Here is a 72,089-nt window from a genome sequence, read left to right as displayed (position 1 = left end):
AGCTCTAAAATTATTAGTGCACTTCGCCACTTCACACTTGTGTGAACTGATGTTTTTTGCAATGGTAGACATTAAGACTAAAAAGAGAAATAGACTGCAATTAGAAAATGATTTGATTTTTTAAGTTTCAAAAATAACACCACGATTTGATAAACTTTTGAAAAATAAACAAGCCCATTCTTCTTACTAAAATTGTATTCTTATTATGTTCCTTGCCTTTTTCTTTCAGTTGGCGACCCCCCGACTAAGGCTTCGCGACCCTCCTAGGGATCGCGACCCACAGATTGGAAAATACTGGGCAAGAAATTGCAGTGGATGGGAAAATAAGGGCATGGAATATCGATGAAAGTATCACGAATAAATCAAAATAAATAATATCAAATGCTGGTAATTCAACTCAAATAGCAAAGGAACGAAAAAGTCTTAAAGACAAATTAGAAAGAAGTGTAAGAAAAGCAGAAAAAAAAGATCGGAAATGAATCAGAAAAAGACAAAATATATGGAAATTGAATGAAATAAATTCACAAATCAAATATAGTGACCTCAGCTTTGAATTATTCCACACCATTTAGGAACGATGACAAGCAACAAAAATGTCCCAAAGTATGAGACATGACAAAGAATATAGGTATATATATGAGATCAGAATGTGCAGGATATGCACAGTCAAGAAATACGTAAAATGTAACAACATCTCTATCAACATCACTTTGAATATTGAATTATGAATCCTTTGAAATTGAAATTCTTACAAGAATTTATACAACTCAAAGCCACCATAAATATCAATCAATTATTTCCCAAATAATGAATAAATAAGTATTCGAAAGATAAGAAATTATACTAAAAATATTCTACTTTGGTGTTTCACTGCCACGTTCCCGAGAAGAAAACGCTTATATATAGATAATGTGGTTAAATTACTGTTTTTGAAATGAGATTGTAGAAGTTATTTGGTTTGCCACGCAGCTATGAGCTAAACACAACTTTCTTAGTAAATTAATTTCCTTAATAGCATTATATACCATTGTAACCCTAAAAATTCGCCCTGTTTTAGTTGTTAATACTGGTGTGAGGAAGCTGAAATCTCTATAAGATACCTTTATTTAGGTAAACTGACTTTTAAGAGAAAATAAATTGCAATATCTTATTACATGTGTGACTTATAAAGAATCCAAAATAATCACAAGCAAATCACTGCTTAATGCTGATATCCTAATATATCTGTATTCCATATCATACACTAAGCTATATAGTTTCTGGATGCATCTTTGAGAAAAACTGGCACAATTTTTTCCAATGAAAAAGACGATGAGAGAGATTTTTCCGTATCATTATTTAGATGAAACTCACACCATTATGTTCCGTCACTAAATAGCTTTGAAATGGGTTAACCCAAAGTCATTATGGCAAGACAACTGAATATTTTAACCCATACAAAAAAATAGGAGAATATAGTACGTAATGGCTTTTTTACTACTGGCTTTCAAAACTTAAGCTATGGACTTTTGTTAAGGTAGAAAAATTGTTCATTACAAACCATGATAAAAAAAATATAGAGCCTACTTGATAAGAAATAGATCTCTTATTGGACAGAATTTTTATAGTCCTTCGTAAAAAATGCTTTTGATGTTTAAAGAGAATGATTTCTCTTTTCAAAAATGTGACAAGTGTCACTAAATTCGATTCCAAAGAAAATTCTAAAATATTCAATTTTTATTACTTTCAAAAATTATTTATAAAATTAGAATACCAGTAGTGAGGAAAATTCTGAATAAGCTTTGTCTCAATATTACTATTTTTGTTACTGATTCGTATTTTGATATTCATTTTTAATTCAACGGTATTTAATTTTTTTATATCCATTTTAAATAAAATTAATTCAAATTAATTATACAGAAATAGAGCCTATAATGTCAAAAAATAACCCTTGATTTCATAGTTGGTATTTTGATAATCTATTCCCTCAGTTAGATAGTGTTTTGGAACACAATTTATGGAATTATTCATAACCCAGTTAATCAGTACTTATCCATTGTGATATTTCGTCGGGCGCATGTTTTGCTTTTATACTAACTTTCTGTGGTTTTGGGTTTAGTATTAAATCAGTTATGTAGCACGATACACACGGCGAAGTTTGTTAACTATGTTTGCAGTCTGGCCTTTGTTGTTTGAAATTAAGTGAAAATAATCAAGCAGATTAGTTGACATTGATGTTCGAGGACTTTATTGCGTTAAAGGTGGTACGGTTCATTGCGGTATCGCAAAATGTCAGACTATGAGTAATTGCTTATTTTTTCATACATCCAGTACATAAAGTCAATGATTCGAAATATGGAGAACCAGACGAAAAGAAAAAAAAATTGTAAACACGCGTTAAAATTTGAAAGAATTTTCATTTTATAAATTGATTAGTATTTTCAAACGATTTTTATCAAATAATAATTTTATATACAGGGTGATCCAATTCATTAAATTGAAGCACTTTCATTTTGCTGAAAAGTGATTAAGTTATTCAAAACGAGTAATCAAATATTTTAATTCAATTATATCAACTTATCAAATGATTATAATGTTGTCCAATGTGGAAATTATGGAAAATGCATCCACATCATTTCTCATTTGTATTTCAACCCCTCAAAAATTTCTATTGCAAGAAACCACGAAAAAAGAATTTCAAACGATTAAGATCTGGGTATCTGAAAGGCTATTCAATGATTACTCTTCTACTTCTTCATTTATATCATCGAGATACGAATAGGTCTTGCGGTGTGCAAAAGTTCCAACATATTGGTGGAATTAATGAACTGTTTTAACGTGCAAAATCAAGCTTTCCTTAGTTTTTACATTTCAAATATGTAGTAGTCATCAAATTATTTGTAGTTGTATTAGAATTTACAAAATAGAGCTATAAATTTTACTCAAATTATTTAGGTCTTTTTCATTATTTATAGCTTTTCGTTCTAATGGCTGTGAACCATTTCTAAAAATTCTCTTTTTCGTGTATTTTATTACGTTCCAAGAATTTTTGATTCTTTATAATTGAATTTTTTTTTTTTTGATGTCTTGTGGTTCGTTAATACAGTTTTATTTTTTATCATATTGATGACCTTTTAGTCTAAGAAAAACACCTAAAAACAAAAGAAGGAATATCATATATCAAATATCTTGTAGTGCTGTTTACATAGGGCAGACATCTCAGTATTTTGAAAATATATTATTTTATACTGTTTTATAGTAAATACATGATCTTGGGTGGTACTTCCCATTCGAAATCCACTTTGAGATTCGTCAATTCTATCTTCTAATGTTAATTTCATTCTTTCTCTAATATTTTTCCATGATTTCAATGTTTTTCCTCGGTAGTTATTGCAAACTTTTGCATCACCTTTTTTGAATATTGATTCTATCAATGCCTTTTACCAGTCTATTGGGAGTGCCGCATATTCTACAGCTTTATTGAAAATATGGAACAGCAGCTGCTGTTTCTGATTTCTCAGAATGTTTGGTTGCCATATTTCCCCAAAGAAAAATTTGTCAAACTATTGTAAACTGAACTATCAAATTTTGTGAAATTTGTATATTAATCTCTGTGTACTTATAAATTGAAGTGATTCAATTCTGGAATATATTTCAAAATTATACCGCGATAACATGCTCAAATTAGTTGTGTGTTATGTCCCTAGAATTCGTACTATTGAATTTTTATCAATTATGGAATATCTTGATAAAGTAACAGGAATGTGTTAAGTATTGATCATCTTTTTCGCCAATATCTAACTACATATAAAAACTTTTTTTGAAGAAAATCTTATTAGAAAATGCATCTTTAATATGTTGTAAAATAGCAGATAAATCGTTATAGATTTTCCATATGGTACGGGCTCTCAGGCGAGAGATATTTTCGGGTACATTAGTGTATTTAGACTTTAGATATTAATCCAATGGGATAGGATCGAATAATTCAGCGCGCTGTTCAACTCTTCTTCTTTTTTTGGTCCATCAATTCACAATTATAAGTCTTCCTCGCTTCGGTGCACCCTTGAAATATCCTAATTCTCTAAATACTATCTATTTTATTTACCGTAGATTTCATGAAACAATCCGTACAATTCTTGTTATAACAATTCTGTTGCAAACACAACAGTAATGATTGAAATTCCAATACTCTCATTTTTAAATTGAAAATACTGTTTACACTACCACTACACCAACACTCACAAATACACTGTCCAACGCGCGTTATCGTGTTCAAATACTGAAAGTAAACAGACAATGTGTTCAGTATGAATATCACCAACTGTTCCAGAAATTCCATATTAATTCTCACATTTAACAGAACATTTTGTTCCTAATACGGAATTGTACTTATATGATATTATAATCAAATTAAAGAGAAAAGGCAAATATTCTCAATTTTTTTCTATTTCATGCAGCGGCTAAGGTCAATTACGTGGGTAGATAGATACTTTTATGTATCTACTATCGGTGGGGTGAATTTATAAACACTGTCTTCTACTTATTTAATTTTTTTATACACTAACACTACACTTAACTAACTTATATAATTTATTTGAATTCTTCGGTTACATTTCCGAAGTTCTCAAAAATTCTAGAAAATAATGAAACAAAACAAATAAATAAATAGACTTTCCTAGAAATTAGTTCAAAAGAGACAATGTAAACAAGTCGCCTGCTGTGATAAAAAAACATCAAACGGGCCAGGACGTCAAATCTTAGAAGTCCTTTATAACCGGCTCCATGTTCGTAAAAATATTAGAGCAACGATGTTAATATAATATATCAAAATCAAACATTGACATATTCCTTATCTTTTTTTTTAATTAATAATAAATCAATGGACAGTCGGTATAATATAACCTTGATTTTGACGTGGCTTGATAATGTGAAACGATATTTGTTGAATATAATCAATTACGTAAGCGCAACAAAAGAGCTCTCAAAATATACAAATTATTAATATTAATCTCTCCAATTATACATGTGATTTTCACCTGGAAGAGTGTTGACAATAGTGAACGATTCCAAATATCCCAAATTATTTAAATTGCTTTAGTAGGTTAATCAAATGACAAACCAAACAATAAAAATAACATTTGAAAGTGTGAACGTTTAGTGATGCAAAACTGACAAGGAAATAAAAAAACTACTCTTTGAGTATAATATGATTTTCTATAAGGAACAAAATCAATTTAACGTTTGCATATCATCGCCAGAAGAGAAGTTTTGTATTTGTGATGAATTGGCATCGAGTCTATACTCAAGGAATCAATGGTTTCATTAAAATTCTGATTTCTCCTCTATCCATGGTCGAATATCTGAAAAAAACCGCAGTATTGGAAATGTTATAGATGAATATAAAGATTTTTGGGAACCGGAAATCAGAAAATATCATGAAAAACTAAATCCAATTCAAGAAATCCGACTGTTACTGAATGTAGAATGTTAAAAAAGCCACCTTCTCTAACATTACGGATTTTAAAATACATTTATCTATTCTCAATTATATAGATTTTTCTCTCAAAGCACTGCTCAAGATATACGACTTGTTGCCACACTCAAAAAAAACCTAGAAATGGAACCTTTTGAGTAGTGATTCCATCACTACCTCTCATCCTAGAAACTAATTGTTACTTCATTCTTTAGATCCTATAAACTCCGCTCTTCTGCCTTCTTGTTCATATTTGTTTAAGCATTTACTCCTTAAAATGCCATGCAGAGGAAAATATTCTTATATCAGGATCATTCCAAAAGAAAACATCCTCAATAAAATTTTCCTTATCTACCAGTAAAGCCAAAATTGAATAGAAAGTTTCTAGTTAAACCAAAGCGACATCAAACTACTCTACGCCGCTGCTTGATATAAAATATTCGAAAAAAAAATATAATGATAACATAACATAGATAATTTGGTTATTATTATGCAGACAGCAAACGTTTTAATTCAAAGAAAAATTTACAGATAGAGAAACAAATTTAACTACCAATTACAAGTGTATGAAGACACAACACCTGAGTGCTATGTGATCAAGTTGTTCGTTGAGTTACAAAGAACGGAATAATTATCTATAGCTGTTCTACTTAGTGTGATCTAAAGAATTGATTATTATCATAAATTTGGAAAAAATTGTTAACTTCAATAATTATTTTCAATATTTTAAAATAAAAATTATCATCCAATCGGTTGCTATCGACATTTTCTCGGTTTCTCTTCAGAAACGTGACCCAATTTTCTCACGCGAATGCATCTCTTTTATAATATCTTGTTAGTGCCACATTTTTAACACTTTTAATAAAACTTTGAATTTTTATTTTATGCCCTAATGAAGTTAGAAGCTCGCAACAAGCTTCCTTCAAAAACTTTTCCTAACCAGTAATTAAGAACATAAAAGAACGGTGAAAAATGTTGCAAAAAATAAATAAAAATATCACATCATATAAAAGTCCTGAAAGAAGAACTCGCTCAATTTCGATTAAATCAGATGGCTCAAATGAAAATGTCATACAACAGTTTTGAATTACCACAAAGATCTCCAGTAGCAAATAAAGTTTCGATAAAACTGGATGGAACGTTGTTCTCCTTTTGAGAAGTTTTTTACTGGCTGCATATGATCCATTCCACTACACAGTTGTCCAAAAAAATTTCGCTATCCAATACTCGTTTCCCTTCCTGATCTGGCTGTTTCAGTACATTCAGTACTTATTTACATGTTTTGTTTCTATTCTGCTGTATCAAATACAAAACTCCCAATTAACTAAGTATATATTAATAATCGTTTATCCTAAAGACCTAAACATCCTTGTATAGCATTCGACCTACTTTCTCATTGAAAACGTGGGTAATCCAGAATTAATCGTCTGAATAAAGATAAACCTTCCGCTTTGGCCTTCTGTCCTCGAGCATTGTGATACAGCTAATTGGCTAAAATATTTGTATACAAAAAATAAACGCGTTTGAAGGTATTGGCAAAGCGAATACTTCGTTATTTGTTCAGTTGTTTAATCTGATAAGCGTTCAAGCGAGTTCAAATATATTTTTAGATTTACCAAACGAATTACGAATATAGGTTTGTTTTCCTTTATTTTTCAACCTATATCCAAGAGCAATTGCTATTATTTTTGTCGGGTGCGTAATTATTATCAAAGTTGTCGAAAAATCGAGCTGTTCGAAATCTGTCATCTTGCGACTCCAAACTAAAAAGGTGTTTTAGTTTTGAAATGTTCTTAATTGGTGTTGATGATATATAATAGAATCTCTCAAAAACACATGTATTATGTACACAATTCTCTAATATGTTCATGATAGTTTACGCAGGCTCAAACCAAAAGTATCTGGATTTCTCACTAGAATTGCAATAGAAATGACACCATATCATTAAAGTTGCAATAATTACTCCTTGCCTTAAGACATATTAAATATATTAAATTGGGACCAGAAAGTAAGCCAATTCAATGATTTGATACAGAATCACTGATTCGAAACAAAACACATTGTAATTATCTTGAGGTATTAGAACCCTTCTACAATATCTAAATAATTATAAATTCAAATAAGTTTATTACACTACAGTTCATGCACATTTTGTACTAAACTTAGAAATTATTTATTAGTTTGTCCTTTCGGATTTATAAATGCCAACCGCTTAAAAGAACAAACAAGTTTATCTTTTTTTCGGGCGATTAATTTTGGATTTTGTCGGTACAAAAATTGGGTTCAGTCCGTTTATTCCCTTATCACTTCTTTTTTTCATGACACACGTTATTACTCGGGGGTAATAAGAAATTCACAAACGAGATCGTGCCTTGCTTTCTTTAGCCAAAAATAAATTTTAGGGAGAAAGTATTACCATTCCACAAAGTGGCTTCGCATAATAAGACTAACACTGGCTTAGAGACGACGGTATTATTTTTTTATGTCTGATGAACACAGTGAAACATCAGAAACTTCACAATCTTCTGTCCTCTGAAAATAAAAACAGTAATAGAGGAAAACAAGAATGGTCCGATAATTGGGAAGAGCTGCAAAAATATAAGATAATTTTAGTAACAAATTAGTTTCTATAATTATATAGAAAAATCTAGAATAGAAGTTTGATTACATGCTCAATATTTACTAGCTTCTGCTTCCTACAGGGAGATTTTTATTTAGTATTATCTATAAGTTTCCTTATACACGTTGTCTCAATAAATAGTAGGTACCTTTGCTAAATAACTGATGAAGTTAGGAGTATAACTTTCTAAAATAAGTGTTGCTAAGGGTTTGTGGGAATATTTAGAGATTTTAAAAATGAAATCAAGAAATTAAAATTATTGCTTCATTAATATATAATATTAATTTACAAAATTGAAATTTTTTTATACTCCAAAATAAATGTATATAAATATCTTTATCTATCTTCCTTAAACATGCACAACATTGTTAGCAGAGAAGATTTGAAGGTTTTTGAAGAACGACATCAAGGATTTTGGAATGAAAACATATTAGGGAATTGCTGTTGTTCTATTATAAGGATAGCAAAATTATGTATTTCAGTTATTAAGTAATAAGAAAGTTAATAAATATTTCTTGAACCAGATATGACAGAATTTTTTTATTATTTTTTTCTGAATAATTCTACCTAAATGCATGACATAATAACACCTTTCAGCTTGGTATGAAAACCGTGTAAACTAGTGTAATTTTTGTACTAAATCTCCCTTGGAATGAAAGGTCAATGTATTTCACAACTCTTCTAAAAAGATGGTGGCTTAGAGTGAGAAAATATATTTTATGAAATCTAAAATAATTATTTCAGAAAGTTATTTCAACAGACGTAATATATTACTGTTTGAGGCATTCCATCAACTTTGAGTCCAGAATGGCCATCGATCAGTGCATCTAACCAGCTCTGTCATGGCAGAGACTCTTGGACAATTAATCAATAAGTCATCAGCTACTCCCGGTAGCTCAAACGTCTAAGTATACCCTAGAAGATCCCAAGTAAATGGAATGGATCATACATCCGCAAAATTAAATCACATAATCAGCAATTTGGTTAATGATATACTTATGCTATATTGAGAACTGTTAAGAAATAACACATACTGTGATGTTGAGAATGTTGATTATTCAAATGTAAGCAATTTTTAATATTGCTAGTAGTATATACAAGTACTTTATTTGAATGATTGCTTTATATGATTGTGCAACATGAAATGAGGCCTACACTTCATCTTCTGCGTATTTAGTTTAATATTAATAATAATTTAAGAAATACTAAATTTATGAAATTTTTATACTCTCAAGGCAGTTTTTGTGAACAGTAAATAATTTGAAACGTAACTTTTCTGTTATCTTTTAGTAGTATAGATTTGGTCAACTTCTTTAGTTTTTGTTTGTAACAAATGTATTTCACCGGCTGAAGATTCTTCGATATAAAATGGTATTTAGTCTCAGACAAAGTATATATATATTTATTGAAATTTCTTGAGATGATAGGTTGATATATATATTTTTAATTTATTTTAATTCTAATTTATTGCCTTAACATATCGTTCCTCACTAGTATCATTATAAAAAAATATTAATATTATCTGTAGTTGTAACTAGACAAATTAAGAATTATATTTTAGGTTAAAATTATTTTGGAAATGTTATCAAGTAATGATAATAATCAGTCAACGATATACATACTACAAGCTATGGTCAAATAATTCATTAAATAAATTTGACACAAGTTTTCCATATCTTAGTCATCACTAACTGATAATTTATTTTGTTTTATGTAATTTATTTCCTTTAACAAAATTAACTATCTAACTAGTTTTACCTCTGGTAGACGTTGTAGATAGAGGACATTTTGATATTGAGGTTTTATTGAACTTTTCGTCTGTAGTGGGAGGCTGAAAACAAATTGATTTGTTTAAAATTTTTAACGTGGCAATAAAACAGAAGTGACTACTGATCCACAACAATTGATCAACGAAACAGGAACAACGTAACAGATCAATTATCACAGTACACAATCCGTTTAAAAGCTTTTAAGAAATCCTTTGGTATATCCGATACCAAATTCGCATGCTTCACTTGCAAAATTCGGCTTTGAAAACGAAGTTTTTATATAAGTTTGGTGATCACCGTTAAATAGCGTTTGTTTTGGATGTTTCCAGTATATTGATTAATTCTAGATATTTAAATCCGGTGCTTGATTTTAGCCGAAAGGCAACATTTGTGTTGACATCGCAAAGTCTAAAATTAACAAAGTTTTCAAACTAATTAAGAAAGTACAACAGTGACCTTTAGGCACGAAATGACATTTACGGTAGTCGAGGAAAGTGCAAAAGGATAATACGTATCACAGAAAATCTTTCCACTGTTGAGAAACTTTTGTATTAGCTATTAGAGATTTTATTTAATGGATAAAGGGCACTTGAATTCAGTATAAATTGAATTTAAACTGTATCAAATCATAGCATACTTTGATCTGTCATCCGTGATTATAATATTAACGTGATAAGATAGATATTTATTAAAAATTTGTACATTGTATGTTCAGCTTATATAAATATGATAAGTTTACTCAAATATTATTTTTCTGCTCTGTTGAATTTCTCTGAGCAAAATTGAATTGATAATTTTACAAATTATTTTTTTATTTTAGTATTTTAACATTATGCTTAGATTTTATGTTTAAGGAAACTTAACATTTAGTTGAAAGATATTTTAGAAAAGAAAAGTAAGTCCTACCTCTGTTTTATGACCCATGGGTCATACAAAGGACTCTTTTACTTTTCGGAGTAATGCATGTATTTTAGTAAAACATCTGTAATTTTACGATTCTTAAGGAGAGGCTTAGACCTCATTGTAAATATTTTATTATTAGTTTTTAGCAGTACAAACCGACTCTTTCAAGCGTGAGGACGCTTCTCGAAAACGTAGTCTTTTAAATAAAGACTTAATATATGAATGTTAAACACTGTGTATTTCATTTATAAATATAAAACCTAATAATCACGATTACCTATCCATAACTTTCAACATGCTCTAATTATAAACTTATTAGTAAAGTACTAAAAAAGTTGTTTATTAACGTAACTCGTTCAATGAAAATCTATTCCGAACCAGATGGTAACCTACTCAGGATCGTCGTAATTCACATGTTTGATAACGAACCGGTTCAGGATTTTATTTGAACGCAAATTATTTGAGGAATATAAGAAAAGTTTCTTACCTTCTCAAAGTAGAATAAAGAGGGACTCCCCTTTAAATCAATAAACATTTAACCAGTATAAATTATGTTAAACTAACAAGCGAACCGCATTTTTAAAGCTAATAAAAGTCTGCTAACTGCTAGAACCGATTTGGAATCAATCATGAACTGAATTGCGCATGAACCGTTTCGGAATCAGACCTGTTGATAAAACATTTAGTTGGCTTGAACTATCAAGTTTAAATGCTCATAAGTTTGTGTTACTATTTTGCAATAATTTATTTTGCTCTTTAGAAGTTTTCATTAAAAAACTGAAAGTTTTCATTAAAAAACTAAAATTAAATAACACTTTTAATGCCATCAAGTCATATGATATTATTCTTGAGGACTCCGAATATTCGTCACGTTAGATCTATCGATTATATGTACGAGTATTTCCATTATAATAAATGATATTACCGGTGTTGATCCTAACTAAATGACAGTTTGCTATTACAGAAATAACATAATATCCTCCTTGTGAACGAGGCAGTCGATAAATCATATGAAATTGATTATAAAGTTGACAAGGGCTGTCAATTGTATCGTCTATAAAACGGTTTAAATGTTCGGAAAGGGAAAAAAGAGTTTTTAGAGAAATCTCATACAAAATTAATCACCGCCAGGAATGAAATATGTCTAAATTAAAATTTCATAAGAGGAAATCTGACTAAAACATAATTTTAGAAAAATACTTGGTTGAAACAAGCTAATAGGACAAAAAAGGAGAAAATGAGAGGAATATGCATATTTTAATGATGTAACAATTATAACATCATTCAAGTTGTGTGACTGACACACAGCACTGCCATTGTCAAATCCAAATCTCAACTTCCAATATACTATGTGTAAAATTTCATTACATTCCGATTAGTTAGAAAAATGTGAGAGTCATTCAAGTAAATCTACTTTGCTATTTTTAAAACAGTGGATTCATAACAATTTCATGTGTCAATTTATCATGAGAAAAAATACTGAACAAGCCTAGCAATGGCTTCAAAAGTGATATCCATTTGTTATTGGTTTGATGAATTTAAACGTGGTTTAGGTGGAGATGGTCGAAGCCGAGGCCGTAAAGATATCAAAAGGCAGTGTGTTCACAATTAAGCACAAATATTTGACCATAAGAAAGCTTTTTGCAAAGTGAGTGCTGCGTTTAGTCACAGTCGATCAAGAACAACAACGTGTTCATGATTCAGAGCAGTATTTGATCATCTTCGCGCATAATAAATCTGATTTTTTAGTGGATATGTTTCGACTTTACTCCGGAATCAAAACGATCATCATCTGAGTTGGCTGCATGCGGTGAACCACGTCTGAAGCATTTAAAGGGACAACAATCAGCTGGGAAGATTATGGAACTATGGAATATTTCTCGAAAAGAGAGAAAAAATCAATAGCAAACACCACATAAAGTTGTTGGGTCGTTTGAATGCGAAAATCATGGCAAAAACCGCCTCATATGTCGAAGAAAAAATCCACTGTTTCACCAAGACAAGACACCCATTCACAAATCGATGGCAACAATGGTGAATTTGAATGAATTACTCGATGGTACAAAATTCAACAAAAATAAAAAAAATTGCTGAAACTGAAGCCTATTTTGACGCAAAAGACTCTTCTACAAGCACGGCATCAAGAAGTTAGAATAGTGTTGGAATGATTATATTCCGCTTGAAGGGGATTACATTGATGAATATAATCGATTTTTGATAAAAAATGTGTTTTTCTTAGTTAGTCACACGGCTTATTAAGTGATGTGTTAATTCATTCAGTTCACACATTTTACAGGTTTTGATCTATATTCTATATGTAAGCGAACACTTCCAAAACATAAAAAACTCATGAAATTTATTAAAACAAAAATTTTTCTATAATTCGGAAGCGTACAGATGATGGAAATTACACATTATACGTAAATTAATTATTCTTATAGTAGTATATAACTAGTTTATGCAAAACGGAGCGTTCCTTACATTCTGCTACGTCACTGCTTAAAACACTGTTTTTTATGTCAACGTTATTCATTTTTAAGAAATCGCAATTAACGGACAATCAAGTTGAATCAATATTAGACAATCGTTCTTTAAACAACGCGAACTTTTCGCAGATTCACAAATGGATTTTCGGAAATTTCTAGTGGGGAAACAGGGGCAACAAACATTTAGAAAGAAATTGTTGATTACGGACATATTGAAAATGTGAAGAGAACAATTGCTCACGCAAGCACGGAAAACGCTGAACGTTCTGCACACCATGTTGAGGTTAACAATCTTCTCTACAATGTAGAATTAGCCGATCGTAAAATATAAATGAAGAGTTTGTGAAAACCACAGATATCTTACCTCACTCAGTGATTTCAATTTGTTATGAACACATAGGTATGAGAAAACTTTCCACAAAATTGGTGTCGCCTTTACTCATAAACAATCAGTAACGCAATCGTGTGACAACTTTTGTGAGAATAACAAGTTGTTATGCTTTTTCTGTCTTCTAATAGTATCATTCCATATGCCGCTCTGTCTATCTTCAGCAAGCAAAACAAAGGATATTTAGAGGTGTATATGTGCTAAAGAAGTCAAAGATGAGTTTTCCAGCCAAACCTTCTTTGCAATGCAATGGATTTCACCTCAAGTAACAATTTCCTCTTCCTAAACCTGAAGAAATTAATTAACGAACGTATATATGATTACAACGATTAATCTATCTCACAAAAAATACATATTCTGATAATCTCTCCAAATATGAAAGTATTAAAAAATTGGACAAGGAATGGGCACAACTTGGGGAAGATCACATTGGGAAATACTATTATTTTCTGCCTGAAAATGTGGATACTTTCAAAAAGTCTATACACCTCCATGTATAAAAGTTTCAAATTCTACTAAACTGGATCTCAATTACCTGTAGTAAAATGTATATTTCGCATAATAAAGTATATGGTGCCTACACCTCTCCCTCACTACAGTTTTTATTTAAAACAAATCTCTTTCAAACTTGTACCTGTATATACTTCTCTTTACTTGTCATTAACTACAAATTAGATATCGATGTTTTTTATAAGAAACTTATGATATTGACGATGTTTCATTTTAAAGTAGGTATTAATTGAGTTGAAAGGATGGAAGACTGACATATAGAGACGGCGCCACTATATTTAAATTCATATGATTTTCAGTTAACCCTAGCCTTTGAAAGACATGTGTATAAGTTTGACAGCTGTGGTATTATTAGTTTGTAAGCTAGAGAATTTTGAGTGAAGTAGCTTTTTATATTTACAAAAAATGTATGAAGAGAAATATTATGTGAGAATTACTTTTTAGTTAAAAAGATACTTTTGATCCCAAGGCTTGGTTTGATGAACATCATTAGGAAAATTAACCTTTGAAAAGTGGCTTTGTAAAGTAAAAATATTTGGGTACGCGAAGTTTTATTCAAAGTGGGTGCCACGTGAGCTCAAAAGCAACCAAAAACGACAATGAATTGATAATTCAGCTCAGCGTTCAAAGTTTTTCGATCCCAGTAAACCCTATATTTTGTGTCGATATGTAACTTTCATTTATCATTTTACACCGTAGTCCAATCGTCACAAAGCCGAGTTGACTGCAAGTGATGAACCGACTCCAAAGCATGAATGGACGCAATACTCGGCTGGCAAGGCCATGGCATCATCTTGGGAAGCGAATAGTATAGTAGTTTTAAATATTTTAGAAAAAAAAACATTAACAGCGTTTGAAGATCGAAGTTGCGGAAAAACGGCCTCATTTGAAGAAGAAGAGAGTGCTGTTCCATCAAGACAATGAACCATGTCGCAAATCAATGAAAAGATGACATCCGCCGTATCCTCCATATCTAGTTCTCGGCGACTTTTTCCTATTCTCAAACCTCAAGGGAAAAATTATATGACCATTATAATCGTTGTCTTTGCTAGCCTACGAACTTTTCAACTTATTGGTTTGCACATCTCTCTCCTACATTATTTACATATGTATTTATATCTATTATATTTGGTGTTTGCTGAAGCACAACATAAACTCGTTTTCGAAATATATATAAATAGAAGCTGGCAGGTAAATCCCAGTAAATTTGGTTTTAAAATGTACACAATACCAGTATTTATTGCCGTTATAGGAGCTTTTTTGAAAATCGACGCTTACAACTTTGAAAATCCTGATTATAGTAAGTCAATTATATTTTATCTTCTTTATTGTAATCACCGTAATTATGTGTAGATTGTTATTAAAAGTTATGTACATATGTGAAGAAAATTTGTCGTAATTTATGTTTTTTGTGAAAACTTGAAATACGTGAATTTAAATACATATCACTCTACATACTTCGACCATATGAGACAATATTTACTTTGCACTACTCAAAATTCATCTCATGACATTTGATATCATAATAATTTACCACTTCCTATGTTTTCGATACTATTAAAATTTTTCTCGTCATATTTCAATGCTTCTACTTAATTTCAATGAGTTTATGAGGCGGCAAGATAAAGTTTATACCATTTGAAAATGGGTTTATGAATGAATTTATATATTCGTTGTTACTCTTAAAACTGCGAGGGGTTTGTTGAAACGTCCGCTAGTTAAACTCTGCCCTCTGCCACAACAATAGTCTTGGTCAAAATCTATTGCTGAGTATTTTTTGTACATATTATAATCTCTACATCTCTATAAAATGTTTGTCGACCAAATCAAATACCTGCAAACCGATTACCAAGATCAAGACCGATGTCTACGACATAGAGAAATTTTACAGACAAATCCAGTAAACACGCGTAAATATTAATCATAATAACAATTATAATAATATCTAATAATATGAGTAATAATAGATATTTCTAACCAAGAAATGAACGACCAAACTTTACATCGGAAGAGTTATATAATAACTGCAGCAATAACGACGAATTGCAATAATAACGACGAAGAAACTGAAGAAATAATTGACTTTCAAATTTTATTTGAATTAGAGGAGAACAGCAATCACATTGGAAATTTTCGAAAAGAGCCTCGGAAAAATATAGTATATAAATGATAGTGACTTTGCTTGTGAAGTTAATTGTAATTTTGAGCTAAGTAAATTTTTAAAAACATATTTTCGGTCATCGAAAATATAATTCTTGTGAAATTTTTTGAAGATTTGCCTGTTTAATAATGGATGTGTTATCGCAATGATACAACTCATTTCTTGCGTAAGAGTTTTTTCAGTTTTTTATCACAATATTGATAAATTTAATCATTCAAAACTAAAATGTTTCCAACGATGAATATATCTATTTCTATACATGATTATACCCTCAATTATTGTTTAAATAATATGAGTTATATTAATAAATTTCCAGCTATTCCACTAAAAAGATAAAAACAAAACTTGTATTTTTGGAGTTTTGAAATCGTAGTATAATGAATAGATTTCACTCATATAGGTAATATAAGAGTACACATTCCCGGCAGTACTTCAGCTTTCTGGTTCCTTACTGCCTTTACTGCAATCGTCTCAATAGTTTCAATTGTCGTTTTTCAACGAACCGGTTTTCTCAAAGCGAAATTTTCAATCTGAGAAAGAGCCAAATGTCACAGAGAACTATGTTCGGAATGAGTAGTTCTCACTCTCCCAAAGGTAATAGACAAAATAACACATTTCCGGCATTTCAGCTTTCTGGTTTCCTTGTTGCCTTTACTGCATTCTTTGCAATAGTTTCAATTGTTGTTCTTCATCGAATAGGTTTTATTTAAGAGAAATTTTCAATCTGGGAAAGAGCCAAAAGTCATAGGGACTGGCGAAGCTATCCTGCTTGGTGCTCTGTTACATATTGATTCAAAAGATTCACTGACGCAGGATAATGGGGAAGTAGCCAATCCAAAGCTTTCACTGTTTTTTTTTTCTAAATGCAACACCCAGTCTTCTCAAAACTGCTTTTTAAGTGATCGTGTGACCTGTGAACAGTCCACGTGTACTTGACTTTGACATGGACTTTTTTGTTTTAGCGAAGGAAATTGCTTTGACTGTTAGGTTAGGTTAGGCTGTGTTTCACAAGTGGTGAACCAAGTTTTATCCAAATAATCAATTGGTATTTACGTTAAATATTGTAATTCCTGACTGTCTTCAATAGAATCTCTGATTTCTGTTGTTTTGATTTGTGTACTGAACTGGTTATTCTAAGATTAACTATCGTTCTCTCCAGTTTCACAATAGTTAATTATCCTTCTTTTTCTTTGTCATTGTACTAATATTTATATCCGTAATTCACGATTTGGCCGAGAACAACAAATCTGCGTATTCTGATCTTTTGTGGGCTCACCTCTCTTCATAATTTTATATAATGCATAATCATCCGCCTTAAGAAAAAACAAAATAATAACATCAGACATTAAATACTTCCTCCATGTGATAGATACTAAAAGCTGATATAAAAATTAAGTATTGCCACATATTCTCTTTGATTCAGGTTCTTGAATCTTTCACTCTCGCTCTGCTAGAACTCGATACAGTACTTATTGGAACGAAAAGTAGAATATTGTTCGTAAATATCAATATTTGCTCTTGATAGTAAGAAAAATCTACACTTCCTCTATTTTCTAATGGTATCATGTCCAAGTAAACACGGGTGTAACTGGACACTTAGATAAAATAAGGGTCGTGAATTGAGAGAAATATATATGATGTGATAATTGTTTTAAAAGTGTACAATTGGAAGCACGATCTAAATATTGTTAGACATAAATTTTTGGTTTGGTTTTTGGCTAGTTTTGTGATTGAAGGTGGTGTTTCAGAAGAGGGGCGGGTTTGTGTTTGGGACCTGATAACTAGTGTTCACGTTATAGTTAGATAAGTATAGATTGATTGAATTTAACAACATAATAGTTTCACAATGACGGTGGCAATGAAATCTGCAACTTTTTTACTTGTATCAAATGAAACTATATTAGTGATTTGCCAAATATTCGTATTTTTTCCAGACCAAATTTTGGCTAATGATTTAGAAGAGCTTTACAGCACTTCACACTTTGTGAATATAAGGGATAAGAGAGATACTTCTAATGAAATTGATGGCAAATGTTCAAGAAGAGGACCCAAAGTTTGTTGTGACGACATGGCTTTGAAAAAGATACGCGAAGGTCAGAAAGAGTATAAGAATGCATGTTTTAAAGAAGTCGTAGGAAAAGATAAACCAGACAAACGTCCTCATGAAGCACCATTTGATCCTTTCGACTGCGAAAAAATGCGACAAAGAAGAAGTGAAATTGTGGTAAGTTTGTAATTTAAAATAATAAATGGAAAACTAAAATTTCCGAGGGTGAGAATTTCGACAATATTTGTCAGGACACGAGATCACACTAATGATTTTGAAACGATATATTCAAAACCGTGACCTCATCATAAATATGTTTATCGTAGATTTTTTGTTAGATATGAGAATAGCAAATTTTAATGCTTGAGTGAAAGTGACGTTTGGAAACTTTGATAAATGTCTTACTCTGGGTTAGGAGCCGCAATTATCTAATAGGTGATGTACATGATCCAGAATCATAGTTTCTGACTAGCCTTTAGGGACCAATGAAGAGCAAAGTATACTTCTATAAACTCAGAAAACAAAAATTTTAAGCAATTTAATATTATCGACAAATTCGGAATAACGTACAAATTCACTTTTTCGTAGGATCAAGAGAATCGCAGTCACTTTGAACAATAATTATTAATAAAAATAAGTATTAAGCTGGGGAAATCAGTTCAATTTCATCCCTAGAGCCTATGGTTAAGTGTAGCTCCAATCTTTTGGATTTGATCTTTATTCATTTAATTGTCAGATACAAAGTTTCAACTGAGATCTTGTAATTATTTTCTTTTATCTGGTTACGTAAGTTGGAGGCTTATGAGCATATGAGGGCAGTCTCTATGTTTAGAATTATTTGCACCTAGGAAAGCGGAATTGCTCAAGAAAGGATCGATAAAAAAGTTTTCTACGAGAAACCAATAGCATATCATTATAGATATAAAGAACAGTGTTTTTAAGAACCAAAAAATAAACCGAAAATTATGATGTTGTGATCAAGTTTTATTGATGATGTATTTTTTATTTTCAGTGTATTTCTCAATGTGTGGGTCAAAAGAATAACTATGTGAGTATTTAAATTTTTAGTCACTTTCTACAACATTTAAATATTTTTAATTTCTGATTTCTGAGACCTTTTGATATATTAATGTATCTAAATGTTCTTGCTTTTAGGTCTCTTCTGTTTTAAAATTAATTTTTTTGAATGATTTTTGGAAGATAAAATTTTTGATCAAAATATATTAAATAATATCAAAATATCATATTGACACTGGCAATTTGCGCATTTATATTAATCAATAGATCACCTACATCATGAATATCAAAATAAGAATAGAATAAGAAGAATAAGAATTAAGAATACAAGTCGAAACGTTAAAATTTGTCTTTCTTTTAAAAATTATCAAAAAAAGGAAAAGATTGTCCGAGCTTTCGAAGACAATAATAAAATTTCACTTACAATAATTAATTAAGATTTCTGGTGATTTTGATATTATTAAAGCTTGTAAAAATTTTTAAACTCATGGAATTCAAAATTCAATATTCAAATTGACTTGATAGAAATATTGAGTAATTGAAATATTTATTCTGGTTACTATAGGAATTTTTATTAATTTTTGATTGGTTTGATTTTGAATGACGTTGAATTTTTATAGGTTAAATAAGGATAAGTTTTAGTGAATGGTTATATTGATTGGTAAATATTTATAGAAAATCACGCTATTGTGCAGGCGATGTTTGTTTTATTGGTATTTTGAATAATTGAATAAATCTTAACTCCATAGCTTAGAGTATTAGACATAGTTGTAAAGCCCGTGTCACGCGTTGGACGCTGGTATGATTGGACTCATCGTATGGTTGTAGTGCGCATGTCATTCGACGAATGTTTTGCTTCCAACGTTGGAAGAAGGTTGGTTGTTTTCTTGACCTAAGTCAAAGGAGTACCCAGCATTGGAATGAAGCTGAAACCAACACTTGTCGTACCAATACACACACGTCTTGTCCTCTTGTATGTGAATACTACATGTTGTATGTTGTATGAAAAACCAAAGTTGCCAGTATCATCATCCAGTTTATTTTGAACGAATTTATATCTGCCTTATGCTGTTCATCCGTTTTTTGTCACGTTTTCATTTCTTTAGGTGAGGTTCCAGCCTTCGTATAATTTTCAGTCGTTCGTGGGAACGCGAATGTTGGTGCAAACGTTGGATGCATCGTGTAGTATCGGCTTAATATGAGTATTCATTCTAGTTTTAATTTTTTGGTAGTTCAAGTGATTATGATATACTCATTTTAATGTGAATTTATATATGTATCTTCTGCTAACCGTAAAATTACAGGATGCCTGAAATATCAAAACATTTATTTCTAAAGATAATTATATGAATTATCATAATTTTCTAGGCATTTGCTCAATTAGAGTGTAATTAGTTCAATAAACTTTTTATGAATAGTACAATAATAATTACTATATTCGGCAACAAATTTTACTGATACAATAAAAACTATGGATATTGTAATTGAGTAGGTAGGAACCGTAATTTTCTATAACATAGCATATATGGAGAAGAAGGGAAGAAGGGGTATCTCATTTGAGAAAAAAAGTTTAAAAAGTGTCCAGCCGTATACGATGAATAACGGTTTGAAAATCTTCCAGAATAGCGCTGGTGTACACAAATGGTATGGTATGAATGTAGCAATTGTAGATAAATTGGAGTATAATTTTATATTATCGTTCATTATTGAAAATTGCAACAACTTACGTTGTACAAAAGTGTGAAAAGTTGTCCAAACATGAATAATATTTGGCGCTTTCTTTAACCAAATCCTAATGTGGTGCCTTTAAGTAACGCATGTCGTTAGACACTTTTTCATTGTTCTCAAACCCTTCATAGCTAAATGACTTGAGAACTGTAATGCCTCAAAACATAGACATAGAGATTCCAATATTAAAACATTTATTCCAACAAAATCCTACAATATGTATGATTTTAATGGAAAACATTGATGCACAGGTAATGTATAAACAATGTATTCCATTTCTAGGTACAAATAACAATTATGTTTACGCTTAAGAATAAAACATTACCTATTACTCGGAATATCAGTTATGTTGTTGAAAAACAAAATTGAAATCGGCTAATTGACTGGAGCTATCCTGTAAAATAGTCTTCTGGTCAGTCTACTTATTGATTTGTTATTTTGATTGCTGACGCTTATTAATTTTTGCATTTTTTTCTTATATTATGGCCGGATGAAGTGGTTGGATAAAGACCTCCACGAGAAGTAATTAGTAGAAGAGAAAATGGTTGGTTACAACCATGATGCGATAGATAGAGCCTTGCTTGTCAAACAACATCATCGAATACTTTGAAATTGCATAATGTAAATCAGCTTTTGATGTCACTTTTACGGCATACAATTCGAGGCAAAGCCCAGTTAGTTTTGATTCAGCATTGCGTTGCTAATATTCCTATAATCATAATATCATTTCTAACAACCCTAACAGTTTATTGTGTTCTCAGCTTATAATCATTGATTCCGTTTCAAATTGGTTCTTAAGCATTCAGTGATCTATATTAAGATTGAAAACTATTTATTGATAAGTTTCCAAACTCTTAAATTATACTAACTCTGGACTATTTATTTTTGATTCTAGATCGACGATGACGGTAAAATCAAACCTTATGAATTTGAAGAATATATGAAAAATAAATTAGAAGACATCACCTATTTGGCTCCCGTAGTAGATAAGATAATAGCAGGATGTGTGGCCGACATAAAGAATGCTACAATGGAAGATGAAAAATGTAAACCAGATGGAATTGTATCAGAATTTTGTATATTTAAAAATATTCAACTAAATTGTCCCGATGATCAAATTAAGAATAAAGAAGCTTGTATGAAGTTTCAAAAAATGTTAAAGGAAGGACAAGGTCCACCTCCGGTAGGCTTCCTACCACCACCAGATTTTCATGGACCACCACCAGGTTTTCATGGACCACCACCGGGATTTCATGGACCATCAGCTGCACTTTCTTAATTGGATAGCAAATATGTTCTTTTAAGATATTTGTAACACATGAAGATTTAAATAAAAATTTGATAATGTTGAAAATATTTAGCCAAAAGTCTAAAACTTAATCAGGAAATTAGAAAGTAGATGAAAAACATTACTTCTTGCTTTACGCTTTACTAATATATGGTAGCAGCAGCATTACTCAATACATTGAGCTATTATCCATAATTATGAAAATCTCTAGTTGAGTTTTATATCAGGGCTTAATATAAGTTCATTTGGAAGCATTTGGACCGTAGACCACAAGGAAACATAACTCATTAAATTAATTTTCTATACATAAAAATTTCATAAACCTCCGTAAAATGTTCGTACATTAAATATAATAAGATCTGTTAATTTTATCCCTTTTTAACATTATGTTCATACTCATCTCTTAACGAGAGTATGTACTCTGCAAAGTTTCTACATTAACCTTTAAGGGATAATATATATCACGGATTAAAACTGGGGAAGTTTTTTCCAAGACTTCAAAATATATTAAATAACTCCACCCGAGTTTTTTTTTCAAAATGCGTGATGACTTAGAATATTGTGGATCGTTAGAAGGTCTAACGATCAATTTCAATACATTTGATTACTGCTCATGATCATTAAATTTCTGTTATTCTATTTTAGTAATTTTTAAGAACATTTATATTGAAATATATGTAGTGAAACAAGTATTAAGTATTTCACAATTCTTTACAAAGTTTTGAAAACAGTCTCATCCATTTTTCATGTCTTTTATTCTCAACGAACCGGCGTGGCGTGTGTTTCAAGCGAATTAGAAGTCCATGGAGATTTGAGACTTTCTCTGAATTTGCAAGTTTTATGAAGTATGTCCATCTAAAAACTTGTAGTATCCGGCCAGGAAGATGTCCTAATTCATTTGAGATTCGCTTTATAATGGGGGAAATGAAATGAGTTTCACTTAATCGTATCGCATTATTTCGATACAGAGTGAACAACCACTACATACAGTCGAAGTTTCAACTAAGAAACGCATAAATTTTTTTGAAAAAACTTGAATGATTTTTATATATTTTGATTTGAAATATCTCCGATATTATGGTGGTATTTACAATATTGTCGGTTCTTTCGTTTCCATGGCAATATAATGAACTCCGTTATTCCAAATAGATTGATTCCAACAACTAAAATTTAATACATCTCTTAACATATTTTCCTTAACATGAAACACACAGATTCTACACAGGAGATCTTGAACTCCCTATCCCCTGACGACAAACACAAACTCGCTCACATCAATAAACTTCATTAGACAAATATATCCGGTACACCCTAACATTCAGAATATTCATGACTCTATTGACCATCTTGCAAGCTCTGGTGTTACCATTACTTTAATCTGGTACCGTCTCATATTAGCATACATGGGAATGAACTTGCAGATCAAACTGCAGAAGAAGCTTCAACTGCTTCCACATAACTGTACCATGTGTCAATGTACTTAGTTACCGAGACACGTTAATTGAAATAATAAAAATAGATTGTCCTGGTTTTTATAAGGTTTTTATAAAACCTTAACAAATACTGAATATCTCCCATGTAATAATGTCTATACCTAATTGCGACATTTCCAAAGTTGAAATAAGAAAATAATATCAACAGCAACTAAGGACAAATTATATTTAAAAATGTCTACATTTGAGTAATCAACTTCATAACCAAAACTTTCCAATATACTTTGTAATATATATAAGCCAAATTAAGAAAATTCTCCGTTTTCCAGTTTTCCAATGCGTGATCTGCAGCCCCCCTGAATTTTTCCATTTATTCTGCTCATCAAGCTCTTCTTAGATTATCCTTATCTGCTTCTATAAGCTAATTTCCATATGATGACTTTCCTCGGCAGTCTTATATTTGTCATTCTCTGCACATTTCCGAACCAGATCAGTTGTCTATGTCCACAATCTCTCTGATACTCTTATATTTTCTTATATGTGAACTCCTTCATCCTAAATTGTCGAATCTCCGTAGCCAGCATCTATTCTGCTGTTGTTTCAAAGGGTCACTCCACTGAACTGTTTTATTACGATATATCTGATTTGTGATCCTCTCTATTCTAAAGCTTCCAGCTGCTCTCCGTCAGAAAACCATCTACATATGTATATTTAGAATATGATAAATGCTCAACCATTAGCAGCAACCTCCCCGAGCTATTATGGTTGCTGTTATGACGGACAAGTGATTGGGTGCTTCATCTTCATGCAAGAGCTTTGCTCATTTTCCGCGACATTTTTCTTCTTTCGTCTCACAAGATTTTGAAACTAACTTGGCATAAGAAGCTACTGTAATTATGGCGGCCTTTCGTAGCTAATGTTTAAAAATCCACCTTCAGCATCCAAGCAAGTGTTTCGGCGGTGGTGTTTTGTCTTCGATACCAAAGTGTGGATCCATTACTGCTAATCTTGTAAAAAAATTTTTTGGTCTGGTCTATATTGCATTTAAAGGCGACTACGAATGTCTTTTATTGTGTGTATTTATCAACATTCGTGGTACCCATCGTACAGACAATTTTTTCATGTTTAGTTTGGAAGTATATTATGTACCAGATGAAACTCACGAAACACCAGTATGTCATGTGTTACTGAAGATTTTCTAAATGAATTCATCAAACTATTCAAAATTGGAAGCTCAGAATTACTCCGATTGATCCTTCTTATACTATTTATTCACCTGAAGTGAAGAGATTCATATTTTCCATCATAGATAATACAGAAAATCAAAAGATTAATGATTCTTCTATAGTTTGTAAAAATGTGAAACGTACCACATAGGATGGAGTCAAATACTTCATAAACATTTTATGTACTTTGTTCTACTATGTGTCGTTCTGAAATAAACTTTGAAGCAAAGTGAAAAATAAAAGGATGTACAGAGTTCTCATAAAAACGTTCAAAATAAACCGATTTTCTTTCAGATAAAAAATCATCGCCAGTAGTGATAGTTCATATATGTTTTGTTGTTGTTTGTTCTAAAATGCTCAGACCAGCATTAGCCGCCGCGCCGTGGCAAAGCTTATATACAAACCTTGTACAAATATAGTACGTTGTTCAATCGTTTGAAGTGTATTTGAAGTGAACAAGGTTTCAAATATCCTGGTTTGACCTCTCGTTGAGGCTGAGGTCACGTTGATGTCAAAGGATTAATTGGATAGATGTTTTGTTGTATAAATACGCCGCGGTTTTCCGTTTTCCTGCTTCTTTTTCGAACTTGATCGATTTATTTTCTATTGAAAATGTACCTGCGGTTTTATAATGGATGAATTCCATTTTATTACACCTGTTAGTAATGAATATATATATATATATATATATATATATATATATATTCTAAATTGAATCATGAAGTTATTGGTACATTATTTTTAATAATGCACCATTATATAAGTGGAATCGTAAACTTAAGACTAATTTTTCAAATATTGAACGAAATGAAAAAAAATAAATTGTCACACTTTTCAATGAATAATCATGAGAAAAACAACACGATTTATTGCAAAAGCGAACTAAAAAGTGAAAAATAATAGCCAATGTTCGTCGCTTTAGAGTGCTGGTTAGTTCCGAGTCTATTCATCATGTAAAATTCTGTATGCCGCTTTTCGAAAGGCAATGAAACATCTCAGATAGTTAAAATGCCTATGGTGAAGATGTGGGTTCCTTTTATCTCTGGTAAATGGAAAACACGTCACAGGTAGAAATGAGAGGTCGCCTATATTTAATTCTGGATGTGGCTCAAGAAGGATCAGAAATCTCCAAAGCGTTTGAAATAAAATCAAAGGGACCCAAAAAAATATTCAAACACATCTAGAAAGAAGAGTGACTAAAGCCATAATTTTATCATTAAAAGAGGATTTTTATGTTATTTATTGAAGATTTCATTTCTTAATTTAAATTACCTCACGCTTTCAATGAGTTAGCTTATTCTAGATATATTGAAATTTATTCTCAATTTTTGTAATCAAAACGCTTTATATTGTTTTTTTATAACTATAATCAAATTCAGTTACTTAGTTTAATTCATTGTCATTAACCTGAATCCGTTCGGAAACTGACTGAACGACAGATCTTGATCAAGTTAACATAGTTTCGGAAAACCTCTTATGTAACGGAGTCTTTAAACTCGATTTTCAAGAACTTAGAAAGGTCAGGTTAATTCAAAATGATACATACTTATTAAGAATATAGGACACTGAAATAATTTCATCTTTTATTAGATTCACTAGACATGTAGCAAAAAAATTCGATTTTTGTTCACTTAAAACCATCAGATAAATTAAAATCTTGAATATTTGTAAAAAATCTATGGCAGTAGGAGGATGGTACCAGAAGTAACTGGCGCAACAAAGAAAATACAACAAATTTTGAAAAACATATAGAATTTTTCAACGTAATCTCCTTTTAGCTCCATACACTTTTCCCAGCGATGTTAAACAATTTCGATATTATTTTTATAATAAGAATCGTTAAGCCCCTCAAAACAGCCATTAACTGCCGACATCACCTCTTCATTGCTGGAAAATCTTTGAGTTTGGGACCAGAAACTAATTCGAGGGGGCTACATTTGACAAATAGGGTGCATGAGGTAGTTAATCAAACTTTTATTTATTAATTTTGGCCATTGCAATAATAAATGTGTGAACTGGTGCATTGTCTTGAGGAAACAACACTCTCTTTTCCGTCAAATGCGGCTGTTTGTGCTTGATTTCGTCGCTGCAACAAGTTCGCATAATATTCACTGTTGATAATTTTTCCTTTTTCAAGATAGTCAATGAAAACGATCCCACACGCGTCCCAAAAATACGACGCCGTGAACTTGCCCGCAGATGGAATGGTCTTTGCCTCCTTGGGAGCCGGTTCTGCCTTTTTCGTTCATTGTTTTGATTGTTCTTTTGTTTCGGGTGTGAAATGATGGCCCTGCGTTTCATCCATGGTTATGAAACGACGCAAAAATTCGGCTTTATTTCTGTGGAACATTGCCAAACACTCGATTGAAACATGTGTCCAGAATTTCCATTACATAGATAAAAACAAGTCATGCTATTGATTATACAAATTTTAATTCAGTTAAAGCATACCAATTGTATGTTGATATTTTTACAATGATTGTTCAATTCTGAAAAGATTCTTAGTATGTGTCTTATAAAATACAATGAAGCTTCGCAAGTTAAAAACCCACTTGAACTTCTTAAATTTGGTTATACACTTACGAAAGAACCTTATTTCCACATATTAACATCTCTCCCTTTTTGTTCACCCAGCGTGAAATTAGTTTTAGACATTATGAATTCCGTCAAAGCCTTCTTAACTCTAGTCCAGATATGAGAAAGCAAACTCACTTTTCCTAGAATATATAAAAGATCCAAAAATAAGCTGACTGATATGAATTTCCAGAATAGATGATATATTCGCCAGTATTATACAAAAAGTTCATAAATGGAAGTTTTTTATTCGTTATTCAATGTGCACTGGTTTGTCTACGTGACTGCTTTTCCTCACATTTTTCTAAATAATTTTATTCAAGGCGATATTTGTTGTAATTTATACGTCCTGTTCAGTTTAATAATTTTATATTGAAGCGAGAATTTTTCTCATAAGCAATGAGGGAGTAAATTTTTGTCTCCTGAACCGAACTAATGTTCAAATCTTCAGTTTAAAAGGAATAAAAAGTAAAATTACATACTCTTCTCATTACAGAATATGTCGCAGGAAAATGTACCATGGGTAACGAAAAATATTGCAAAAAGTTGGAGAGGCTTTTGAAAATGATTGAAATGGATTATAAATATCTTTTTTATGGATTTATTGATATTTATATGTAACTCCCAAGATTATTTATTATTCAAAATCTGAATACTAATACTCATGAGAGTGGCTATTTACAGGTTTAGCCAATCAGAAAATGAAATATTTGTGATAGAAAATAGTTCCATTGTTTTTGCTCCAAAATCTTCATATTAAACTCAGAAATGCCTTTCAGTGTTGAATATGAAAGTTTTGTTTTATTTGAGGGAACGAATATTAATCATTAGATGATAAATTATGACACTATGGTGGATGTTCTATCAACTTGTACATTCGGTTGGTCGAAAATTAAGTTGTTTGAGTAGCGGCATCGTTATGATGCAGATTAATTGGTCTCTTAGATGTTTCCTTATTTTCTTTTATGACTCCTGAAATACAAATGGTTTTGTAACAAACGGAGTTAACCGTCTTACGTTGCTCTAACGCCACATAACGGCTTCGATGCACTACTCCTTTGAACTTTTGTTGGGTTCATCTCGTCTTAAAAGACCCTTGTACCAGTATCATATGGATAGATTGATGATTCGTTAACTGTGCAAATGTTAAATACACATTTTCAAGTACTTGTAGTGAATTTTTGTTATACATATACCAATTGACGTTAGCCTCCACTTCAGAATTGTTCAGGTTATTCTGGATCTACCAGAAATATGTTTTTGACGGCACCAGATGAAAATGTAGTATATGGTTGATGCTAGTCATACTAATGCCGGAAGATGCCTCAATCTCAATGTGTCACGAATTGGTTTATCAGTACAAACACATCATCGACAGATTTTGGAATGTCTTCATGTCGACAAAATAATTGAATTTTAATTGAAAATGTCATTCCAAGAAAGAATGAACTTTTTGTATTTTCTTTTACTAAGGTTCTCGATATAATGTTCCAAAAAATTACGTCTCCGATTATGAAATGACAAAAACATTTTCAATTACCTATAGAAACCTATAGATAAACCAGAGATAAATATCGTCATTCCGTCGTATCTTTTCTTATTTCAAAATACTTGAAAGCAGTGATGAATAAAGTTATAATATTTAGAATAAAAATGATATTTTCGACAGACGAATACATAATTTAGATTCAGCTGGTGAACATAATAAAAAGATTTTATGCGATGATGTTATGTCTCGTGAAAAATCTGAATATACAAAAATCTAGAATCAATCACATCATAAAGCAAAAAAATCTTTTCAGTAATGAACAATTCGAATGCTTTTCTCTCATGATATTTTTTATGTGATTAAATTTTGAAACCCTCAAGCAGAACCCATACCTAATCCTGTAGCATTTAATATTAAAACAAATGATTTCAAAAAGGTTTCAGGTGATCCCAACCGTATATCCCCTAAATTAACAATTAACAATTAATAACGTAAATCGCTTTTGAATCGGCCCTTTGTATATTTTTTCCTCGATAATTTCTACCCAAATGTCGTTCAATAACTACCGAATGCTCTCTACCACAAAAACAATTACGGTGCCAATTATAGCGGCAAATATTAAAACCAGAAATCAAAGCCTGCTACGGTCGTGATTAAGATGATTCCATTACAGATATCTGCATCTATCTAGTCATCTATTAGCGTGCTTTGTGTTTGTTTTGGGGGGATTGTTATAGCGTGACCACGTTTGTTGTTTTTTGCTTCGCTCATACTGATTTGGTTTGTAATGAGTCCGTCAATTAAATGTACTTTGCCCACATTTATAAGCGTATTTCGTATTTTTCTTTTATAAATAAACATCACAAGTGAAATATATAATTATGTAAGTAAGTATGTAAGTATGTAAGTGTGTAAGTGTGTAAGTATGTAAGTATGTAAGTATGTAAGTATGTAAGTATGTAAGTATGTAAGTATGTAAGTATGTAAGTATGTAAGTATGTAAGTATGTAAGTATGTAAGTGTGTAAGTATGTAAGTATGTAAGTATGTAAGTATGTAAGTATGTAAGTATGTAAGTATGTAAGTATGTAAGTATGTAAGTATGTAAGTATGTAAGTATGTAAGTATGTAAGTATGTAAGTATGTAAGTATGTAAGTATGTAAGTATGTAAGTATGTAAGTATGTAAGTATGTAAGTATGTAAGTAAGTATGTAAGTATGTAAGTATGTAAGTATGTAAGTATGTAAGTATGTAAGTATGTAAGTAAGTATGTAAGTATGTAAGTATGTAAGTATGTAAGTATGTAAGTATGTATACAATTATCTTGAACTTTAAGAATATTCTGTTACTAATGATTTACTCTTGTCTAAAACTAGATAAAATTTTCATTCGGTATAGGAACGGCAAAGAGCAAAAACAAGCAATGCCTGAAGGTAATTGAAAAGTCGACGAAATGTTTAACAACAACGGTATTAAATAAACTCATTTAATGTTGATCGATAGATAATCGACGGTTACCAATGAATTTTGTGAAAGGAAGATTTGAATTCCAGTTAATGCGTAATTACTGGAAAATTCAAATTGTGATTGGTCGGAAAAGTACATTTACTTCAGCATCCCATCCGCAATTTCATTTATTGTCGACAACCGTGTTTTAAATTACGCTCTTTTTATCTGTTTTTCAATTAGTTAACAAATATTTAATGGAAAATTAACAACGTTTTAAATAGTTTTGGACTTTTTTGCAAACAATTCAATTCCAAATTACTTCCATTTATTATACAACTCGAAAAAAAATTGCTCGTGAACATAAAGTAGAGATGGACAAAATCTTTAACTATCCATTAATTTCGAATATTATTTGATGCTATTCAAATAAGGACTCGTATTTTTAAAAGCATTCTCTAAATATAGATTTTTTTATACCTTGCGGCACAAATTTTTGCAGAATTGACTATCCAAGAGTTAACACGTTTTTTTTTTCTTATTACTTATTACTACAATGAATCTTTCTCAATAATCGTTTATTTTTACAATGAGATAAGCATGATTCATTCTTCACAATGTCCTTGAAAATTTATACATTTCTTCTCAACTACACTTCACACTATAATAAGTTTGGTATTTTGTTGGGAGCAATGACAAAAATATCCCTTGACAAACAAGCATCAAATTGCAACTAAACGGTAAGAGTTTCATATCTATGGAAATTTGCCAGAATAATCCCCACTTTGATTTTAAATGGCGATGAAATCACTATCTAATGAGCTCAATAGCGAATAATACGGCTCCAAACTAAAAGCGAATAAGTTCGCCAACTTCGTCGTCCCTCATTATCCATTATGAGGATGATATCAAACTATATGCTTAAATTCCCCAACCTGGTGGGGACATTATATCTAGATTTTCATAATCCAAACTATAGATCATAAACAAAGATAGACATCAGATTCGCCAAATCCCTGCATTCATCAGTAACTAATTTGATATATTCAAAAGACAATCTGTAAATTTTAACAAAATGTAAATGTGATCTCTCAATTTCATCCAATTTTACTAAGAGAAGCCAAAGATAGAAACTTAAGCCAGAAGTTTTCTGTGGAAAATCAAATTTTCACAAGATGTAATAAAGTCACGAAAATCTGACAAATGCCTAATTTGGAAGAAATTGTTATGTCAATTATTATACGTCGCTATTTGATTGAATAGCGTTTCCAGAAACAAAAAAGGAACAGATTATAAACACCAATTCCAGAAATGTCTTATCAAAGCCTCAAATATTGTCGTAGAAGTGCTACAAAAAATTGTCAAAGTGTTTATACATAACTTGAATTGAGTGATGATATATACATAATAAAGGTGATAAATTGGTAGTACGACAAAGATTGTTGTTCGTAGCAATGTCATTAAATTTCTATGTAGTGTTTACTATAGTTTTTTCCAATACGTCATTGTGAAGCATTGGGATATTCATTTATCATCTTTAATTCATAATTCAAAGAATAAAAGTCGGTTTTTCCGATCCTTATTTCAAATATGCGTTGGATTAAAGATCATGTGACTGATAGGTATGATTAATGATCGTCATCTAAATTAATTAACATATTGAACTCAAAAAATATTAAAGCACACATTTACTCTTTTTAACAGCTAATCCTGATTGAAATTGAGTAGAATTTCTTTCCAACTAACACAATAAGTAATTCATAAATGCATTTTATCTGGAAATTTCAACTTGACATTTCCCTATTCAGCTACACCCGTCATGAATGAGTAATAGTTTCATATACTTGTCAACTTGATGATAAATTAAATATTACTGACATTTTTTTGTTTCGTAAGATAGAGGCTAACTGTGAAAGTCTGTGCAAAAGACCGCAAAGAGCCAAGTCAGTAGCGGCTCAAGAAACTTTTAGTACAGCTAATGAATATTCTCAGTTAATATTTTCTATCAACGAATGTCAACTTTCATAAACGCGATTTCAATATTTCAGTTTAGTCATGTTGAAAATATATTTGCCTTGCCCATAAAATCGATCTGTCATTTTTTCAGAGTTCTCTAATTTTATTTGGGACTCTCACGAAATATTCGGTAGTCAAAGTAGGAGTTTCTTTTCAATTTTCCATTGCAAATGGAATTTAGGAAATGGACATTATTGGTATGGGGAAAATAGTGTTTGAAAATGGTCGTCTAGATGTAACAAACAGAGTTACTGGCAGCTGCTAGAAAAAATCAATTCCAATCAATGAGAACGAATTTCTGGCTAATAATTCCTGTGAATTCCCCAAAAATTTCCGTTTTTAGAAATTACAAGATAAGAAATAATTTGTTCGAAATTGATTGCACAAATTGTACTTATTATTTCGAAGTAGGTCCGCTATAGAAAGGAATAAAAACATTTTCTCGTATCTACAAATTTAGAAAGTACCATAAGTTTTTTTTTGTGAAAATTCCCGACGGCCCCCCCTGAAAATCCATCCTTTTCGTGCTGCCAAGTGGTTTCTACGACCAGCGGTCACTGACAAAAGACAAACGACCACTAAGATTGATGATAATATGTTGACATCCCAATTCTGTACTGAAAATAAATTAATAATGTCCTTTCTTTTCTTATACGTAAGTTCACTTGTCTCTTGTTTTTTTCCTCTGTTGTTCCTTGCCTGTTGGCTCATTTTTTGTATATGTGAAGTTGTTGAACCGCCGTAATTGAAACCTGTCCCTAAAAGTAATCTATTACTGGCCAACGATGTATCGAAACACAAAAAGAAGTTGAAAACTTAGAAGAATACAAATAGAATGAGCTAATTGAAACTTTCAAAAAACTTTATATTAATCATATACAAATTACGTTTATAAAAAAATTCAATAAACGACGTAATATTATTTATTCTTAGGTTTCATATGAATATATTTCAGATATCTCCTAAACTTGCTCGGTTTTATAAAAAATCTGTCTATGCAAATATTCTCTAGCACCCCTATATGAATGTATTTATATATAGAAATGGGATTTCCATTCAAATATCAAAAAATTTTTAAGGGTTTGGCCTTTTTTTAAGGAATAACTATTTTCCGATCTTGGGTCAAATTTTCTCGGAAAACTCGACAGTGATCTTATATCATACAAACATGCAATTAATATTATTTAAGTATTATATTAGACCGGTTTTGGTCAATTGGTGAGTTAGTAGAACATTTAAAATAAGTTTTGTAACATATCAATCTTCAAACTTATAAATGTGAAGTGAAGATCCCATATCTACAGACTCACTCATAAGTTCGTGATTGGTCATGTTATAGAGTAGTGTGAAATAATACTTAAGTTCTCTGCACATCATTAGTATCATGTATGCAGAGCATTTTAATAAATTTGTCTGACAATTGATGTACTTCAAATAACAGATTTCAGTGCCCTCCTTTCGACTTGACTATCCATTAACAAACAAAATTAGAGCTTGTTGTGATAGACTTGTTTTATTAATTTTATCTTCAAGAATTTAATAAATAGTCGGTCGACAAGTCATATCAGTCAGGATGACATTCAGGTAGTGTTGTTATTAATGTAGTAATGTTGAGTAGATGAGATGTGGGTAGCGAAGGAAGTGAATTCTTGTGACATCGCTCAATTTAGCTGCGCTCTGAGCTTGTTGGCCGCTTCATTAAAAACCTTCGGTTTAGAAAGCTGACCCAGCTTTTCTCAACCCCGCTTTCATTTGTTTATCAGCCTTTTCTAGAATAACTCACAGGAAGCTCTTGAAGGGAATACAATTAAAATATATTTTGGTCAATACATGTTTTTTCAGATTTTCTCCATTTGGTAGAATAACGGATTTATTTTGCTTTAGAGACAAATATAATTCTGTTGAATATAAAGTAATTCCATTTATACACCACAAAGTGTCAGATCAATGTCTGATATAATCCAAATAAAAAATCAAATTTGAGGGAGGCTCGAGTAGTTTTTCATACATACAAGAAAATTATTTGTCGAAGCAGTTATAATATTTACATTTCAATTCAGGCACTCACTTAATATTTCTTTTTTGTTTTGTTCTTGCTTGCTTCTGAAATTAAATATTAATAACGACTACCTTATAATTTGGATCAACCTTTGTGTGTGTTTTTCTGCTTCTGCACATGGACTGACATTCCATACATATCTTTTAATAATTCATACAGAAATTATTATTCAATATACCATTATTCACGTATCCAATTTGAAAAAAATCACCATGAATTATCAGCAGTTGGTACAATGTATCTATATCTATTTCTGCCTAGCCACACTTCATATTTTTATTGAAAAACATTGCAATAGAAACATTTTTGGTACTCGTCGCTCATATTACTTTTTTTCTAATATTGACACAAAATGGACAATACGATTTGGAGAAAAGGTAAAGACTAGGGAAGTTGAGTGGGCAATCAAACGCATATTTGCTTTACACTTCCCTTGTCTCAGCTAAAGGCCATCTCAAATATTGACATCACCCTGAAAGATTAACAAAATCAACAATCATCAAAGCTATAGATTTCTCAACGATTACTGTCTTCCCTTCTTTAGTTTCATAGACGATTAGTGTATTCCAAGAAGAAAATAGTACAGGAGAATTTATAAAATACAAAAGCTAAGAAAAACATTTCAATAGTCCAATATTTTCACTGTGAATGACAAATTCGAGAAGTTTTATCATCTGCAATCAATAAGTTTTCAAGTTAAACAAATCATTTATAAAATAAATGAACTATTCAAGGTACTAGAGAAAAAAGCCAATCGCGCTACTTTCTACTTGAGAATGTTGTAAAAAGTGTAAACTACTAAAGAATTAAAGGCGTGGCTTCATTGAATGAACGTTACTATACATATACTCAAACTCTATTTCCTAGAAAGGACCAGAGTTATTTATCATCAACCTATTATATTTTGAATAATATATATATAATAAATATTTTCTCTAAATTTAGATTAATATCAATCTTAAATCAAAATTTTTCAGGTTTGTCGAAAATATTTCAGACCTAACTGTACTATCAAATAATTTCCGTGTGCTCAAATACAAGCTAACGAAAACGGAATCGGTTTGAAAACCATGTGCCGATGAGTCAGTTTGATACAATTTACTGCCTCCTTAAATGATGACGCGTCTTACGTCCTTCGAATCTCTGTGTCCTAACGTCAAGACGTCGGGTCACTGAGTAGGCAGCAATCTCTTTTTAGGGGTTAGTTAAGTCCTTTGCTCCCCAATAAAGACAAATGAGGAGGTTTGCACTTATTTCTAGAGACGTTACGTGTTCGGAGTAACGATTCGACAACATCATTTTATTTACTATGATTGTAGAGAAAAAGAAATATCAAACCTAAGGTTGATCTGTTATTATAAAGGATTTCCAAGAAGTGAGAAAAATAAATTGAAAACAAAATGTTTATAAATACCTTTAAATAATATTTCATGGAAAGATGAGTGGATTGAATCTACTGTTTCAGGAGAACACTTCTCGCATGATTTAAGTCATACCTTACCAACAGAAGTCAGCTTGTAAGGTATGATACAACGATGTCATCTTGCAAGCCAATAGAATATAGCGTGCCCCAAGGCCCAGTACTAGGCCCTATTTTGTTTCTTCTATTTATAAGCGACATCGCCTATCTAGACGTCAGTGGTAAAATATGCCTATTTGCAGACGACACTAGTTTTTCTTGGAACAACCCTGATCTTACGGCATTTAATAGGACCATATCTAATGACCTAATCACCCTTAAATTATGGTGCGATTCTAATCTTCTCTGTCTCAACGTTTTTAAAACAAAAGTTTTATCATACATTGCACCCTTTTCTATTAAACAACACCACCATTGATGTTGTGGAATCTATAAAATTTCTTAGTGCTTGTTGTGGACAATTCCTTGAAATTGGAGTTACATATTGCCGCCTTATCTAAAAAATTAAGTTCCTCCTGTTTGGCGCTGAGATCAGTTTCCAACTCCTTAACAGTATATTATGCCCTGGGGTACATATGGTGCGACTCAATTTGAGAGAATCTTCAAACTACAAAAGAGAGATGTTAGATATTTACACGGATTGAACAGCAGGAACGTCTTTAAAAGATTTAAAATTCTGACTCTTCCTTCCTTATTCATCTTTGAATCCGTTTGCCTAATTCGTAAGCACGGTTCACAAATTTCAGAAACATCGTTACACGGCTATCCTTCACTCAAGAACGCGGAGCACAACCTTCATATACCTACTCCACGTTCAGCATTAGTTAAGGGCTCAATATTTTACAATGCAAAAAATACACAATCACTTGCCAAGCGGTAGAAAACCAACCTAGTACCAGTATTCGCTGATTAGTAGATTTTCTAAAGATACCATACGTCACCATTTGAAAATAGGTAATATCTATAAAAGTTAAAAATTCTCGACGTTCGAGGTCTCAGTTTGAAGCCATTATCAAAAGAGGGGTGGGGATAGGGTGGTTGTTCGTTCATTGGTGATCTAATTCGGTAGTCTCAATTTGCCTACTCAACAAAACGAGTCACCCCTTATTTGGTTAATTCCAATGCCCTAATCTGCCTACTCCTTGGAAATGGAAAGTTGGAACAAATATGAAATGAATAAAAACCTAACCATAGAAAAACCGTGGACATTAACACTAAGTTCAAACATTTTATAATTTTCTGTTTCATCTTATTATTTTGTCGACGATATTCCTAAGAGTAGGCAGATTGAGGCTTTGGAAGAGGTGAAACGTTGCGTGAAGTAGGCACATTGTGACCACGGAATCGTATCACTTCTTAGTGGAAGCCGAAACCTCGAGAATTTTCAAAATTCCAACGCGGTTCATATATATAGTTACACAGAATAAGATCGAAGGACTTGGTGGTATAGACTTCAGCTTTACTTCGAATAATAAGGCTTTCTTTTCGTAAAATTATTTAATAAACAAACTGAACATTCGCAATCGACATCCTTTATACTTTCATGTTTTTCTGGAAAGCAGCATAGCAAGAACGAAAGTCAAGAGCAAAACAGGTGAACTGAGAGGAAATTGTAGATGTTCTGATTCAGTACATAGATAGCAGTCAGAAGATTGATGGTATCCACCAATTCTACATTATACGATAAATCCTTGAGCGTTTTCCTTTGGAACATGTTCATTCAAACTCAAAATATGTGCTAAATCAAATCTGGAAATACTTTAATTTTACATAGGAGTTAGCGAGATACTATCAGTGCGAGTAGGATATCGATATTCAAGCTGGAGTCGATAATAATCAAACCAACAGAACATGCCGAGAAAATAATCGCTTGAGGCAGGAACTTGTAATTTCCCTCCCTTGTACCGACATACACATTCCGGCAACATTATAATTCTCCTCCGCAAATCGTTCAGTAGCACCGGCCATTGTCCAGGGAAATGTCCAGTTATCTATTATGTATTAGAGTCACGGTGCTTCCAAGATGTTTTACATCCCTACGTAGTTCGACCAAGACCCTGGGGTATGCATTTGTCAAAGTCAATAATAGACTCCCGCTATCTCTTGTATAATAGAACCGATATTGCGATTTTCATTATTAACATATAAACGAACATCTAGATACTGCTTTTGAATAACAACAGATAAGGGAATGCATCATTCCATCTTATCCCTCGGGACAATATTATTGCACTACTGCTAAAAAAATATGTTTTGAAGAATATCCTGAACATCAATTATACTGGAAGATAGTAGTTTTACTGCACATTTTTTTACTAGATCTGCATGGAAAATAATTGAGGGCTGACTGTCAGGTCCAAAATTTTCAAAACTCTATCTTCTATTTTCTGTACAAACTAACAAAATATGCTTTTGATACATAGTTATTGAGAAATTCTTTTCGAATCAGTTCATTTCAAAAATACAGATGACACATTTACTTGCATGGAAGACCCTTAGTAATACATCATTCCATGATAAAGTCAATATTTTTCCAAAATCTGTTAGACGACACAGACATTCATTCGTAATAGAAAGTGTTTTCTGAATTCATAACTCTATTCTTGACTTTCAAATCTAGAGAAAATACAATCCTACAATACAACACACTATCACATAAGGATCATTCGAATAGTACAAGAGGAGAACAAAAATTTTGTAAAAGTGGCAAATTATAATTCTTTAATATAGTCTCCTTGTTGTTCGATACATTTGACCCAGCAATGCTTCAACTACTTTAAACGGGTGAAATAACATTTTCTCGAGATCTACAAAGTACATCTCCGTGGCGACGATGACCTCCTCATACAACTCCAATTTCTGCCCGGCCTGTAACTTTTCAATTTGGAATGAAACGTCGTCGCAAGGCGAGAATATTGAAAATACGGTGAAAAAGGTAGCAGTTCGTAGTCCAATTCGACCAAGATGTCGGTAAATAGGGCAGAGGTGTAAACAAGTGCATTATCATGGTGGAGGAGTACTTTTTTCTTCGCCAAATGGGGATGTTTTTTGTTCAATAGTTCACCATAGTACAGGCCTGTAATTATTTGCCATTCTTTAGAAAACGGAGGCCGCCATCTTCCGGGTCGATAGGACAGTCCTGGTCTTCAAAATTTCTCGCAAGATATGACCCACACTATCGTTTCAAATGCCTACAGTTTCACCTCAATAGGAGATTGTAGATTTTTGTCACGTTAAATTTCCAGAATTGTCGGTTTCGGTTGACGGTTGATGTCAAAAGAAAAGATTCTCCATACACAGCATCTAAGAGCTCTTTGATTTGGTTGGATATTATCTGAAACATCTAGAGCTCAAGATTATATTTGCTTGATATACCCTATACAAGATGTCAATTGGGAAATGCATCACCCTCTATAATTAGAGCCTAATAAAAAATGTAGAAGTATACCACGTCACACTTATTTTTAGGCGGAGCGTCGTAGGCTGGTATTCAACTGAATTACATCAACTCTCTAGTGAGGGCGGACACAACTTCTGAAGTCTAAAATGGAAATGAGATTAAAAGAGACCTTATTTTGAAGTCATTTAACTACCTTTTTAAAAATAGCATATTCTTAATCTCTCTTTTAAGTACATTTGGGTAAAATTGTAGTTCTTTTATGTATCAAGTGTCTTCAATAAAGTCCTACTGTTAGTGTACATTTAAAGAAAAGAAAAAAGCGCCCAACCCCTAACCAGCAGAAAATTCTGCAATAAGTAGTTTCATTCTCAAAAATAGACTTATATACATATCTTAACAAAAATTTCAAAAATGTTTTAACTGGGCTCTTTTTTAAGCCGGTACTACACGATGTGTTCAACGTTTGCACCAACATTCACCTTCCAACGTAGGCTAAACATTGGACGAAGTTAGGCGCAGCGCTGCCGACAAACGTGAAAAAATATAGTGTCTGCGAGTTACCGATTTTTCAGCAGATTACTTGACAAAAATGTGATGTTATAAATTCTTTTAAAATAAACTGGATGATAATGGTGATTTTGATTTTTCATTCAAAACGCACAAGAGGACAAGAATTGTGTGTAGTTGTACCACAACTGTTGGTTGTAGCTTCGTTCCAATGTTGGGTGCTCCTTCTACGCGGGTCAAAAAACCGACTGTCCATGGCCAGCGTTGGAAGAACAAATTTGTCGAATGACATGCGCACTACGATCACAAGATGCGTCCAACTAGACCAGCGTCCAACGTTGGAAGCATTAGAGAACACTATCCCTAAGAATACTCTTTAACTGGATATTATACTTAAAATTGACACCTTGAGGAAAATCAACAATAAAACCAACAAATTTACCTACGGATTCAAAATTATTACCTACATGAATTTTAAAAAGGATTAAATTTGCTTCATCTTTTGATTCAATCGAGTATATCTGCATCATAAAATCTAATAACATTTTCGAATGTTTCTTTGAAAATAAAAGCTTACCTGAACAAACTGTTATTAAAATCTTGACGTGATTATAAAAATCTCTCAATTCGCCTTTACAAACAGTAATTATTGAAATAAGCACCTTTTATTTACAGTTTGTCTACTAATAACTGGTTACTTTACCTTCACAAGGACTTTTTCGTTAATTATGCATCTCTCATCACCAATTTGTAATTTTCTATTTATGAGTTTTTCAGGTCTGAAGTATAGTTAAAATAGACGACGGTTGACGATTTTTATTCATTTTTTTATCAGATTTTGTTGCTTCAATTGCGAAATCGAAATAATTAATATGAAATCATTTTTATTCATTCTATTACTTGCGTCTGCAGTAATTAGTATTATAGGGGTAAGTTGAATTATTGTTAACAGAGATTAGATGCTGAATTTTTATACATTTTATAGATGAACGAGAAACAGATGAAAGCAGCTGTTAAATTGGTTACTAATATGTGTCTGCAAAAAACCAAAGCCACATCTGGTAAGATTTTCAAAAAACGTCTTTATTAAATATATATATATATATATATATATATATATATATATATATATATATAAGCGGGAACGTGGCAATAAAACACCAATGTGGATTGTGGATTAACTAATTGCCACGTTCCCAATAAGAAACCGCTCATATTATAGCTGGTAATATGTACATATATGTTCATGTACAAGTTTTTTTTACAAAATTGTTTTTCTTCTGTTACACAATAATTGTTGATATGTTTCTAGACGTCCTCAGTATTTTACTCATATGTCTTTTCGATTATTAAGTTTTGTATACAATGCATGCAGATATCACCAAAAAATAGTCTAGATACGATAAATCTGGAAAGCTAGCAGTCCATTATATGATGTCCCTTCTTCCACTCCATCTGTTCTAAAAACATTTATTTTAGTAATATCGAACAGCATCACTAAGGGCCTTATCATACTAGGGGATTGGGAGCGTCTTCAAAGCGGAGCTGGCGCGCAACGATCACGACGCGAACGCACGAATAGCAGTGTGAACGCCATTTTGTACTGTGTAATTTTTTAATGTTAAAAACATACCTTATAGTAATTACGAGCCTTTCTTTAGGTGTCCCTGATAATCTTAAATGTGTGTCTTCGCACGTAAGTACGAAATTTTTTTGGATTATTTTTCGTCTCCGGTATCTTCGAAATAACAAAGCCACCAGTAGTGTTTCCTCCTCGGAATCCATTTTGTTAATTAGTGTATTGTGCGCTAGAAACACGCGACGAAAACTTTGAATTTCTGCCAGCTGCGGCATGTTCGCGACGCATTCGTTGCGCGCCTGCTCCGCTCCGCAGCCGCTCGCAAACCGCTAGTATGAAAAGACTCTAACCGAATGTTATTGCTAACTGCGTTTCTTATTGTAGAAACAACACACCGTTTAACATAAACGTGGCTTAATCGAAAAAGACAATCTTACTCCTAAAATGAGAGTCCGCATCTGCCCTCTTGCAATTCTCCAACTGCAGTTTTGGTAGTTTGTTTGCGATTTGGATCATTATATAGTTTATTGAGTCTCTCTTATTAAGAATATTTATTCTTTCCTGTTACCATAGAAGTGTATTAAATGTAGAATTATGCGGTCTTAACCGTAATAGATTATGAAAAACCGAAAACATACTTATACAAATTTGTTATTTTAATGTAACGGTGTACTATATTTACGTTTAATCGACTTATGCAGACATCCTAAATTATTTGATAGTTTTTATCAATTTTCTCTAAACCTAAGAGAAACAGAAATATTAGCAAATTATGTTACTTTGTGAACATACTGTATATATCACAACTAGCTACTGACTCCTAATTTTTCTTACCTTGATGCAACTTGGTTACAATTCTCAAAAATTTGGAAATTATGTTTATATTTGAGCTTTATTATAGTTTCTCCAATCATCAAAAGCTTAATAGGAAGAAGGTGTTGATTGCTCAAACGCATACATAATATTTCTGATTTAAGGAAAACGTGTTGCATTGTACAAAATATTGTTAGGAAATTGACCTACTTCTTAAAATATTTTGATACAAAAATGAAAAACTACTTGCTCTATTCTCGGTCAATATGAAACCTTCCCAACGGTATTAGAAAATCTCAGATCATCTAACCCAAAAGCGCCTTTTCCATTTCAGAGGACATTGAGAAAATGCACAAAGGAGATTGGGATGTTGATCACACTGCTATGGTAAATATCAATAACACATACTTTATTTAAACTTCTCTAGGAATGTAATATCCTTTATGAATTTATTTCGACCTTTTATCGGAGAAAAACGTTCATTTTTTATTTCTTTGAGATTAATAGCTCTACAACCAATTTTTAAAAAAATATGATCAGGAAATGTAGGTGAGTTTTGTAAATAAAATGAAAATCGGAGCATTTTTATTAATAGGAGCATGTTTATTCAATCGAATGTAGTTACACTATGGATAAAGAACTAGCAAATACAAAAAAACTTTAATGAATTTATGAAATAATATTTTGTAGTTTCAGTGAATTTTAGAGATGTATCACAAAAATAACTATTCTGGAACTCATATTCGTGACAGAACTGAAGGCACATTCACAAGTCACAATAGTCAAGTAGCTGGCTTCAAAGTTCAGTAAAAGACTAATTTCTTTCCTTAGTCTTTAATCTAAACAGGTTAATTTCGGATCTCTATAATTGAAGTTCGATGTAAATGAATATTCTAAATATACTAAACGAGTATGTTTCGTGCTATTTTACGGTAGTACCAGCAGGCCTTGAAAATATCAAATTTGAAAGTAGCTTGTCACATGCGAAATCCTTAATCTAAGAAAAAAAAATGTGCACCACGTGCACCAAGTATCCCAACATCTACTTGGCCCTTCGGTAAAATAGATCATCAATATCTTGGTGACGCCTAAAGTAGATCCCCTTAAATATACAAAATATGAGTAAGCCATCATGTTAAAGAAAAAATTTGCCAATTGGTAGACAAAAAGCTTATTTGCTGTATCATTATGTAATTTCTCTACCATTGATAATATATATATTTTTCAGTGTTACATGTATTGTGCCCTCAACTCATATAAATTGGTGAGTAAAACATTTTTAGAGCATTATCATGAAATGAACGATATTCTCCTTAATTACTATAATTGGAAATCCAACCATAGCTTAAGTATGGTATAAATATATTTTGCATAATCGAGTTGCTGGTTTGGAACCTTGAGATACAACTAATTAAAGAAAAAAATTAATTTAGTGAGGAGGTTTCAAAATACAGGAAATTATTTTAATCTGATAACAGGTGTAAATATTCTGAGCTTGGACTCAGAATTACGAGACATAGCCACTGGTCCTGATGGAACATCTCTACCCTACAAATTGGAAAGTTCAACCCACACCAAAAACAAAAAAAAGATATCATCAATATCATCAACGGCTTTCGTTAAATATGAATGCAGAAACTTCCTGACTATGTCCTCAACGTATAAACTGCAGCTATAGAGAAATATCGAAGGTTATTGACAGGTTCTGGCATGCCAACTTTATAATTAAATCTATTATCCTCCTTTATCGTATGGCTTAGTAGCTTTCTCACAGACCGGTCCATTCAAGCCACCAATGATACATACACTTAAGAAGGATCTGAGGTCAACACTGGTGTTCCCCAGGAATGCATCTTATCAGCTACTCTTTCTACAACGGTCTAGTCGGCAAAACTGCTAACCCGATCTATTGTTTCGCCAACGAGGCGGGCGCTGCGGCTCCGGATTTAGTTATCTCTGGACATAACACAACTTGAGAATAGTACTTTCTACGCGTTATTAGTAAAAAAGGAATAAAAATGTACGTGATCTGTATAATATTTTCTCGATATTATGTAATTTCGTGGGACTTCACATAATGAACGTGTACAAAATTTTGTTATTGAGTTTAGTCATCTTTTTTTGTCTTTCTAGATAAATAAAAACAATACACTAAATTACGAAGCTGCAATGAACCAATTAGGTGAGCTACCAGAAAGGTACAGAGACTCTGCACAACAATGTACCGATCAATGCCGAGATGCAGGTACAATATTCTGCAATATAATAAAAAAATCAGTACCTAGCAAGGTACTATTGTATTTATATTGAGAACTTCCACCGTTACGGTATTTTCATTTATTCTTATCTTGGTTTTAGTCGTTTCGTTGAACGAAAAATGTACAGCAGCATACGAACTTGCAAAATGCATGTACTTTTGCAATCCACAGGTATAAATCCGAAGTCCAATAATTGATACAAAAAACCTCTTTTATTATATTTTTCAGAAATATTTTCTTCCCTAATTCGGAGAGACCTTCAAATTTAAATAATATAAAGCTGATGAAGGTAATCAAGATATGATTAAAATTATTACAAAAAAAAATTGTAGTTTCCTTATCACACCTTTCCAAAACAGGTTTAAACCAACGTAGATGCATAGATGCCTTAAAATATAAAACAAATCGTACAGCACAATGTGATTTTATTCATGAAAATTATAAGTAATTTTTCACGTTGAATTGAACAGTAAATTAGAATTTGTCTGAATTTCTATATATTTGAGGTAATATTAGATATAACCATACACAGATCTGAGCAGCTTTGAAGAATAGATAAAGATGGCATTGGAAATACTAAGAAATTGAAATTCCAACAAAACCAGAAAACCAAAATCAGATCATACGCAAAAAGAAATAAACTAATGACACAGTGTTAACACCTTCCTCTAATTTAATGGCAGATGTTATAGTATTAACTGTTAACACCTAGAATATGAAGCATAAATTGATAAATCTATTCAGTGTCGGATTTGAAAAAAAAGACAAAAGAAGAAACGAAAGAAAAATACATCAACCAATCTTGTCAACAAAAACCAATATGTGGAAACAATAATAATAATATAATAACTATGCCTATAATAATAAATATAAGGTGTATCAAAAGAAAATTCACCTTTGTATTGTTCATTGCGCAGCAATGTCCTTATGGAGCATTTCTCGGGAGCGGCCCGTGCGTTGTGTCTGCGTGAGTTTTACAAAAATGGTAATTTGGCGACTGGAGCAAGAAGAAATTTCTAAAATATTCGTAATGATCGTCACTTAAATGATGCACCAGGCACTCGACTGCTTAGAAAATAGGTCCGGAAGGTTTTAAGAGACCGGATCAATACTAGATAAATCAAAATCCGGTCGACCAGCCGTCTCAACCATTATGTTGCACAAATATCAGAAAATCAGAAACCCTTACATTCACCTATAAACTGCGATGTCATCGCGAGGAACTATAGGTACTTACTTTTTGAAGATGAAAGGGAACGCACAGTTACCGTGAATTCAGAGCTTTATGAGCAGATATTAGATGACTTCTTCATATCTGAACTACAGAACTATATTGGTTATAACCAAAAAACATGGTTCCAGTAGGACTGAACAGCTTCATATACATCCAATAGATCTGTACCACGAAATTTTTACAAGCAAATGGATCTCCATAAGAGGTGACATAAGTTTATGCTAAGAAACCTTTTTCCCCACTACCTGCCGAATAGTCATAGGCAATATCAGTGCTCAATTTAAATAGTGCCGTGGGCCCAACGATTTACATTTGGAAAATATTGTTTTTAAGAAATAAATTCTCAAGCAATGTAACAAATATTTTTCTAATATACTTCTTACTTCTTACAGTTCACATGATCGTCTGGGCTACTCAATTAATCCTCGTTGGCGTATCCATTCTCCAAAATGTACTCACTCGGTGCATATCAAACTTGTGCCTCAAATTTAAGCATTTGATGGTCAAAAGCTAGCGAAAATGTTTATTTGATACTGAATACTTTATAACTGCTAATCAAAATAAGATACATATATTGGGAATAATAATAACAAGTGACGAATAGTAATTTTTCACTTTTGATTTTACAACAAATGCATTGAAGCTGTGAATTGATGAGTAAAACTCCTTCGAAAGAATCTGACAAAAGAAGTTTCTAGTACTGTTTCAAACAATGAGAGGTTCGCATGCTGCATTGGAGGGATAGATAAGAAATACATACTATTTGATAATATCATGATAAGTAAGCTTGTATAAATTCAAAATATAATAATTTCACAGTGTCAGTTTTGTTATTTCATAGCCGTATTTTATTATTATCTAATTTTCAGTGAGTAAATCAACAATTTATTTTCTGCACTTTTTATAGAAATCTCTAATACTAAACAGTTTGCTTAGTATACCAGGTAAAGAAAACGATAAAACTATAGAAAATACTGAGGCGTTACCAGAGTAATGAATCTGCCAGAAAAAATATTATTTGAGAATTAAGCGTTTTTCCATTTCGGACGGCTTCGTCCAACTGATTTATTACACCTGTTAGATCTCTGGATTGGCCTGTAGAAATAATTCCTACGAATGAAAGAGAGAAATTCAAGATTTTCACTGGGTTTCTTTTGATTTGTTAGTTATCATCTTAGTAACTATCCAATTCTACTTGAAAATATTATTCTCTTATTCTAATTGTCTTTTTCATCCACATGTATTGAAACCCTATAGTACAACTGTTAGTCTCGTACAATTGTACGTATTATCTATTTATTTTATCTGGTTATTTTTTTGTAGGGAAACTATAGACTCCGAAATCCAATAATTTTCCATGGTTTGAAAAAAATTCTCTCTTCCATTTTATGTGAATCATACATATAAACAATACCTTGAAACAAGTGTTGGTTAGCATACGTAATTAGGACAGCAGGTCAATAATTCCGTGAAGTATTTAATAAAACACAGGTTTATAGACAAAAATCATTTTATTTTTCCATCCTTCCCACCAAAATAATCTTTATGCATGCAGTAAAATCTCTTTCACCAAGCCACTTCTCAAATTCAAAAACAGCAAAATATGCAGAAAAAGATAGGCGAGAGTGCAAATCGTAGCCTTAAACAAGGATTTTTGCCATATAATCTGCACATGTATATCCCTTTGCATTGTCCTAGTGCTAAAAACTTTTTATTGACTGAATGCAGAGTATCAGTTCACATCTGACATTTATGGCATGATATTTGCATCTATTAGGAAATATAGAAACGGTAGGTAAAAAAAATATTTAGTTCATTCGATGATTTCACATTAGTTTATACTGCCATGGCTCTTCTCCTTGATGGCTATCAACATATTCTCGAAACTCTTCTCTCATTTCTCTTGAGTTATTTGAGCAGTTATTACAGCCTTGCTTCGTCAACGGTAACATGTTTCTCCAGCTTCCTGGTATTACTCCCCCGTGTCTAGATTTTCTTGATCAAATGTACCCTCAGGAGCAATATATTTTTGTGCTAACAAATAACAGCAAAGAACAGGCAGTTAAAGCTATTAAATTTAAGAGTGCTGGAGCAAGAAGAACACCAAAAGCATTTTCCAAAATTCTTCTTGCTCTGAAAAGTCTATCGTTATGAATTCTCATTGATCCTTTACTGTTCAATGGATATGGCATATGACACTGCAAAGGAAGCGCGTCATCTGCTACGAAAACATGCGGAAGTGGCGATTTTTTCAATTTCTCAATAGTCAGAAAATGTAATTATTATTTTGTAAGACGATGTTGTGACAGAGAATGAAGCCCCTAATATAACAGTGAATATGTGTCCCTGGAGATTAATGCTATTGGTAATATTAAGCCTATTATCCACAAAATTCTGGAAAAAACGCTTAATGAGCACACGAAACTCACTTTTCCCCATTTTTTCTTAAAGTACGGACTCTCGAGCACAAACTAAATGGCCCAACTGGCTTAAATTTTGACAGGAACAAATGACAGATGCCTGTTGACAGGAGCAGTGTTGCCCCCGAAGTTCAGAAGAACAAAAAGTGCTCGGCAAAATAAAGAGAAGTTGTATCAGACCAATTCGGCACAGTACAACAAAGTCCGACACCGCCCATTGATTGGACATTATTCACCCACAAATACATGTTCGACGATCCATGTACATTAAAAAAATGAGGGAAAAAAAGATGAGTGAGAATATGCTAAGGCAAAGGAAGAAGAAAGACTAAAAAGTTAAATTGGATTCACGTGATAAATCTGAGGGGAGAGAAAAACAAATAGTTTAATCATCCCGATTTGTTGTTTCCGACTTCAAGGGAATACTAAAATATAGTCCCAGATCTTTGGAGCGCTGGAGCGCTCACCAGACTATTTCAATTCAAAGTGCGTCCTGTATAGAAAAAGTTATTATGGCAACATTGGAGGCTATGAAGACAAAGTGCTTTTAAGTAGGTATATTCAATTGAATAAAAATTTCAGATATCGTCTTATAGCCTATTCTTTTGATTTATGAAAGCAAATAGTTCTCATTCAAATATTTTTGAGTAGCAAGTTTCTAAAAACATTGAAATATGCAATAACAGTAAATTGGTTTGAATACAAAGTTCGACTATATTTGTGAAGTTTTTGATGCCGGTCAGATAATTCTTTATATTTATTCTTTTGAAATATTATTTCGTTTTAATGTTAAATTCCACTTCCTCTGTAGAATATACAACAATATCCAAGTTATTCCGGATACCCAAAACTTTTTTAAATCTAATTTTATTTTCATTTTCATGAAAGAAGTATTAATTTCAATCTCAACATCGCTACAAAGTTTGTCTTACTTCCTCCCAGTAGAAAACTTTTCAATGTCTTGAACCCATTTTCAGTTTAAAACGCCCAAGAAAAAAGTAAAACTGCTACAAATTACAAGCAGTTGACCGATAGAAAGGCCAGTATTGTTCAAAAAAGAAATTTTCGAGAAAGAAAAATGAATAATATATTAGGATACACCAAACGATTCCAGAAGTTCATAAATTAATTTTTATGTAAAATATTTTTGAATGGTGCTACACTTTCATTCCGACACCTTTTTTATCTGTGAATAGTTGACGCAAAATTTTTTACTTCATATTCTATGACAGCAAACTTGCGTTTGCAAATATTTTCTTTGTGGCCCTCAAGACATTTATACCGCTCGAATCGGGTAATCTAACAAGGTATAGAAAATCAACAAAACACGAAATTTGACAACCAAGATATGTAGCATTCAGAATTTCGATTATAAATCATGCAGTATCCTCCTTTCTCCTATTATGACAGCACCTATGATGACGGCACCACCAGAGTGTCTGCCTGAATTTAATTTTTGTTATAGTGTTGTAGTTAATAAAATTGTTTTAAAAAAGTGAATTTTGCGGATACAGTTCATATTTCAGCTGATGTATGGTCTCTCATTTGTCGGAAAACTTCACCAGAACCGCTTTGATCTAACATCAACTCTTGTTGTACCTAAAACGGTGAGTTTTCACCTAGTTGATAGTGGACGAAGCCGACGTCTAAACTCATGATGCAGCGTTCTTGAGAGGTATGGCGATTCATATCATAATGACGTGTATTTTCTTTTTGTTTACTTCTCAATTGTCAAAGGTGACATTTACCGCTATTTTCAAAAATTATAGCATAATGAAACTGCATCTAATGAATCAATTCTATATTTAATGTAGAAAAAATATCGCAAACTATTGTGTTTTAAACGGGTACTTTTAAGTGTTGATTGATAAAAATTGGTGGTAGATTCTTGGGAATATAAAAATTTGGTAGAAAGCATATCAGGTAAACTTAGTGGTTGTTTGATAATGTTTGTTCAGTATTCTTCATTTCATCCATAGCAAAAATCGTAGACCACACTTCATATAAACTGACAAAATTACTGATCTAATCAAATTGTTAGATTTGCTCATAATTACGTTGGTTGGGTTTAGTGATGGATCCAGTTACAAAGTTTAGTGAGCTGATTATTATTCTATAAGTTTACCTAGGAAATATCCCTCTGTTACTATTAAAAGAGACACTTTGAATTAGTCGTTAAGAAGTTAAAAAAACAAATTTAGGGATTGTTTCTATTCCTAAAACTAATTTAAAAGCATAGGGTAATAACTTCCGGTTTAAATATACTGCGACATACTGTGCAAAAATCTTATTCGGTGCTTTGGGTGTAGCACATCCATAAATTAAGTAGAGCTCTCATTGGCAGGTGTCGGGGCTATCCCAAAGGCCAGTCCTAATTAGCGGTCACTAGTTCATTATTCAGGCCTGTCCCGTTACTACCAGACGTTGCTTTGTCGGGCGTCGGAAGTCTCAATTTTTCGTGAAAACATTCACAGTAAGTCGCACTCCACTAAGCACGATTTTTTGTTGTTAATATAACTTTTCCGTTCTTTTTTAGCAAAGTGTATTGATTGCAAACACGTACGTGTATCAATGTCAGTTGTAAAGTTTATTGGAAGTGAGAGTTCATAATTTTTCGAAAAATTTTTGAGTCTCCAACAATTCAACTCTAAGAAAGAGCATTTTTTTAAAACATTCTTCTAGATTTATTCTATGATATACAAGGAAATTTTCAACATACGGTTATGGTTGTACACCTCAACTTATTAAATAAATATCAGTTTTAACAGAAAAAAAATTGATATTAGATGAGAAATTTTGATTATGTAAACTGTCTTTATGTATGATTTGTATAGAATTGGAAGAAAATTCACCTTAAAACTATTCTGTAGAAGTTCATAGTAGCAAAGCACTACTACACTAGAAATTAACATACATGCTATCAAAAAGAGACGGATAGCTCCAAAATGGTTAACAGAATTTGAATAGGAGTGTATGAGCTCAGAACGACATGCACCAGAATGCCTGCACAAGTTACCCTCCAATGGGTTCCGTAACGCATGGAGTAGAGGGAAATGAAATAGTAGGCATACTTGCTAAAGTATGGGCATCCTAAGACCTGATCCCTTCTGATAGTGATTGCTGCCTCCATGGACACCTGAAACCGGTGAAACTTGTTAAAGACTATGGAATTCCACAGAATTAGAACTGGGAGCGTATGAAATATTAAATGAAGATCTTTGTCAGCGAGATCCATCCCATATCCTTAACTTTTTAAAAGGAATGAAAATAATAGATCCATAGTTCGACAGTAAGAAACGGAGACACCAAAGATTATTTGGGTCGCAGCGTGTATATCACCCAGAACTATACATATATATACTTTGAGCATTGCATGAATAAAGTTCTCAAAATATTCAATGTAGGGGAATATTTTTGCAATAATTAAAATTATAATGAGATACTTCTACTGAAATGTTCTCTTCGAAATTTTCAGCTTCAACCCTGTCGCTGCGTAAAGCGCACGAGCGTGTCTTCCCAGTTAGTGTAGCGCTCTGGTGATGTATCGAATATTCAGAAGAAGCCGCAGTTTTTGGAGTTCTATGAAACTTTATCCATATATAATAGTGTTTCAGATAAACTTAACTTACTATAGAAAATGAATGAACCGTAAAAACTAGCTATATGAGACTAATTCGGCTTAAAATAGAATTGGATTATTAGTATAGTCCTGGTGATTATACATATGGTTTGTTTGGGTTATAGTTATATAGATGAACTAATTATTATCGTCTCACAAAATCGAAGTCAGTCAGTTTAATGTAGTCCTTTCTACCGACAAGTGATGTTGACATTCAAGGATTTTTATATGGAAGGATTTCATAATATAGAAATGGTTCATTTTCACTAGATTAACCTTCCCTACAGAAACAATGCAATTAGATAATATAGAAGAATACTAGAAGAAACTTAGACTATTCTCACATTGTTTTTCCACATCCCTGAAAGTGCAAAAAAAAATAAATCAGTACTAATAAACCGATTATATAAAATGAAACTGGACCGATTTAACAACAAAATGGAGAGAATATACTATCCAGGAAGGTCTTTTGGAAAACTATTTTTCTAAGAAACTGCACAACATGGGGTGAAACTTTTATATTAATTGAAACATGGCCAAAATAGAAAAAAAACTTTTATGTAGGCACTTTCAGGAAAGCTCAGAGAGACACAAAAAAACTTATTGAATTTAATTTAAAAAACTACTATAGTATTCGCTAGGAGTATTTTTCTAAGTGAGAGGAATAAACAAATTTTAAATTTTGGAAAATTTATAGATATGGTTGGGCTCAATTTCTGTTCATACCAATTAACAAAAATGGATACCTTCCTAAATTGTTACCCTTTTTTGTACCTCGCCTATTTAAAATGAATATTACTTGAAGCGCGACAACCGCCACAGACAATCATGAATTGCGGTTAATGATTTTCCATAAATATTCTTCGTCTGTATCGACCCTCCATTAGTCAAAATGAATTGTGGGTAGGGGGTTAAAAATGAGGTTAGTGTAAAGCAATTACCAACTCCCAATGACCAACTGTGTTGGGAAATTGATTCGGAATTGTACGGGATTCATTTGCCCTTTATTTGCGTATTAATTTTTCCCTTCTCTTTCTTTTTCTTTTAACGCTTCCTCAATTAGAATCATTTTTTAGGGCGAAGAAACGACTATGAAATAACGGCAAGCCTCATTTTCTCTATAGATATTTAATTTGATAGGCTGCTGACAATGGGAATAGCTTATCGATAAATGAATTGGAACAAAACTCTATCTGACAAAGACAAAATTCGTTTTAAAAATAATATTTGAAAGGTCTGCGAAATTCTCTAATTTCCGTAGGTACGGTTTATGGCCTAGCTATCATTATTCTTTGTCGAATTACTTGAAAGGGACAAAGAGTTTCTCAACTAAACCCATAAATCGATTTTACTGTTATCAAAGCTCAGTGACTAGGTTTGTTCCAGAAGTATTCTCTTATTATATTTCGAATTTCGTTACACTACACATAACTTGACTATAATCTATTACCAACACGTACCCAAAAATTTCTGATGGAATTTCACCTTAAACACAGGTGGGGAAAAGAAATAAAATCATCTATTTTGTTTCTATAGGTTATATTGACTACTTGATATCACAACAGTTTGATTCACTGAATCAAACACATAAGTCAAATTATATTGAATCCTAAATAAATAATAAGTTGAAAATATTCGACTTCTACTCTGAAATCACAACTTACAATGGAAAATCAAATTGTATTTATTGTTTTTTGTATGAGCATGAGTTTCGAAATTGCGAAAAAAAACGCGAAAGCAAGTAATAGGAAACGATGAATATGATAACAAAGAGGCAACATCATGTGAAAAATATCTTGAAGTAGTTGTCCGGCTGAGAGGAAAGCAGCGGGACTAGATAAAATTACATAAGATTTAATAAAGAATGGAGGAGAAAGTCTAATAACAAAAAATTACGATATTATCAAGCAAATATGGAAAAAGAACAATATGCCCATAGAATGAAATATGAGACTGACCATTCCAATCCTGAAAAAGGGAGACCCCAAGCTGTGCGACAGTTATAACTCAATCACTTTCTTGAACACAACTTACACTGAGCACACTCATAAGAGATATATTGAAGAAAAACTCGGAGACTATCAACAGGGTTTCAAAGCCGACAAGTCAACAAAATACGCGGTGCATGTTTTGTCACAAACAGTACAAAAGGAATGGATCTGCATGTAATGTTTGTGAACTTCAAAAAGGCTTTTGATAATATCAACAGGAAAAGCATAGAGCAGGCGATGAGAAATAAGGGAATCTCTTCAAAACTTATTAAATTGTTAAATATGACGATGAACAAAACAATGCCAAAATCTTGACAGAGGATGGAGAGACAAAGGTGTTCAAGTACAAAGAGGTATTAGGCAGGAGGACGCTCTCTCAAAGACTCTGTTCAATATCGCAATAGACGGAGTAATAGATGAGATAGATGTGGGAGAGACTTTATCTCGAACAGCACGCAGATAATAGAATATGCTGCTGACCTTGCGCTTATGGCAAGAAATAAGAAAAGCTTAGTGTAGTTGACGAAAAATTCCGGGGAAATGGGGTTGGAGGTGAATGTTCAAAAAACAAATCACATGTTGCGGACTACGAGAGGGACAAATAAAGAGAAAGAGATTATTGTGGGAAGATATCAATTCCAAAGAGTAAAGAATTTCAAGTACTTGGGTGTGACAATGAGCGAAGCAAATAATAGAAGCATAGAAGTGACGGACATAATCAGATCGGCGAATAGAGCGTACTGGAGCATGTGAGGTTTCTAAAGAGTAAAGAGTTGAGCACTAACACAAAGCTGAAAATATACAGAATAGGAATAAGATCAGTTATTGCATATGAAGCTAAAACCATGTTATTATCTGTTTCTTTGTTTTTCAGGTTAAAACAAAACTCAATGTGTGAGCACAAAATGTATTTCAGGAGGAATTTATGACAAATTTTTTGTAGAATAATTAAGGTTAAGATTTTGAAGCTACTACTCTTCCTGCAGATTCTTGAACTGATATGCTGATAATCAAACACGATTGGGCATTTCTGATAGTTATATAGTGGAGGGTTTCATAATTAATACACATCCTTAAAGAAAACTACGAGTGAAAACACGCGAATTAATATTAGTAATTGTTCTTATAGTATTATAAAAATTTGTAAGAAATTTTTCATTGTAGTAAAATGGCTATAAATAATAAATATTCTTGTCAAAAACTGCGAAATATTTATTTGTAAAAATCAGGGAAAATATTTTACTTGAGGTTTATAATGATTAGAACAAACATTTTAAAAAAATTATTTCAGAATGACTTATCATAAAACAATTATCTTCTTATTTAATAAAAGTTATTTATGCAATAAGAATACAATTTTTTCTACAATCAACATTTATTACATTACATTTACAGCTAGTACAAAGTAAATAGTTCATTAAGAGTGCCATTAAAAAACTATTTACATTTTGTTCTATTCTAATATTTAGGTGTTGATTGAATAAACAAAAAGAAGAATCCCTGCTAAAACTTCATAGCAAAACACAATTTTACCTGAAACAATAGTTCGTAAACTACAATTCCATATTCATAAAGTTTTACACAATGGCCACTATTAGATTATTGTTTTATTCAACTTCAGAATGTTTCACGTGAATTTATAAATGAAGTTTGTATGGGCAATTTTATTATATACACAATAAGCAAAAAATTTGTAACAGGCAATATCGTCAATACTCAAAACTTTTTTTGAGTATATATTTCTACAATTTAATTTAATGATGTCAAGATCACAATAAATAGTTTAATAGAAAACTGGGCTACAAAGATGAGAATGTGAAAATGTGAAAAACCCAGGATGTGCAAGTTGCATACGACGAATATTATTGTACGTCATTTGACACTCTAGCTATTACATAATGGCTACCACTAACCAAAACTAACCTTTTTTTCTTCCGTGTGACTGTTAATCCTCCAAAATTATGAACAAAGTGAACAATTGTGAGTGAAATTCACCAAATCAATGGAATTGCTATTAAGAGATCTTGTAATTAAAAATCACAACAGAGTAAAACAAGGAGTTCCGGTTGGATAGAGTACAATAGTTTGAAAACCTAAGAAGAGTGACGGTAGGAATTAAAGTGAACGAAATTAAAGAATTCGACAAGAGATTGACAAGAGGTAATAAAAAAATTGCAGCTCTAGGAAACCTATCAAGGTCCAAAGAATCTCAATGCTGGGTCATGAATAAGAGAGATGAAAACAGGCTAAATGCATAGTAGAGAAGAGAGAGAGATAGATGCATCTAGCCTTTTTCTACGTTGATATCCTCTTCTTCTTTTTCAGTCTGCTCTACTTGTTAAGGATCTATCTCTTCACCCACCAGTTTTCTTTCATTCTCGCTATATGCCCCAACCAACACAGTTTTTTTGCCTTACTATAGAGCCGATCCCTGCCTGACCATATAACCTTCAAATCTCTACATTAGTTCTTCTTCTCCATTCCACTCGTATCCCTCCAAAAATTTTTATCAACACTCCTCTATCCCAAGCATTTAGCCTGTTTTTCTCTTTCTTATTCATGACCCAGCATTCACTGCCATATAACATCGTAGGTTGTATAACTGTCCTGGAAATTTTTAGCTTCCTTACCCTTGAAATATCCGTGGACGTTAATGGGTTTCCTAGAGCTCCAATTGTTTTATTGCCTCTTGCCAACCTCTTGACGAATTCTTTAATTTCGTCTCCTTTACTTGTTACCGTCTCTCCCAGGTATTACATTATAAATGAACGTATTATATAATATAAGAAAACTAATTACATATACACGGTTATTATAAAAGATGAACTTATTTTTAAAAATTCGTATCTATCGAAGTATAAATAAAAAAATTAACAATCTTTGTAGCCATGAAAATATGAGGACTACAAGTATTTTTAATATAATACAAATGTTCGGAACTCAAGGTTTTCTGCGTGCTTGAGTTCTTGAAAAAAGAGTTATAACTTGTAGTCCATCCGGAGGCGTTTGGTATGAATTTCTATATTCACCATCAACTAAAAAAACCATTAACCGTTGGTTTCAGCAGTTCCAAACGACTGAAAATTTGTTTTAAGAAAAAGAACATACAGACTGCGTATGTCTGAGGATGATGTCAGACATAATGACCAAAGTTTTATTTCTAGTCCAAGCGAGTGTAACAATAAAGCTAGTGAAGAAGTTGGAATGCTCCAATCAACTGTATAAAAAGCCTACCTTTTATTTTCCAAATCCAATAATAATACAAAAAAAAAACAAAATGGGAAGCCAAAAATGACAAGATATTATTAAAATTGAAACAAAAAACTAACTAAACCTTGCTCCACAAAAATCTGTTTAGAAGAAGTTTGTTAAGTTTAAACGGGTCAAAATGAGCGCCGAGGACAAGACATGCAGTGGATCCCTCAAAGAAGTTAGCACCGATGAAAACAAGAAAAAAATAACTTCGGATCACCGTGAAATGAGTTAAAAATATCGTGAATAAATATTTGGGTATACGCGAGCTTACAATTAATTAAAAACATCAACGAATTTACTATTCTGAGCAGTGTTTTAAACTGTTCGGTCGCAATAATCCCGACTTCTTGCATAGATATGTGACAAAGAATAAAACATGGATCTATCATTTAACACCGGAGTCCAATAGACAGTCAGCCGAGTAGACTCCAAAGAAAAAATATAAACAGCGACTGTACATAGCGTTATTAAAACGATTTAAGCACGAAATTGCGGAGAAAGGCCCCATTTGAAGAAAAAAGACGCGCTGGTTTATCTATGCAATGCCCCGTGTCATAAAGCAGTGCAAACGATGGCAAAATTGCCTGAATTGGAATTCGAATTGCTTCCGCATGTACTGTATTCTCCAAATCTGGCCCCCATCGACTTTGTCTTGTTCTCAGACCTCAAGAGGATGAATAGAAATTTTACACCTATGAAGAAGTTATCGCCGAAACTGAAACCTATGTTGAGGCTGGAGACAAGTCGTACTATAAAAATGGTATCGACAAATGACTGCTATAATCGTTGTATCGTCCTCGATGGCAACTATATAGAATAATAAAAACAAATTCTTTACTAAAAGAAAAAAGATTTTTTTTATGGTAACCATCAATTTTTTCAACCCAACTGTTGCACGTTATTGTACGGCGTTTGCTATCAATGGGATTAAAAATATCTGCCTTACAAAGACTATATACAACAGTTTAAAATTATGGAATAATAAAATAAGTCGAGTACCCCCAATTTTAATTGGGACGATGCAAATTGTTATCAATAAAAAAAACTGTAGCGAAAGTGCCCAATCCCAGTTTCAAAAAATGTATCCTATTCCCCCTAAGGATTGTTTCCTAAACAATAGTGTGTAACTTTCTCAACTCCGATAAATTATATTCTGTTAGAGTAAATATAATACGACCGGCTGTGACTTTTCAAAGCATTGGTGGTTGCAGTAAAATAGAAAGGTTTGGGATTTACTTCTTGGAGATCAAAGCTGGATTTTAGCGAGCTTTGTAAGCTGAACACGCTTTGGCATTGCTACATTCAATATGTATATTAACGTTTTGTTTTGTAACGGAATTACGTATTTGAAACTCCTTTCATACTCACCAATAAACATAAAATAAATGTTGCTAGGAAAACGCAATTGTTTCACAGTGGTTCGCAAGAATATGTTGAGAAACATTTCATAATAGGAATGCATTTTCCATGAATTTCATGATGCATCTATTGGAATTTGATTTAATACTTGCATGTATGTGTATTGAAAGCATCAATTCACCCTTTGTCACTCTAAGCGTTGGTTAAATTCACTGTCCCAAGTCTATTTTCCCAATAACTATTATTCATTTTATTTATAAATTTTTGAATTTTTGATGAACTTTTTAAGGCAGGGCAAAAAACGATATATTTGGTTTTAGTAGACCCAAGTCACACCAAATACTAGAGCATCAAGGGAGAGAGATTGCAAAGAAACTTGACGATCTAACTTAAAGACGCTATTTGGAATTTTATTTATATTAGGAATAAACAGAAGCCGGAAAGCTGATGCTAGATATGCATGGAAAAACAATATAACAGAACTAACAATATACAACTGATTCTAGAGATCAAAAACTTTGACAATTGCGAGATTACGACTCATAGAGACAAAGTTAAAAATGACGAGATAAATAACGAAACATCTATCAAAATAACTTTTAAAATAACAATAAATCAGCAAAATATGATTTTAGACTATATTTATGATTAATCGCCTAGTGGAATAAAGTCATTTCACTAGATAAAGTAATGCTTTATACATATGGATAAAATATGATAAAGGAGTCTACGAAATCAATGTTTTTTTACCAATTTTGTATACTTTTGAGAGACGGAAGGCGTGATTCAAATAAAATGTACCTTCGCATCACCTAAATGTCCCAACCAGTATTTTTCCTCCAAATGTTATTAGATAACAAAGATTGATAGAGATATGTCATAAGTCATTTCTCTCCAGAAACTACATACAACATAAATTCATGCATACACTTCAACTTGTAATATCTCGAGAGTTCATAACGGCCGTTAAAACCGAGGCCTATCTAGCCGTCTGACGTACCTAATCCTTGTCCTTCTTGCTTAAAGCGTAACGGCGTCCTGAAATGCGTTGAGACAGTTAAGGATTTAGGATGATGTGTCCTTAACAGACTAGAATAAGTTAGACGTCGGTTTTACAGCCGTAATTCTGTTTGGCTTCTTTTATAAGGCATTTTATCATTCCGATCTTAGAACGGAAATGCGATCCTGGAATCAGAGACTTCCAAAATAAATGGGTTTGATTGACTGGTGTCGGTATCTAAAAGAGATTATGTTAATTTTATTTTTGCTCATTTCCACCCAAAAGTAACTTGTTAGGGTGGAATAAACGCTATCTGACTTTTGTTTGAAAGATCCTACTCTTTATCTGATTTTGAAGTTTAAATTGTATAAGTTCTTCCTCCATTCAAAATCCGAAATATCGATTAACGCAGTTGAGACTGAAATATGTTAGAATATATATATGAGTAGTTATTTATTGGGAACGTGGCAAGGAAACACCAAAGTGGACTAACTTCAATATATTTTCCGAGATACTTATGTATTCATCGTCTGGGAAATAATTAATTAAGATTTCCGGTGATTTTTGATATTATTAAAGCTTGTAAAATAGATAGAAATATTTTTATTAACGTCATTTTGAATATTGAATTCTGTGAGTTTAAAAATTTTTACAAAACGTTAATTACCTTATATATTATATTAACATTCATTAACTTTCTCTATTTGTCACTGTTAGATCTATCATGTGCCACAATTTTCCTTCATTTTTGACATTTTTCGGGTAATTATTCACTTCAGTGAAAAACGTCTGACGTTTAGTAACAGAAAACATTCCTTACAGTCTGACCATACACATAGCATCTTATCGGTAATCGATCCGAGCTTCTCCTGATCTTTGTGTAGCTTCACCACTCCTCGAAGTCGAAAGTTTGCATTTACCATTTCCACATTAATCCATTTCTTATCACTAATTTCTAATGTAACGGCTTTTTAGTTGCGTTTAAGTATCGGCAATTTCGAAATTGTTGATGTCGAATGCATCAACGATCAACAATGCCTTAGCATACATAGAAAGATCAATTACATTCTCGCTGTAAAGAGCTCAATTTTTTTCTCTGTATGTTTGTGGTATGTTACACTCTTTCCAATCATGAATAAACATTAGACAGGGCATTTTCCCAGAAATTTCTCTCATTTTTAGTTCTAATATAAACACTGTGAAGCACGGATATTGATGCGAAAGGAATAGAAAAACGAATAAATAAAGCAGAAGCACTGATCGGTCGCCTTAAAAATATATCTTGAAGCAGAGAAATTACAAAATAAATAATGTTATCTGTTATCAGTCATATAACAAACATGATGGATATGCTGAACGTGTATTAGAAATAATTTAAAGTTGAGTTGTAGTGATAGCAATCAAAGGGAAATAGCATATTTGAATGGTGAGGAACATAAATGATCTAATACAATAATTCAAGATTTCGAGATTTTCGCGTAACAAATCATAAACTGCTTTAACTGTTCTGATACAAAGGTTCATACTTTACACCGTTTTCAAACGATCCCCAAAAAAGTCTAGTTGGAAAGAATATTTCTTCCTTACTCATACCTATATACCTATAATTTTTATTTTTGATTCTAGGATTATTTAAAATATGACTTTCAAACCATCTTTACTGGAAATATTTATCCAATATTAAAGATTTATAGATATATTGAAGATAAAAACCAAACCAATTGATTGAAGGTCTTCTGTCCGACGAACCATTAATTTCATTCAATTAATAAGTGGTATTTGAATTCAAGTACTTTGGCTCGATGATATAACAAAAGATCGAAAATTGGTCAAAGAAATAACAGAAACACCAACAAACGCACTAAAAAGAAACAGTCAAATGCCCAGGGAAATGAGAGTAGAAATTTCCAAAACGTGTACAACGACCGAAAGACACAAACAATGGAAATTGATAACGAGACAATATTGGACCACACCAAAAATGGAACATACAGGCAAATATTTAATACACAAACTACAGAACAATACAGAGAAGAGAAGCAACTAAGAGAGTTCGAACATATAAATAGATATAAGGATTAAGTAAGTGAGGAGTAAGTAAGAATATTTTGAGTCGAATGGGAATTTAGAAGAAGTGAGTGCCAAACAAAAGTCACTAAACAATTCCAAGGTGTAGGCACAAAGTCACAGAAGGATAAAATCTAAGCGACAGAACGTTCACAGATATTCCTACGAGTTAAAACATCAAGCATGTCGGAACAAGTTTTTAAGTGAAATATATTTGTGAGGTATTGTTAGTATTTTGGCCTATTCCAAAATATTTGAATTAATCATTACACTCTTTCGGATTCGCATGAATGTGGATCTATTGACTACTACGAATATATTTTTATTCTACAAAAATAGAATCTGTGCGAAACGTTAAAAAATCTTCAACGGAAGGTAAATGAAACAGTACAATAGAATATGACATTAAATTACTGCCATCGTTAGAAAAGCTATTTCCTCCAGAAAGCTTCTTAGCGTCAAGAACATGTGATGTCACTCCGCAAGTAAAGATTCTTATAGGATTTTATTTATTTCACATATCGAGTCGAGTTTATGTACCAGATGTTGAATAAACTGCGAAAGAGCTTCAGAGCTTGTTTTGATAAATATTTAATGAAATCTCTCAGGACATTCCACTCTTCTGTGGGAAAACGTTATAACCACAAAACAATTTTGTTAGAAACTTGGGATTGAAATAAGTTTTCTCTCGTACATTACAATTTTGCGCCAAAGTTTTTGGGATAATAATTGTAACTGAGCAGAAATCAGGCTTTCTGCTTTAGAGAAATATAATATAGTACATGGTGTCGAATTATAATAGAAAATACAAATAAAACGAAAATGACAATAAAACACACACTTTTTAAAAATATTCTTTTTTGAACTAGTACTCAGATTTTAATGAAAATGCGATGTTGAATAAATGGAATATATTCAATCTACTCTGGATTTCATAAGTACTGTACTTATTATATTTCGAATGTACCGTAGCCCAAATGAGCTTCAAGGGTTGAAGTATGGGGGCTCTTAAGAAGGGTAAATCCATAATTATAAAAATTATGAGAACAAGTTACATACCCATACATTTAATTCTAGTTAGAAAACTAAGCAAATCAAAATAAAAGGTGAATAAATAGTATTTCTCATGAACATCTATTATTCTATGATACGTTCATTCACTTAAAAATATCTTTTTCTTCTACTTATTTTAGGGCTTGTCCTGTATTCGCTATTGTCTTCAGTCCCGATCTTGGAATGTCTTTACTTATTGTCATAGACTTTGATCTTGGAGATACATATCTTCATATGGAATTGTAAATTAATAGTATTTCTCATTAGCGTCTAATTATTATTCTAGAATACGTTTATTCACTTAAAAATATCTTCTTCTTCAACTTATTATAGGGCTTGCCCTAAATTCTCCAATTTCTTTAGTCTCAACATGGAGATATTGATATCCATGATTCGGCCCATCTCTTTGTAGGTCTGCCTACTCATCTTTTGGTGGTTGGCTTCTCCATGATTGCTTTTTTGCCAGCCAATCCTCTCCCATTCTGTCGACGTGTGCATTCCACTCTCGCATGGTGCATTCATATATTTTTTTCTACGTATTTTTGTACAGTATACAACCTTTATATTGATCGATATTATAGGAGTTTTTATGTTTTTAATAGTATTTTGAATTATTATTATCATTTTTGATAGCGATTGATTTTATATCCATACATTGAAGAGCACTAAAACCATATGTAGAGAAATAATTAAAAACCATCGTAACAATGATATAATTGGTCAATAATATTTATTAAATAAAAAATAACAAAAACAATATCGGTCCGACCAAAATGTCTATAAAGGCAATTACTCAATTATATCTGGCCATAAATGGTGCATTTATTCAAATCGTTCTCTTCCCTCCGTTAAATTCTATGAAATTAAATTATCTGATCAACGATTTGTAATCGTCCACGATGGCTTTGACCAAAATAATTTAATAACAATTTATTAGAGGCTACCTATCAATCTACAAAACCAATTATGGGTTCACGCAAATATTAATATTCAGCAAGTTGCACTACGTAAAATGCAAAGCGAATTACAAACAAACACGGCTAAAATTAAAAGCTTTTTTGAATATTAACCAAAAATATTTGTAAAACATATTTTTGATATTGCTAATAGTATCCAAGCAATTCATTTGTTGAATTTAAACCAAAAAAGATGTATAGTTTAGGTAAATCTGATGCCGTCAAAATTAGATTTAGCAGCTTCTTCTTCTCCACCGGTGCTACAGACACGTGCGGGCCTTAGCTTCCTGTCTCGATCGAATTCCTTATTCCGAGCGTTGTTACTTACTCTCCATATTAAATCGTCGATCCATCTGAACTTCGGTCTGTCTCAAAGTTCGTTTCGGAGTAATTTGAGGGGGCTCTATTATTTTTTATTTTTGTAAGGTGCCCCTCCTACCTCGACCTTTCCTCAAAAATCTCTTACAAGCTCAAACTTATATCAACGCATGTTGGTTTTCATCACACTTTTTAAACCTTTAGCACTCGCATCCATAACTCAATACTAGACAGATAGGGATTTTGTAAATTTGGCATATTTTTACTGTTTAGATTGTGCAACTGCTTCTAATTTCATCTGTTTAGTTCAATTCATTTATTTACTATGCTATACCTAGTTCAACAGCCAATAACTATTTAAAAAAACAATCTTATAATTAAAAATAGGTTGGATTTCTCAATCATTGATAATATAAAAACATCCACAATGTAAAAATTGCATCAGTTTCAGAAACCAGTAATCAACATCAGTGTTAAACATTTGCTATTAAACTAACCAATTTGATATTAACCTATATAAAAGCAGTTAACTCTCAAGGAGAAACGATACAGCTAACAAAAACTGATGAAAAAAAATTTAATACCTTCGAATGAAAAATGGTAAGAATATAAAAGAGACTATCTGTAGATTTATAAAATCGCAGCGGATACCATAGCCAGGACACATAAAATGAATGAAAAATAATAGAGAAATTGAAAAAATACCAGAGAAAGAACAAAAAGCTAATGGGAAAGTTAAGTAATAAATAATCTGAGCTAAATGGGAGTACGTGGAGTAATACCCAGCACAGGAAAAATGAAGAACGGCGGAAAAAGCCAAAGCATGTAAGGAACTTTGAAAAAGAAAAATGGTAAGAACTTGGATTGACTCACCACAAGATCACAGGTCTAAGAAGGTTAAATTTATCACAGAAGACGAAAAAAAAAATAGTGTGACACACGTAGGCCAATAAGTCAGCTGGTATCATCGACATTTGGTTGGTTGTTAGAGCAAAAATAAATAGATTTTTCCCTAAAATTACATCCAATAAATAACATTAACCGTTGATAATTATGTGTGTACAAAAGATATATCTTAAATTATATACTATCTTAAAAAATAAAAGTCATTGGTTTGAAGCTACACCAATTTCACTATGCGGTGATGATGACTGAGTATATTCAAAATTATTAGAAATTTATTTCGCTTTTCACACTACATTTAAACGAAAAATTAAATATAATTTGGGTGTAATTCAATTATGAAATAAAATGATAATGACTCCATCCCTAGTTTAACACCAATTTATAATCAGAATATGTAACGAAACATAAAGTAATCCAATTTGAGTAGCTCAGTTTCTCCATTTAGGTAACCCCATCTAAACTAACACATCGCAAGACCCTCTTCTATCAAAATATAATCGCAGAAAAGGGGGCAATAATTCACTCTAATGATCCTAACAACGTTTAAAGCCGTTAACACTTGAAATTGCTGAAATGAATGTCGATTCACAAGTCAGTGGGGTGTTTTGGAAGAGAAAATGAAAATAAAAATCTGTATGTCAACTAGAATACACTCTTAAAGTTTCAAACATCTTTGAAAAGTATATTAACGTAAATTCTGATGTTCGATTATAATTTATAGAGGGTATCTCATAAATAATGTCTGTTCCCAATGTTCACTTTTTTATTCAATAATCATACAAGAGCCATAATATTCCCTATTCTTATATCTATTTATACATCATCAGATCATTTATCAAAATAAAGACCGAGTAGATCGAAATGTCAAATTTTTACCTATCTGCAGTTTTTTTAGTTTCACATTTCTTATTCCAATAATAATTTTGGTCCTCCCCTCTTTTGTTCTCCTGTGGGAACCACTTCAATACTTTTTTTGACAATCTTTCCTCCACCATCCTCTGCACGGGCCCGTACCAAATCAACTACTTTTCCTCAATATATTCTATAATTGTTTGTTCGAGATTCATTTGCTTTTTTATTGTGTCGTTGCTGATCCCATCTAATCTTGACGTTCTATTTGCTCTCCTTAAGGGGTCCATTTCCGGGGCTTCTATGTCACACTTGCATTTTCAACATCTCCTTTGAATTCAAAATTTTTCTCATGGATTCGGACTAAATACTGGATGTGGTATGAGTTAAAATTACCAAGTTCTTCTATTTTATTTCGCGTAGCTTTCGTAATATGTGATTTAGCATTACCTTGTTGTAAGAGAATCAGCTTTCGGTTAACTGAACCTATATATTTCTTCGTTAAAACGTATCAGCTGTCCACTATATACCTCGGCATTGATAGATAGAACATTTGAAGTGATTTCGAAGTACACTAAACCTTCATAATTACACTTTCCACTCGAATTGACCTCTCTTTGGGTTGTCTAGATAAACAATAAGTCTAATAACAACTTTCGGCAGTGCAAGGAGCTGTTTACACACCTTCTACTGGTCTTTTCACATGATTCTCGATTAATTCGTGTGGCAATAGTCGAAAACTTTTATAGATCTAACTTAATGATTTTAAATAGGGTTTTCTAGGTACCGCTTACATTGTAACCTCAATATCCCACCCAGGTGGACGACGTAAGCACGAACCATCTTCACGGATTAAATCAACGCTGTATCGTTCGCTCATCAATTGCGTCTTCCTCTTCAATTTCACATATTTTCCTTAATGACGCAACTGCTTCAAACTTTTGTTTCCAATGTCTTAATACTAAATGAATTACATGTTTGTCGCACTCCGCACGAATGATGAAAATAAATTAGGGCACCTCTACTCTTCATAGAATAACTAACAACATTTTCAAATACCAGCGGAGCAAGCCGTTTTGACAAAACACTTGGAAACGAGTAATAACAGTGCGGATACAGATATATATCTGATTTACCTATAGGCACTGCTCTTTCTGTAAGTTCACAGGTTTTCCACTCACTTAAATTTTGTATGTTCTTTTATCCTAAAAATATAAAGTACAGTAATTTTTTTGATCAAGTAATTCCAAAGTTTGCTTCATAAATTTTGAGATTTTTCACAAATGGGTCATTAATTTACGGGACTGACTACAAGATTCATTATTGATCAGTTTAATTTAATCATACCCTGCTGAAGAAACTACACCAACACTAACCATTACACTGTCTGGTTTTTCCAACCGATATGAACCTATGAAAAGTTCGAAGGACCAGACAGTGTACTTTTGTATATGCAAATGTTGGTGTAGTGGTAATAAATCGTATATTCCTGCAGGTTCCTTCAATATTTCATTCATTTGATATGCTCTTTATATTCATTGTTATTTTGACGCAAAAATTCTACAATCAAACAGTTCCTAATTATTTCTCTTATTTTAAATGTTGTAAACATAAGTCCCTGGACTTAATAACCTTTGAAGTACCTCGAAATGAAAGTTTAAAGATACTGTGTACTTGGGTAGTTTTTCAAAAAAATTTCCATAATTACTTACCACTGACAGTAGCTGCATCCCTTATTTTAAAAGATAAAAAAATTGAGATTGAGAAAAATAGATGATAAGCCCTATATACTACTTATATTTTAAATGTTTTTTGAGAGAAAGTGTGAAATAACGATGAATAGTATAAATGTTACTACTTTAGAAATGCTGGATATGATTTGGGTACTGGATGAATATGACAAAAATTGTTTCTTTGCATCCAAAGTTTATCGTCAAAGATTTATAGACCGCAGGCACCCAACAAAAGAGCATTTGAAACACTAATGGATCGTTTCAATCGCACTGGTGAATTCTCACACTATTCGTCATAAATCCTTTTCACTTTGACGAAGAAAACATTAAAATGCAAGTGTCAATTACTGCTAGTTTTAAATGATAAATATACAAACTGAGAAAATATATTAGATAAATATTAATTATTGAGTACAATGAATATCACAAAATAAAACTTTTATAACATTTAGGTAATAGTTAACAAGAATTAAAGTTACATAACCGAAGATTCTGTTTATATGAAAATGTATTTGAAAGTATTCCTATTAAAAGAAGAATGGTTCGAGTTTCCGTCCACCCTGTATACAAAACAGAAAATGATCATTATCTAATTTGGATAAAGATATTTTGAATCATATTACAAAACTCTGTTAGCTACAATACTTTTTCTTTTCTCATATAAAAAAAGATATTTGGTTTGTTTGTAATGGAATTATGCAACACTCTATACAGTTCGAGATGGTTTCAAAGTTGGATCTAAGCCATTAACTATTCTTGTAAATATCATTTTTTCATATCCGTTAAATAACCCATATACCGATTTTTTCTTAAGATTGGTAAATACGGATTATTATAAAATTTTACCTGTAATCAATTCACAAAATGTAACACACCGAGGTAAAAGAGCTTGCTAATATTACCCCCTTATAATATAAGAGAAATTTTGATCACATACCTGTCATTGAGCAATTACACAGATTTTACAAAATTTTTAGTTTTTATCTTTGCTTAAAATTGAGAAAAAAATAATTCGATTTCACTTACCACTTTGTGTAGGGCTGATATCTACAAAGGGAAACACCCTTTATATAACAATTATATTTATTGTCATAATTATTTTATTCCCCACTTCTTTATGTGCACTCGAAATGCGAGTAATAATGGAAACACAATTCTTCAAAAGGGTGATTTAAGAACATTTTTTTCTTCAAAGTAAACGGATATGACTACGAAGTTAATATTTTGGGATGACTATAAGACATTAGGTTAATTTATATCACCAACTAACGCATCCCATATAAATCTGCTAAAATATTCGCTGCAAGTAATAAGCTTTGAAATTGGATATAACGCCATTGGTTGGATTAAGGCAGTTGTGTTATGCGTCGAGAAAACCACTTCGACTGGAATGTGTGTTGTTAAGTTTGATAAATTTTTTGGGTGGCTTGGAGCATTATCAATTAATAGTAGTTTTCTTTGTTCAAGTTCTTTAATTTCACAATAACGTTTAACAGACGTGCAGAAGTGTTCATCATCATCACCATCATTAATCCTGGAAAATTTTCTTAGTTATCAACGATTTCCTCCTAAATTACAGATGAAGTTGATTCTTTCATCGCTCTTGGTCTTTTGGAGTGGTGAACTATTAGTGGTTTTAATTTGTAATCTCCACTTGCATTACCACCCACGCAGCTTTAAATCCTTATTTCTCTTCAGGGGATAGAAATGTTGGATTTGGCTCTTTTCTACAACAGGCCTGCTTCATCAACATTAAAAACCAATTCTGGAGTATAGCTTCCTTATTCAATTTATTCTTTTTAATGTCGTTGGGAATTCAACTGGCGCATTCGATCATCACTTGGTGCTTCTTCTGTAATATTTATGTTGTGAAGATTATTTAGATGTTTAGATCTATTAAACCATCCTAGATCATTGATTTTTTGAATGTTTTACCTAATAATCTGTTTTTTTAATATTCTCTTATTTTTCGAAATTTGACGATGATTAAGAACACCTTAACAATTGAAGTAAAATTCATATTTGTATTACTCTTTTTTCAGTGTACCTTCGAGCTCATAATTCAACAAACTCTTTCTTTGACATTACCACTTTCAGAATTTCGTTTTAAAGATAGCAATCTCCTGAAAGAAATGTTTGTTTCTGTGTTGAGCTACACGAAATTAAAAATTATTTCTTGTAGTTACAAGTGAGCGCTGTAGTGAACACCAAAAAGGTTTAATTGAGCTTGAACGTATTTACTGCTAAGAGTGTTTCTGGCAGCTGGTGGAATATACTGATGGAAGCAGAATGATCTTTTTTATTTTTGTTTTAGCTTGATCATTATAACGATAGACAGAATGTGATATATGAGAGTATATTTGTTGTAATGCGATTTTTGTTTAGAGAAGAATGATTTCATTAAATGAAGCAATTATTTTAGCATTAAGTAGGAATATATAACCGATTTCTATAAATAAAAGAATTGGATATATAAAATCAAATGAAAACACGACGAAATTTATATATTAGTAGGAAATTACTTTATAGCGATTCCTAATTCACTCTACAGTCATATTTAAAACTTTTCATCTTTGTTGATATCCAGCATCTTCCGCTAAACTCATTTCTAAATAACTTGATTGATCTAATGAATCAAACAACAGAATAGTCAGCAAATGGTTATTTTTCATTAGACCTTTTCACCATTTCGATACCTTTTTATACATAATATGAAAGTTATGGTGACAGTAATAATTTCACTGGTTCTTGTGCTAACTTAAAATTCATTATTCCACTTCCAATTGTTAATTATAGGATTTTGATAGTATCTACTATATTTATAGATCCATTTTCAAACGCAATCAAGGTATAAAAGTATTCGATAATCAATCTGACTACAATGAAACAGAAGAACACCTTTTAAAACAGTCAAACTGAACGGTTTCTTATTCAGAACTAATTAAGCAGGACCTACGAATTATTTAGTGAGTTTCAATACTGAAATACCATTTAAAAATACAGATTTATATATTAGCCATACCAATTGGCACTACAACTTTATGAGCTTTAGACTACTCGACAATTCGCCTCCAAACTGGTTTGTCATTAACCAACGTTCCCCATCCTTCCATATTCATTATATTTGTAAGTCTTTGTGAACTTGATCAGTCCATCTTATAAGGGATCTGCCTGTTGTATATTTTGGCATTAATGATTTTCTTAGGCAACTGCTTCTCCTCCATTCTTTAAATGTAGCCAAACTACCTCAACCTCTGGGCTTTAATGAATCGGATGATGTTATCATTGCCTAGCATTCCATTGATTTCTCTATTATTGCGAATTCTCCAGTCTGTTTCGTTTATTTAATTCTTCCATATATTTTTCTGATAATTTTTTCTCGCAAATATTCTCAATATTTCTTGGTCTTATTAGAGTCCTATAGATTATTAGATTATTTACAGTATAGCAAATCATTAAAAGATGGTAAGAGTATAATATTGATCTTAATATACTAGTTATAGATTTTGAAAAAGCTTTTGATAAAGTACATCATAGCAAACTTAAAGAAGCAATGAGTAATTCTTTTGATATCACATCTGGTGTTAAACAAGAGCAAGTACACTCTTTATCATACTACCACACAAAACAGATTTATTCATACTCATTATTATTAATTATTCTATTAAAGACATTTTAATCAAAACTTTCAGTGCTTCGCCATTTGCTCAATCAATTTTCAATTAATTATTCTGCAACTGAAACTCAATTAATGATGTATATATATTTTAATCACATAAATATGTACAGAAAAAATTTACAAAAATATATGTATATATAGATGAAATATTGCTTTAATAGTAATGATATGTATTTTTTCACGATGAATTTATTTGTCAGAACAACATCTTTTCCTAATTACGTTTATCAATGCCTATTTGTGATTTTTGAGGCTGCCTGTTGTATACTACTAACAGATCTCGATATTCCTCCAAAAGCTTTTCTATTTTGACCCTACAAATACAGGTTTGAAAAATTGAATCAATTATTCCAATTGTAAAATGCTAATCAAAAGTAACAAAAATATCCAATTCTGCTCCTGATTATAAAACATATTCAGAAAGATTTCCACAATTAGAATAATGAGAAAAAGAATTAGATTTGAATATGTATTTATTACCTCAATGATGAATAACACCTAATAATCTCAAAATACCAATTTCTCACATACTTTTTCCAATCTTTTCATTTTTTTTTACTTTGATCATTTTTGTTCTGCTATTATCTTGTCCTACATTTGCTCCAGTCTCGCCTTTATTTTGTATTATTTCTAGTTCCCATATTCTCTAGGCTTATCTATGTTTTCCATTTGCTCTGAATGACCATCACATTTATTTATTTTATTGTATATATTCTGGTTGTTCAAGTAATTATTTTCTCATCATTATATTGCTTATTCTATCCATCCATACTTTATTAAGTGTACCTCACTCCATTTTCTTTGGTTTAATAGCTAAATGTTGATTGTTTGAAGACTTTTAACTAGGTCTCTAAGGTGCTTTCTCTTTTGTTCGTTAAGACATCATTTAAGCTGCAATATAATTTCATTTTATCTTTATTCTTTAATTTATTTCAACTTCTCGTGTTACTATGTTGATTTTCACTTCTAAGTATTGGAGTTTTTTCACCTGTTGTATTTCGGTACCACCTATTTCCACTCTATCCATAGATATCTGTTACAGGAATTCTATGCTGACTATA

At 31.9% G+C, this 72,089-nt stretch overlaps 3 protein-coding genes across 4 annotated transcripts in view; 2 read left to right on the top strand and 1 right to left on the bottom strand.

Annotated features, from left to right (window-relative positions):
* Positions 1-15,307: 15,307 nt before the first annotated feature.
* LOC130450786 (uncharacterized) lies at positions 15,308-22,435 on the top strand. Its single transcript, XM_056789411.1, has 4 exons — positions 15,308-15,428; positions 18,224-18,513; positions 19,349-19,384; positions 21,977-22,435. Exons 1-4 carry the CDS (start codon positions 15,347-15,349, stop codon positions 22,358-22,360), a joined length of 792 nt encoding a protein of 263 aa, XP_056645389.1. The 5' UTR covers positions 15,308-15,346; the 3' UTR covers positions 22,361-22,435.
* An 18,350-nt stretch (positions 22,436-40,785) lies between these two features.
* Positions 40,786-44,889, top strand: LOC130451001 (general odorant-binding protein lush-like). 2 transcript variants are annotated; one of them, XM_056789784.1, is made up of 7 exons: positions 40,786-40,868; positions 40,925-41,000; positions 42,666-42,718; positions 43,560-43,595; positions 44,465-44,576; positions 44,690-44,760; positions 44,818-44,889. In XM_056789784.1, the coding sequence occupies exons 1-7, from the start codon at positions 40,812-40,814 to the stop codon at positions 44,833-44,835; spliced, it is 423 nt and encodes a 140-aa protein (XP_056645762.1). In that variant the 5' UTR covers positions 40,786-40,811; the 3' UTR covers positions 44,836-44,889. The 2 variants fall into 2 exon arrangements, with proteins under 2 accessions (XP_056645762.1, XP_056645763.1); XM_056789785.1 differs by lacking the exon at positions 43,560-43,595.
* A 26,212-nt stretch (positions 44,890-71,101) lies between these two features.
* Positions 71,102-72,089, bottom strand: part of LOC130451101 (uncharacterized) — a 5,511-nt gene continuing 4,523 nt past the window's right edge. The window contains exon 4 of the mRNA XM_056789904.1: positions 71,102-71,342. Coding sequence (XP_056645882.1) covers positions 71,256-71,342 — 87 coding nt within the window. The 3' untranslated portion in view covers positions 71,102-71,255. The remainder of the gene's footprint in view (positions 71,343-72,089) is intronic.

This window comes from Diorhabda sublineata, chromosome X, assembly GCF_026230105.1.
Source record: "Diorhabda sublineata isolate icDioSubl1.1 chromosome X, icDioSubl1.1, whole genome shotgun sequence".
In the NCBI taxonomy this organism is placed as follows: Eukaryota; Metazoa; Arthropoda; class Insecta; order Coleoptera; family Chrysomelidae; genus Diorhabda; species Diorhabda sublineata.
This window is presented reverse-complemented; position numbering and strand designations above follow the sequence as displayed.

Bases quoted from the DNA above. Each gene is read 5' to 3' on its own strand.
- LOC130450786 (XM_056789411.1), top strand. From the start codon at position 15,347: ATGTACACAATACCAGTATTTATTGCCGTTATAGGAGCTTTTTTGAAA. The intron at 15,429-18,223 runs GTAAGTCAATTA...TATTTTTTCCAG, and splicing joins CTTTGAAAATCCTGATTATA to ACCAAATTTTGGCTAATGAT. The intron at 18,514-19,348 runs GTAAGTTTGTAA...TTTTATTTTCAG, and splicing joins AAAGAAGAAGTGAAATTGTG to TGTATTTCTCAATGTGTGGG.
- LOC130451001 (XM_056789784.1), top strand. From the start codon at position 40,812: ATGAAATCATTTTTATTCATTCTATTACTTGCGTCTGCAGTAATTAGT. The intron at 40,869-40,924 runs GTAAGTTGAATT...TACATTTTATAG, and splicing joins CAGTAATTAGTATTATAGGG to ATGAACGAGAAACAGATGAA. The intron at 41,001-42,665 runs GTAAGATTTTCA...TTTCCATTTCAG, and splicing joins AAAAACCAAAGCCACATCTG to AGGACATTGAGAAAATGCAC.